General features: G+C 47.0%; 1 protein-coding gene across 1 annotated transcript; it reads left to right on the forward strand.

Moving 5' to 3' along the window:
- The first annotated feature begins 23,846 nt into the window (after nucleotides 1-23,846).
- LOC119185557 (phosphate-regulating neutral endopeptidase PHEX-like) lies at nucleotides 23,847-58,630 on the forward strand. Its single transcript, XM_075883618.1, has 4 exons — nucleotides 23,847-24,169; nucleotides 28,609-30,655; nucleotides 57,685-57,834; nucleotides 58,589-58,630. Exons 1-4 carry the CDS (start codon nucleotides 23,847-23,849, stop codon nucleotides 58,628-58,630), a joined length of 2,562 nt encoding a protein of 853 aa, XP_075739733.1.
- Nucleotides 58,631-66,435: the final 7,805 nt, after the last annotated feature.

Here is a 66,435-nt window from a genome sequence, read left to right on the forward strand (position 1 = left end):
TAATGCTTATGATGGATGCCCAGTGGAAGAAGTTCGGGCGGGATTCCTGAAGAAGAATGAAGGCATAGACATTCTGGACGCGAGACCTTTGGGAAAGTCAAAGGCGATTCAGATTACGTTCGGGGGAAAACACATACCCCGGCAGATTACTTACTGGAACTGTCTGTACGCTGTGATCCCGTACAGAAATTTAGTCGAGACCTGCTACAACTGCAGACGAGTTGGACATCGAGCGGACGTTTGCTATCGTCCGAAGAGCAACCTATGTCACCGTTGCGGGAAGGACCATCCTGCCCCGCCAGAAGGAGAGCCACCTACGTGCACGCCGGTCTGCATCGTGTGCCATGGTGCGCATCACACAGGGAGCCGGAACTGCAAGTTTCGCCTGGCTCGCAAACCACCGACAAGCCGGCAGCAGAGCATCGAAAGAGAGAGCGAAGCTGGCAACGATGAGCGGTCCTCGAGGGCCACGGAGCGGTCACCGAGGGGTAAAGAAGGCAGAAGCAAAAGCAGGGACCGGTCGAGTTCCTTCCCGCCTTTGTCAGGGCGCGAGGGCGGCCAAGATGGTGGACGAGCATCCAGTACTAACAGCTGCGCACGCGACACCAACAAAAAGGTGAGCTTGTCAGGCACGGCCTCCCAGAACGAAACCGCTCGAGAGAGGGAGTTAGCAGCGCTGGTTCAGCGACAGGGAGACTTTATTAAAATAATGGAAAACAGAATTGCAGAGATGGAACGCACACTTAGAAACGACCAACGGCAGGGGACACAGGCACCAGCAGTGCAAGGCCTACAGAAAGTGACGCAAGAGGCGTCTGCTCGCGTACAGGAGAGTGCAGCTATGGAAGTGGAGAATCGGGGGACAGTGAAGAGACCACTGCCGGGGGTTGAGGTAGCTAACGCAAAACGATTAGCCGAAACGTCACCAGTAGACATGCCACAGCCTGTTTTTAAGGTCATTAGTCTTAAGTCGGATGTAACAACACTTGCGGATAAAGTAGGCAAACAAGGGAAAAGACAGGATAGGTAGGAGGCTCGAGTCGAAGAGACCGAAGCCAGATTAGACACAATAGAGGAGCGTCTCGGCATGCTCTCCACTGAATTTAAGGATTCCCAAATCCAGGTCATGGGCATGTTTCAGCAGCTTCATACTCTATTGGAGGCAAGACTGCCTCCCGTGGGTGGCCAAGTGCCATTAGTCAACCTGGTGCCTCATCATGGCGCCTCGCCAGCAAATTGAGGTTTGGCAGTGGAACTGCAGGGGCTTTCGTCAAAAGCGGGGTAACCTGCAGTTGCACGTACAAAATCTGGACAGTAAACCAGACATAATAGCCTTACAAGAGGCTAGTGGTTCCGTAAAATTACCTAGATTTAAGGCATTTACAGCGCCAGGAACTGATTCAAGGGTCGTATCACGCGTCTTCACAGCCGTGCTAGTCCATCGCAACATCACTGCCATTCAGCATTCCGTAGATAGCAGCAGGGAAGACTATGTCTTGCTTGAGATTTTGCCTAAACGAAAGTATGAGAAGAGTCTGTTTTTACTTAATGTGTATAGTTCTCCAAAAGATAAAGGATTGGGCTTGCCACAACTCCTGATTCAAACTCAACGGTTAGCAGCTCGCGCTCCGCTTATAGTGGTAGGAGATTTCAATGCGCCTCACCCGGAGTAGGATTATATTCGAGCCAGCCCAAAGGGCAATCGGCTTTGGCAAGTTGCCCGGGATCTGCGATGGACGCTGTTAAACAATCCACAAGATCATACGAGGATAGGCAACAGCACAAGCATGGATACCTCCCCAGACCTTACGTTTTTTAGAGGCACCAGTAATGCAAAGTGGATTAACACGGGACAGGCGCTAGGAAGTGATCACTATATCCTTTCCACGACGTTTAGCCTGCGAAGCATAAAGACAGAGTGAGAGGGCATAGAATTACAGATTGGGACAGATTTAGGAAAAACAGAGCAGACACTGTAAATGGGAAAACTAATGACCTGGATGCATGGGTGCAGGCGCTCAAGGAGGATGTAAGTAATACCACGGTAGAAGTGCCAGTCGAGCAGGAGGAGTTTACCGCTGACTCGAGACTATTACACATGTGGGAAGCGCACGCGAGTCTCTTGAGAAGGTGGAAGAAGCAAAAACATAATGGCGTCCTTCGCAGAAGGACTGCCAAGTTAGAACGTAAAATCGAAAATTATACAATTGAGTTGCAAGCCAAGCAGTGGGGCCAGATTTGTGATCGCATGAATGGACAGTTTGGATGCAAAAAGACATGGCAGCTGTTAAGGCATCTTTTGGATCCGGCAGCAACAAAATCGGTGCAACGGGGGCAAATGACTCGGTTAATGCATCAATATGAAGGCACAATTGGAGAGTTTATACAGGAACTCCGGAATCGGTACATAACTGATGGAGTAGATGGTTGCTTACCACACTACTCGGGGGTGGAAAACTCAGACCTAGATGAAGAGTTCACAATTGCGGAGGTGGAGTTTGCCATGGGGCAGCTGCGTACTACGTCTGCCGCAGGTCCGGATGGAGTTACTAAGAAAATGCTGAGAAACCTAGATTTCCAATTGGTCGGGGCGATCACTGACTTGATAAATGAGTATTGGGTGGCCGGAGAGATCCCAGCACAATAGAAGCATGCTAGGATTATATTTATTCCGAAGCCAGGCAAGAAACTCTGCTTGGAAAACCTGCGCCCCATATCGCTGACATCATGCGTTGGCAAATTGATGGAGCACGTGGTTCTCAACAGGCTTCAGAATTATGCAGAGGACAAGGCCATCTTTCCCCCAACTATGATAGGTTTAAGGGCCAATTTGTCCACACAGGATGTCATGATACAGTTAAAACATGATGTAGTCAATGCTGGGCATGGCACGGGCACCAAAGCTGTATTGGGGCTTGACCTGAATAAAGCTTTCGACAATGTTTCGCATGAGGCAATATTGAATAACCTATCGGAAATTGCCCCAGGGGTCAGGACATTTCGCTACATCAGATCATTCTTGGAGGGCCGAACCGCAGAAACTTCAATAGGAGATATCAAATCGGACTCATTCGCGTTGGGAGGCAAAGGGACGCCGCAGGGTTCAGTTTTGTCACCGTTCCTGTTTAACATCGCCTTAATTAAAATACCGCCGAGGCTCGAGGAGATACCGGGACTCAAACACACATTTTATGCAGATGATATTACTCTATGGGTAACCAGGGGTAGTGACGCGCATCTGGAAGAAACACTGCAACAGGCAGTTAATATTGTCGAAGAGTTGGCAGGGGAGGCGGGACTTTCATGCTCTCAGCCAAAGTCCGAGCTCTTTGTGGTTCGGGACAAACCCAGAGGGCTACATGCAAGACACTATATTCCGCCACCGCCGTTAGAGGTAAAGGTAGGGGGTAGGCCGGCAGCTGAAGCTCAAACGATTAGAATTCTTGGCCTATATCTGCAAACTAACAGGAAGAATAGGGTGGCCCTTGAAAAACTTAAGACCACGGTCAATGCTACTGTCAGGCTAATCAGAAAAATCGCTAACCGTAAAAGCGGGGTTAAAGAAAAAGAACTCTGTAAGCTGGTACAGGCGTTTGTGCTCAGCAGGATTACTTACGCTACACCTTATATGAAGTTGGATGCCGCAGAAAAAGGTAAGGTCGAGGCTATGATCCGGCAAGCTTACAAGGCAGCGCTTGGGTTGCCTAACAACGCGCCTACAGAAAGGCTGTTAAAACTAGGGGTACACAACACCCTGGATGAATTATGGGAGGCGCATCTGGTGATGCAGCACGCTAGGCTTTCGACAACCAAAGCGGGCAGGATTATATTGGAAAGGATTGGCATTGGAGCAGAGGCTCCCACTGGGGACAATAAAATTCAGGTGCGGCGAGAGTTACATAAGGCCCTGTACATAAAACCTTTGCCCAAAAATATGCATCCGATTCACCATACGCAGCGCAGGCAGGCAAGAGCCAGAGCTTTACACGTTGAGTACGGCGAGTACAAAGCGGCAGTCTATACAGATGTTGCGGAATATAAGGACAAAGACGCTTTTGTGATTGTGGTGGTGGACAGGCGGAGCGCTTGATCGCTTCTGGATCGGTCAAAACCCGCTCCTCGGAAACTGCAGAGGAAGCGGCAATAGCGCTAGCTATAACTAATTCGCAGTCAGATTTGATTTTCAGTGATTCAAAGACAGCCATCCGAAATCTGGTGAGGGGCAGAATATCGGCGACCGCTGCACGATTTCTGCATAGGGCCACGGGACGAGAAATGAGAGAAATAGAAATTGTATGGGTACCAGCACACTCTGGGAACCCTGGGAACGAGGCGGCTCACCTGAATGCTCGAGGTTTCGTCAGCCGGGTAGGTGAGCCGCCAGTTCCAGGGAGGTCCGCGAGAGATGGGCTGGTGTCCTTTCATGACATAACGAATCATTATAAACTAGAGCGGAGGTTTTATCTGCCCCCGCACAAGCGGTTGACTAAGGCGCATGAATGCGTCTGGAGAAAACTGCAGACACGATCTTTTCCCAACCCTTACGTGTTGAACAAAATGTACCCGGAGGAGATTAAGCCGCAATGCAAATGGTGTCAGGCTGTGGCAACATATGATCACATACTTTGGGAATGTAGCATAGTGCCGCCGCCGGTTGATATTATGCGGGATCCCTCTCTTGAGCACTGGGAGGCCGTGTTGACCAGCTCAGACCCAGTCGTCCAGTTAAGGGTCGTGGAGTGGGCCACACAGGTCGCCGCCAACCTTGGGTTGATGGCCATCTAACACGGAATCATCCTCAGTTGCTTTATGACGAAATAAAGTTTTTCCATCCATCCATGGAATTCTGGAGACGCTGCGTGAAACATGATCGCCACCTAACAATAATCTTGAAACACGATACGATGGCCTCTAACGTGGCATTTTTCAGGCAGCAGCAGGAGACGCTGCTGGGATGCCGATGAGTGCAGACGCGTGCACATCGAGCTCCGTATGTTCTTGTCTTTTCTGTATGGTTCAACCCTTGAATCGTCCAGAAATTGCCACAGGCGTGTAGGGGAGATGCTCCGGTATCTGTGGACTCCAGTTTCACTGAAATCGGACCATTTTTCTTGTTTTTACGGCCACTTCTTCGTTCGCCCATGTGGAGCCTTCGCTACCTCTAGCGTCCAGTAGAGGAGCGGCGGCGCGACGCCGGGAGACGCTCGCCCGAAGACGACAACCACGGCGTTGCCGCGGTTGCTGACGGCTATGGACTCGACTGGGGAGTCGCAAACAGCGTCCGTACGACAATCCGAACCAGGTTTGGGTGAAGAAGTCATGGACTTTGCCGCGCAAAACCGGGATGAAGCAGCACTGCCTGGGAACTGCAACGCGGCGTCCACGCACGCCGCCGCAGATTTTTCCGCCCCAACGGAGACCGACCGCACAGAGGAGGGATGGCAAATATCCCAATCGCTCAGAGCGAAGAAGAAACAGGCGAAGGAGCGGAAATTTCAACAAGGAGGGGACTTCTCCGCAGGCAGCAGACCTACGACGGACAACCAGCCAAAGCGCCGGGGTCGACCTACAAGACGGAGGCCCCCAGCACTACCCAAGGACGATCTGAAAGTAGTCTTCCGACCTCACCAGGGACTGCCTCTGAAGAATGTGACCACCCAAGCGATCTCCGACGCTATAGTGGAGGCTTGCCAAGGAAAAGTCAGGTGGGATCAGTTTATTCTCCGCATCCGACCGGGGTCCAACATTGCGCTAGCGTCGACTCCAGACACGACCGTCGCGATGGCGATGAGAGGCGTCACGTCTTTGAATATCAACGGAAGACCACACCCGGTCAACGTGTACGTTACGGCAGGTGAAGGAACCAAAAAAGGTGTTATTCACGGTATAGAGCCGCACACCCCGTCTGAGACCATCAAAGCGAGCATCCGTTTTCGCACCCAGAGCGTGACGCTGGTCGACGCTCGGATGTTGGGAGACTCTCAGAGTGCCGTCTCGACTTTCTTCGGGGACATTCTACCAAGATATGTTTACTACAGAGGAGGTGAGAAGGAGTGTATTCCTTTTCGTAACACCGTCCAATTCTGCCGGGCGTGTGGGGCGGTTGGCCACCGCACCGACGTGTGTCCGCAGCCAGACTCACCCGTGTGCCATACCTGTGGAATGCGCAACCCCGAAGTAAACCATAATTGCACTCCGACATGCGCAATTTGCACGGGAAACCATATCACTGGAGACCGCAGTTGTCTGAAACGCCTCAAGCCTATTCGCAAGCAAGCAGCGAAACCACCCAAAAAACCACACAAGCCAGCCCCTCGCTGGTTTCAGTCGGAGGAAGAGGAATCAGAATGGGAGTACGGACGAGGCGGGACCCGAAAGAGCCGTTCCAGAACCCGCACGCCGTCGAAAAACCGTGCCGTGGAGACAGGACAACCAGGACAGCGGCATCCAAAGTCGACTTCGACGCCGAGAGCAATCTCCCAGGACAATCCGAACGCGCAAGCCCTTCCGAGAAGCAAGCCACCGGGGGCGTGTCCTGCACATAGCAACCCACAGGCGGACGCGGTAAGCTATGCGCAAGCCGTATCTCCCACTACCAAACATAAACCCGTTACACCAACGATCACAGAACACCCAGAATACAAGCGGGTAGTAGCTGAAAACAGACAACTTAGAACAGAACTACAGGAGGTTAAGTCTCGAATGGCGCGCCTGGAGTCACTACTAAACCAGTCGAGCAACACAGAAAGCCCGGCGAGCACACCTGTTGTCTCGCAGCCCGTTGCGCAGCCCGTGGCAACGCAACCACCACAAACACCGCCGATAGCGTTCCTAGTTCAACAAATTCAACTTGTTTTTGCCAAACTAGGCCAGATGGAACGCACCATAAGCGACTTGAGTCAGGCGCAGAATCCTCGCAAGAGATCTTGTCAGAGCCCGGGTGCCCCCACCAGACAACCTAAAGAAAGTGGAATAACAGATTCCGAGAATACCAATCATGGCTAGACACCGTAACAATAAAAAGACCGAGCAAACGGAAATATGGCAGTGGAACTGCTGCTCATTGAGAACAAAACTTGAAAATTTCAAACAATTTATTGGAGCATCTCCAATCCCTCCTGATATAATCTGCCTTCAGGAAGTAGGCAAATTTCAGATAAATCTGAGAGGATACATAAGACATGTTAACCCAAAGTACCCACAAGTGGCGACATTTACCAAAAAAGATATCGCATTGAGTGTCAGCTACGTGAGCAATGAGGCAGTGCAACACCAGATAATAACAGTGTGGCCCAAAAAACGTGGAGGACCAAAAACAGTGGGGGTCAATATATATAGCCCACCTAAGGAGAGACGAGCCGACTTTGAGAACATTATAGCACATGCGATGGGTTTATTGAAAGAGAAAGACAGGTTAGTTATCATGGGGGATTTTAATGCGCCACACAGAAATTGGGGATATAAGCAGGACAGCCCTAAGGGCAAACTCCTTGTAGACCTTGTTGAACGGTATGATCTCTGCCAACTTACACAACCAGACCTACCGACACGGGTCGGGAATAGCTTAACAAAAGACACGTCACCGGACTTAACGTTTACAAATTCTGAAGGAAACGTCTCATGGGCGCACCTCGGAGAAAACTTGGGAAGCGGCCACTACAGTCTCGGAATAACTATTAATGCCGCCACGACAAGAAGAATGGGGAAAGCGACAATATCTGATTGGAACAAATTTAGGGAGAACGTAGGAGACCAAGGGGAAATAATAGATCTAGGTAACTGGGCGACACAGATAAAGGAGGCACACAGGAAAGTGACAAAGGAAATAGAAACAAGCGTGGAAATCCCAGCAGTCGACAAGCACCTGCTACATTTGTGGGACGCGCGGAGAAGCCTCACAAAGCGATGGCGGAAGCAAAAGCTTAATCGCAAATTGAAGATAAGGATAGCTCAGTTGTCACAGGAAGCCAATGACTACGCACGTCAACTAAATAACAGTAACTGGAGGCAATTTAGTAACTCACTTAGAGGGACGTTAGGAACCAAAAAGACCTGGCACATCCTGAGGAGTATGATCGATCCAGGGGCAACAAAAACAATGACGAACAGGGCTTTAAGAATTCTGGAGAATGAATTTAAAGGTAACGATGACGCACTTATCTACGAAGTCAAGAAATTATATGTCGGACAAGACGCATGTGAAGTGGTACATGGCAAATATGCAGGAAAAGAACAACCAGTGTTAGACGCTCCCATAACATTTGAAGAGGTTTATGCGGCGGCCCAGTCTTTCAAAAAGAATACCGCCCCAGGACGAGACAAAATAACAAACTCTATGCTTAGAAATTTGAGTGATGCGGCCCTTCGACGAATCACGGATTTCTTTAATCAAAAGGTATGGGTAGATGGAGGAAACCTTCCAGTAGAATGGAAGGACTCAAACATCATGTTAATACCAAAACCAGGGAAACCAAGAGATATTAAGAACCTCCGACCAATCTCCCTTACCTCATGCTTGGGTAAGCTTTTTGAAAAAACAATATTGACTAGATTGACAGACTATGTAGAGAGAGAGGGTCTGCTACCGGTGAATATGTTCGGTTTCCGACCACATGTATCGGCCCAGGATGTTTTCCTGCTGTTGCAAAATGACGTCATGAACCCAAACAGAGGTTCAAGCGACGAATTCGTACTAGCACTAGATATCAAGAAAGCATTCGATACAATATCACACAAGGTGATAATGGAAGGCCTCGAATCGATTAACTGCGGCCAACGAATATATGAGTATGTCCGGTCATTTCTGACAAGCAGGAAAGCTACCATTTCTTTAGGCTCGGTTACATCTGAAACCTTCGACTACCCAAATAGAGGCACCCCCCAGGGAGCCATGCTATCCCCGATACTATTTAATATCGGCCTGAGAAAGCTCGCATGTGAGCTGGAAAATATAAAAGGTCTAGGAGCAGCTCTTTACGCAGACGATGTCACCTTATGGACAAAGGGTGGCTCTTATGCGGACAAAGAAAACGCCCTCCAGGAGGCAGTAGATAAAATACAAGCTTTCGTGACAGCTGCAGGAATGCAATGCTCGCCGGAAAAAACTGAAATGGTTAGAATTAGGGCAAGATACGCAAAGAAAAAGGACTTAATACCGGTAGCAGTACTGCTGGATGGGAGACAAATCAGGGAGGCAGATGTAATACGCGTGCTTGGCATGTGGATACAAGGAAATTCGGGAACGTCACACACACTACAAAGGCTACGGGGAACCACGGCGAATGTGGCCCGGATGATCAGGCGGATAGCAAATAGCGAAATGGGACTAGAGGAGAAAGAAACCATTGCACTCGTTCATGCATTTGTGATCAGCCGAGTTACGTACGCGCTACCGTACCAGACAATGACAAACCAGGAGACAAAGCAAATAAACACAATAATAAGGAAAGCATTCAAAGCAGCATTGGGGATTCCGGAAAATGCCAAAACCGAGAGGGTAGAGAAATTGGGCATATACAATACCTTTGAGGAGTATGCGAATGCGGTGCTTTTATCTCAAAAGGAAAGGCTCAATTCAAGCTATCATGGGAGAAGAATTCTGGAAAAGATGGGATATACACTGCGACCGTTATATTGTGACGAGGAAACGGTGCTAATAGATGCGGAAAAACGCACACATTTAACTGTAGCGCCTATTCCCAGAAATATGCATCCGACGTATCACGCAGGAAGGAGGAAAGCGAGAGCAGACTCCTTACGCAAAGCATTTCAGAATAGCTCAGAAGCCGTCTTTACAGACGTAAGTAAAGCGAGCAGAGGGTCACATGTAGTGGCAATTGTAGCACAAAATCACACCACAATGGCGTCGGTTAAAACTTGTTTCACACGAGTGGCAGAGGCGGCAGCAATAGCCATAGCCATATCCAACGCAGAAATCAGGGGAGAATCAGTGGTTGTGCTCTCCGATTCACAGGCGGCATGCCGAATGTTTCTCCGAGGAACGCTACCTAAAATAGCGTATAAATTTTTGAATAAACCCATAACAGGAGATCATCACATTGTATGGTGTCCTGCTCACGAAGGTTTGGAGGGGAACGTCGTGGCAGACCGTATAGCTCGAGGCATCACCAACCGAGCAACGGCAGGCCACGACGTTGAACCTCTTTCCAATTCGCGTGACATCCTCCTCCAACAAAGGAAACAACGAAAGGAATATGGGCTTCCGCATAAGGACTTGGATAGCCAGCAAAGCAGGGATTGGAGACGAATACAAACCAATAGCTTTCCCAATTTGTACCATCTAAGTAGAATATATCCCGCAAGATATAAAGACACCTGTCCGTGGTGTTCACAAGTACCAACACTCAGCCACATAACATGGGAGTGCACCCAGAGGCCCACACACATCGACAGCCCACACATCACGAAGCAACCACACATGCTTCACAGGCAGTGGGAGGCATGGCTTGCGGACGAGGACAAGCAGAGCCAAATAGCTTTGCTTGACCAGGTCCAGCGAGCCGCTCGTGCCAGCGGAGCCCTGGACTGAGGGCCCGACCAAACTGCCTGCATTTCAAATTTTTTTTTTCTTTCTGAATAAAGTTTCTTCCTCCTCAGGCAGCAGCTGTGGCAAGCGGTTCTTGGATCCCATTCTGATTGCATCCTACTTGCTCTGCAGCTATCTGGATACAGCTATCTTCAGGGCTCGTGTACGGCTCATCAACTGTCAAGTCCAGTGGCCTGTGAATCGCCTACATCCACGACGTCATCATCCGAAAGAGGGCGCCTACTACCGTGACGTCACAAGGATAAATAACAACGCTTCCCGTGGAAGTGCATCATTTTTGAGGCAGCAGCTGTGGCAAGTGGTTCTTGGATCCCATTCTGATTGCTTCCTACTTGCTCTGCAGCTATCTGGATACAGCTATCTTCAGGGCACGTGTACGGCTCATCAACTGTCAAGTCCAGTGGCCTGTGAATCGCCTACATCCACGACGTCATCATCCGAAAGAGAGCGCCTACTACCGTGACGTCACAAGAATAAATAACGACGCTTCCCGTGGAAGTGCATCATTTTTGAGGCAGCAGCAGTGGCAAGTGGTTCTTGGATCCCATTCTGATTGCTTCCTACTTGCTCTGGAGGTTGGTGTCCTTGTTTTCTGCTCACGTTAGTGTGTTCTCTTTTGCAGCAGCTGCTGCCTCCCAGTGCGTGTTCATCTTAGTTTTTGTATTTGCCATCGTTTGTGTATTTGCTGTCATGCCATCCAACGCAGAATTGGCCAAAAATTGAAGCACTGGAGTCTTTGGTTCGCTCTAGTCTTGACACCCTTGCAATTGAACTTACAGCTAAACTTAAAGAAAAGCTAGCACAGGAAGGACTCGGGGAACATGCGTCCCTCAGTGATAGTGTTCAGTTTCTATGTGACAGTTTCGACTCTATCAAAACAAAGCAGGATGAATTGAAACTAGCTAACAAGGAACTAGTTGCGCAAAATGAGGCACTGACTAGAAGGGTTCCGGAATTGGAGCATTACTCGAGGCTCAATAATGTTGAAATCAAGGGCATTCCGGTCACTCAGGGTGAGGACTGTGGGGCCATTGCGATGCAGATTGGCGAAGCTATGCAGTGTCCTGTCACGCCCAGCGACTTGGACACAGTTCATCGCGTTTCAACGAAATCAGATGAAAAGAACATTGTTGCACGGTTCTGCTGCCGTGAAAAGAAAAACGACTTTGTTCGCAAAGCGCGTAACACCCGTCCGAACACTTCTGATGTTGGCTTCTCCGGTAGCTCAAGTAAAGCAATCTATGCCAATGATCACCTGTCTCCAGAGAACAAAAGATCGTTTGCTAAGGCCCTAACTCTGAAAAAAGCGCACAAATGGCAATTTTTGTGGACAGACAATTGCCAGATCAAGGCGCGTAAATCTGGTGATGGCAGAGTATATCGCATTATCAAAGACAGTGATCTTAGCATCTTTTCATAGCCACTGAGTCTTACGCCCATTTTCGTGCTGAACACTCGTTCACTTTCATCTTATCATCATGGCTTTGCTATCTCCTGCCGAGGCTAAACATATGCTAGATAATAGTAATCGCTCCTTGGTTCATTTCAACGCGCGTAGCCTGCGCAAAAATTCGGATAATATTTATAACTTTATAGATTCATTCGCGCATTCTTTTTCCATCATTTGCATCTCAGAAACATGGCTCTGCACTTATGACGTCAATCTGTTCGGCCCGTCATCGTACGAAGCTGAGTACTGTCACCGTTGTTCAGACAGCTATGGCGGCTCAGCAATATTTATCGCCCCAGATCTGTCCTACACCCGCCGACAAGATCTCTCCTTAGGCATCTCGCATTGCGAATCCGTGTGGATTGAATTAGATAATTCTTTTTTAAATTATAATAACAACGTTATTCTGGGGTGTATTTACCGTTCCCCTTCTTCGAATATGAGGAATTTCATTTCTCGCCTGGATACCATTCTGCATCAGTTATCATCTGAAGGCAAGCGCATTGTCCTAGTTGGAGACATCAACATCAACTTGCTTAACACAGACAATTGTGCATGCACAGAATATAAGGACTGCTTCAGTGGATACGGTTTTGAGTATCTCATTTCATCTCCTACTAGATGTCGTATTTCTGGTGCTGCTTCATTGCTTGATTATGCCATCTGTAATTTCTCACCCTCTCCCTCTGCAGGAGTAATTGATGTGAACATCACTGATCATCATCCCATATTTCTTGCTTTCAACGTCATGAAGCCATTTGATCCACCCACGCGTGTTACTTCCGTACTTGACCAGGAATTGTTTTTCAATGCCATTATTAAAACTGATTGGTCTAGTGTTACGTCCTTATGCAATGTAGACCAGGCATTCAACAAGTTTTCTTCCCTTTTCCTTAAAGCCGTAGAAGAATGTACTAATACAGTCAAATGTAAAAAGAGGTACAAATATCCTAAGAACCCATGGTTATCTGAGCGACTGCTAAAAAGTATGCGTAAAAAAGTTAACCTGTACAGAAAAGTAAAAAAACAACCATTTAACACTGCTTTAGCTTCACGCTATAAAAGATACTCGAATGTTCTTTCGTGTATCTTGAAAAATGCCAAGAAAAAATATTATGATGACCAAATATCTAGTGAAAACAACTCTAAAAGACATTGGCAGCTCTTAAACAATTTTCTAAATCGATCAATACATAGTTCACCTTTGCAGAAAGTCGTATATAAAGGCGTTACACATGATAACCCTGAAAGTGTTGCTGATGCTTTCAGTAATTATTTTTTCGAAATTTGTAGTGAAAAACGTAGCAGTTCTTGTTGTAATCTACAACGTTCTAATCAATCTTTTTTTCTTTTCCCCGTGAGCCCTGATGATATTTCTACAGCAATCAAAATTCTCAAAGAAACCGGCCCTGGCATAGATAAAATCTCAGCACTACACTTAAAACTTGCAGTAGACATTATTTCTGAACCACTTTCTATAATTATAAACCTTGCGTTCAAGCATGGCAGTTTCATCACTTCTCTAAAAATCGCTAAAGTCCTTCCGATCTTTAAAAATGGCGACAAGCAATCTATTTCTAACTATCGCCCCATCGGTATTCTTTCTTCCCTGAGCAAAGTCATCGAAAAACTGTTAATAACTCGGCTAAACAAATACCTTAACAAATTTAATATACTGAAGCCCTGTCAATTTGGCTTTCGCGCTGGAAGTTCTACTAACCTTGCTATTCTTTCCCTATAAGACTTCATCAAACACTCCATAGACGCAGGATTTGTGGTAGGCTCAGTTTTCTTAGACTTCACAAAGGCATTCTATACCATTAATCATGTCATATTATCCAAGAAACTCGAATCATACGGTATTAAAGGTCCATCTCTCAAATTTTTAAACAGTTACCTTCTTAACAGAAAGCATACTGTTTACATATCGGGCTCATTTTCTTCTACTAAAACAATAAATCAAGGGGTTCCTCAAGGGTCATTACTGGGTTAGTTACTTTTTTTACTTTACATTAATGACCTTCCTGACATTATACACATGGCTCACTGCGTTTTATATGCTGATGATACTACCATTTCCATTGCTGATAGATGTATTGACAACGTCACTAATAAATTAAATGCTGTACTTTGTAGCGTCTCAAAATGGTGCCAGGAAAATTTCTTAATTATTAATCCAAATAAATCTAAGTTCATGGTTTTTAGATCAGCTCAACGCAAGTTAACTTCCTCACCACAGCTCACAGTTGACTCTCAAGTGATTAATATCAGCGACAGTGTATCTTTTCTTGGCGTTCACCTCGACGCTAACCTTAACTTCACTCTCCATATTGCTCACATTAGAAAAATGGCAGCATTCGGCATTCGCGCATTACTCAAAGCTCGCTCATATTTTTCTCATAAAGCACTTCTTTCACTTTACTTCGCATTCATTCATTCTCATATCACTTATGGCATCGCATCATGGGGGAATACTTACCAGTGTCGTGTTTCATCCGTACAACATTTACAAAATCGAGCTATTCGCGCTATTTTTAACTGTTCTCGCGACAGTAGCGCCGCTCCCTTTCTTCAATGCAATGAAATCTTAACTGTTAGCTATCTATTCAGGTTTAATCTAATTAGGTTTCTGTATAAACAAATAAGAAATCAACTTTCTGCTAATTTCATTGATCCTAAGATGTTAGTTCATACTAACACAACCAGGTTTGCGGCTAATAACTTTTTATTTCCTAAGGTTCGTACTAACTATGGTAAATCATCTTCTCTCTTCTGTGCCATAACCATATGGAATAATTTGCCCACTTCGCTAAAATGCAAAGTTTCTTTATTTTCATTTAAAAACTCATTAAAAGAGGACCTGTTAAATAGTTTATCTATCTTCTTTGTGTTGTTTTATGCTGTATTATTTGTTTTTGTTTTATTCCATGCCTTTTTGTTCTCATTCTGCTTTATATATTTTTGTTTCCACTATTCTAACAGCTGCTTGTGCTTTTATTATTTGTAATCATCACCGAGGGTCCCGTTGCAGTCTTGTACTTTGGGACTCTCGTCTGTATATTTTACTCCCTGTAACATCCTTTTATGACATGATAATAAATTGATTGATTGATTGATTGATTGATTGATTGATTGAGCGCGTGGCGGGTTCGTGTTATCTCAGAGGCCATTACTTGTAGAATTCAAGGCGATGGTATAGGTGCCACCACCATATCGTCTAAGCAAAGCGCAAGTAACACCCACCTTTTCGTGCATAGCGTTGCATTGTCAGCACAGCGTCGAATACTTACGTAGGCTCTTTATAGTTAAATGAAATACGTTTACAGATATTGACGTGTGGGGCTTGTGCCTCAAGTATGCGAATATTTCTTTTTTATCGACAATACGCACCAGTATGAATGCCGAGACACGATCAATATTGGTGGGCGCTGCGGATGTGGTTGGATCTTAGCTGTTTCGGGTGACACACAGACAAGTCAACCGACCGACAGGCCTAAATTTCTACGTTGATGTATCCCAAGAAAGACTACTTTCTAAAAGCAGCAAATACAGGTGCCACGTCGAGCTAGGAACCTTGTTATAAATGCAATAACGGCGTTGTAGAATATTGAAACAACAAATAGGTGTCACATAAAGCGAATTGCGCAAGAGGAGGTAGTTCAACACTTGTAACCACTATAGAAGGCGCAGCCATAGCTTTTCCTTTTTATTAGCCACAGTGCCAACAAAGAGCATATAATGTATTATATATGCGTTTCAGGTACCTCGACTATCTGCCGTAATAACGAATAATCGCATAGTGTGTTCCCCACTTCATGAAAGTTTGGGCATGGTTTAAGGCGTAGTGGGTACATTTCATATTGTCGCGGGTTATAAATTATAGGGGGTTTATTTAGAAACACGGACAGTGTAACTTGTAGAGACGCTCTCAGAGAAGGCCGCTAAGCTTGTCGTCTTCTTCACTCGCCTGCGCTGCGCCTCTCGAGCAAATCCGCGTTCTTCGTTGTCGTTGCTATCTCGCCGCTAAATGCAGCTATAGTATATGCACGTGGCATTACCCTCCCTCCAGAGTGAGCGTCGTCCCGATGCTCAACAGGTAGAGATGCAGCCAGCGGGTGTTTACATCACTGAGAGCGGTAAAGTTTCATGCGGACCACGTGCAGTGTCTCAGGCAGATGCTGGCGACGTTTCGAACAGGAGGAGGCGTCGGGCACGACTTCGTACGTCACGTCGCTAAGACGGCGCAAAACCTTGTAGGGTCCGAAGTATCGGCGTAGGAGTTTCTCTGAGAGGCCTCTTCGTCGTACAGGAAACCAAACCCAGACTCTATCTCCTGGTTGATAAATGACGAATCGATGGCGAAGGTTGTACCATTCGGCGTCAAGTTGCTGCTGGTTCATTATTCTGACGCGGGCAAGCTGCCTTGCTTCCTCGGCACGCTCAGTGAAGTCTGCTGCGTCTGTCTCTGAATCATTGCAATCGTAAGGCAGCATGGCGTCAAGCATTGTCGTAACTTCTCTGCCATGAATTAGTGCGAACGGCGTCATTTTTGTTGTTTCCTGGCGCGCCGTATCATACGCGAATGTGATGTACGGCCATATTCGGTCCCAATTCTTGTGTTCCTCGTCGACGTACATGCAATTCATGTCAGCGATTGTCTTGTTAAGTCGTTCTGTACGCCCATTCGTTTGTGGGTGGTAAGCTGTCGTCTTCCTATGCGCTGTGCCACTGAGCATAAGCACAGTGCGCAAAAGCTCGGCTGTAAACGCGGTGCCTTTGTCTGTTATGACGACAGCTGGAGCACCATGTCTCAGGACAATGTTCTCAATGAAGAACTGGGCCGCTTCAGCTGCAGTGCCACTCGCGATTGCCTTGGTCTCCGCGTATCGGGTGAGGTAGTCCGTCGCCACTATAACCCATTTGTTGCCGCTGTCCGATGTTGGGAATGGGCCCAGCATATCCATTCCTATTTGAGAAAACGGGGTTTCTGGCACGGGCACAGGATGTAATAGCCCAGCGGGTTTGACAGGTGGTACCTTGCGCCACTGACAGTCAATGCATGTTCGGACGTAGTGTTTAACCTCTGCTGCAATTCTTGGCCAGTAATATTTTTCTTTGATGCGTGTCAGTGCTCTTGTGAAACCGAGATGGCCCGCAGTGGCTTCGTCATGGCAGGCTTGTAAAATTTCGCTGCGGAGAGCTCCAGGAACTACCAGCAGATAGCTTCTACCTGTTGATGAAGAGTTCTTTTTGTACAGAATTCCGTCCCGTAGATAGAATGACGATAAGTTCTTCGAAAACACTCTTGGTGCATTGGCGGCTCGTCCGTTCAAGAATTCTATAAGCGAGTTGAGCTCCCGATGATCTTGTTGTTGCCGAGAAATGATAGCTGCATCAACAACTCCTAAAAAACCTGGGAAATCATCATCCTCTATAGCCGGTGATTCAATTGGTGACCTTGACAAACAGTCGTCGTCTAAGTGTTGCCTTCCGGACTTGTAAACTACGGTCATGTCGTACTCTTGGAGCCGTAAGCGCCATCGTGCTAAACGTTCAGATGGGTCTTTCATGTTGGTCAACCAACAAAGAGAGTGATGGTCGCTTACGACTTAAAAAGCGCGGCCATATAAGTACGGGCGGAGCTTCGCAACTGCCCAAACGATGGCTAGACACTCCTTCTTTGTTGTTGAGTAGTTGGACTCGGCGCGTGTCAACGTTCTGTTAGCGTAGGCGGCCACTCTCTCCACACCATCTTGGCATTGGACAAGAACAGCACCTAGGCCCACATTGCTGGCGTCTGTATGAATGGCTGTTGGTGCATTTTCGTCGAAGTGAGCGAGGACAGGTGGAGTTTGTAGACGCTGTCGCAGCTCGTTGAACGAAGCTTCTTGCTCTTCACCCCATACAAATGCAATGTCTTCCCTTGTAAGGCAGGTGAGTGGAAAGGCGATGTGTGCAAAGCCTGCTATAAATCACCGGTAGTAGGCGCAGAGACCCAGAAAACGCCTGACTGCTTTCTTATCAACAGGCCTTGCGAACTTTGCGACGGCTGCCGTTTTATCTGGGTCAGGCTTCACACCTTCGCGACTAATCACGTGTCCCAGAAACTGGAGTTCTTCGAAGCCGAAGTGGCATTTTTCCGGTTTGAGTGTGAGTCCAGAGGACCGTATGGCTTGAAGGACTGACAGTAGCCGCTTTAGATGCTCTTCAAACGTGGCCGAAAAAAACGATCACGTCGTCGAGGTACACAAGGCATGTTTTCCATTTCAGGCCGGACAGAATGGTATTCATTAGTCTCTGAAACGTGGCTGGGGCTGAGCATAGACCGAAAGGGAGGACTTTGAATTCATAAAGCACGTCTGGCGTCACAAAGGCGGTCTTTTCTCGGTCGCGCTCATTTACTTCTATTTGCCAGTATCCACTTTTAAGGTCCATTGACGAGAAGCAGCGCGCATGCCGTAGCCTGTCCGAAGAGTCATCGATCCGTGGTAATGGATAAACGTCTCTTTTTTGTAACATGGTTCAGCTTACGATAATCGAGGCTGAGACGCAAGCTGCCATCTTTCTTTTTCATGAGTACCACTGGCGATGCCCAAGGACTCTTTGATGGTTGGATTAAATCATCCTCTAGCATCTTCTTGACTTGCTGCTGGATTACCTCACGTTCTTTCTGAGCGACGTGATATGGCTTCTGTCGGATCGGTCTTGCTGTGTCTTCCGTAATGATGCGATGCTTAGTCATAGGCGTTCGACCCACTCGTGATGTCGATGAGAAGCAGTCCTTGAACTGGTCGAGCAGCTCCATAAGACGGCATCTTTCAGTCGGTGTTAGACTCGGACCGATATTAACCGGTGATGTATGTGGAGGTAATTGAGCTGCGGCTTCCCCTTGCATTAGAAGACAGTCGTGAGAGTAGTCGAGCTCTTCGAGGTACGCCACAGCTGTGCCTTTAACGATGTGCCGGCGCTCATTCGTGAAGTTGGTCAGAAGCACCTCTGCGCGCCCATCCACTAAGCTGACGATGCCGCGAGCGATGGCGATGCCTTGGCGAAAAAGAAGGGCAGTGATGCGTTCGGCTATGGTGTCTTCATTACAGTGCACGTCACAACACACAGAAACAAGACTACATGACAGTGGTGGCACGCAGGCGTCGTCGTCGACCACACGTAACACCCAGGGTTCTTGGTCTGGATCTTGGGTCAGAGACTTGTCAGCAGCGAATGTGATAACACCATCTGGTATGTTGACCACAGCACCGTACTCTCTTAAGAAGTCCATTCCCAGTATCATAGGTTTGCAGCACTCTGGTAGGATCAGAAATGTGGCTACAAAAGCCACATTCTCAATCGTGAGTCTTGCTGTACATTTTCCGGTGGGAGTCATTATCTGGCCTCCAGCATTTCGGATATAAGGGCCCGTCCATTCCATCCTGACTGTCTTAAGTTCGTCTGCCAATCGTTCACTCATTATGGAGAAGTCTGCACCCGTATCGACTAAGGCCGTCACTTCAACGCCGTCAATCGTCACAGCGAGGTCGGCAGTCACAGTTTTCTCGGCGGAGTCTTCATCGTCGTCTCTCACGTGTTTCGGCAGCTGTGGGGGATTTTCGGCGATTCGACGGCTTGCAACCTTCCCCCCAGAGGTCGCTGCTTTCAGTTTCCCCGCCGTGGGCTGAAATAACGACCTCTGACGGCGTCAGCAAAACGTCAGAAATTGTTTTCATTGCTCCATTGCTGTCTACAACTTTATCTGGAAAGAAACACCTTTCAACTATCGCTATGACCATGCTGTGTATTCTGACGATTTTACTTCTTGTGAAGTTTTTTTTTGATGTTTTTATGTTCAACAGAGGTGACAGATATTAGCGGTGGCGCACAACTACGGCGCCAAAAGGGCCCTTATTGCAATCTCTCAACAGTTTTCACTGTAAAACGAACGTGAAAAACGTCTGAAGCATTCTCCCCTCTTGACGTAACATAACTGTCTCTGAAATGGCTTCAGACCGACCACTGTGACACGGGTGCTTGGGAAGGCGTTGCAAACAGACTCCACGCAGGCTTTATGATGTGGAAAAATCACGTTAGCGGTGTGATAGAGCGTTTCAAAGTAGTGAAATTAAAACGAGGCGTCACACAATGTAAAGGGCGTAACGAGTTAGTCATTGAGTGCTTCCAACACATTACAAAAGACTCGACCGAAATTCCTGATCGTCATCAGCCGCAACATCAACAAAGTGCACAACGTGTCTTACTGGTGTGTAGCAGGTGACGCGCTTCTCCGAAGATTGAATAAAGCATAGTGGACGCTTCCATACTTCTCAAAAATTATTCATGATGTAGTGGGTGACATGCAATTGCACTTAGTATAGTTGCCCTAAGGGTGTCTATAAAAAGATTCATCCAGTTTTTGCTGCGATCATGCTGTGGGATTTTTTTATATTTTTAATGACGTCTGCGTACTTGTAAAGATGCCTAATGCTTCTGGCGCATGTGTGAATCTCATTATAACATTTTTTTTTTATTTTGCATGTTTTTTGTGTTGAAACTTTGTAACACTTGGTGCGGCGCAATTTTCTGCACCATGCCCCAATCTGCCCTTCTGTCTCTGGTCACGCGCGCGTGTCTTTTCAATGAAGAAATAAGACAAATCAGCTTCTTGTGGCATAATCACTTCTTTAGTCTTCACTTGTTTACACAATTTACCGAGAAAAGCTGTAACGATTTTCAAAGTCGGATACCCAAAAGTCTTTTAATCGCCAGAGGTCCAGTCGGGTCCTAGGTACCGACGGGGGAATCGGCAGTAGATTTCTCAGTGTCACGACGACGGGGTACAGGATGACGACGGGTATTTCATGCACTGCGAATGGTGGGGGTGGTAGTGGTTCGTAAAGAAGAGGAAAAAGGCACCTAATTTCTGTCTGCCTATAGACGACACGGCGCAATGCATTATAGGTGTGGAGAGAAGGAGGGATAAAAAGAATAGAGGGAAACCGATGAAGAAATAGAGAGGCTAGCGACAAAAAATAGAAGGAAATAGGAAAGTGGGGATCCGGTCGAAGCAGTCCAAGGGCGGGGCACCACAATGCGAGAGCTGCACGGCGTCAGGAGACCGCGGAGGGCGAAGCAGTCGGCGGGAGCTACGCTCGCGTTGGAGATCGTAAGGGCACGTCTGTCCAGCTTGAAATCCTGCGAGCGAATCCAAATGCGAATGGCTTAAGGAGGAGCACAAACGCCGCAGCGTTGCCTCCTTCCTCCAGGGCTTGATGCACCCACGTGCCTTTCATGATTTGGTTTGGGAAGATGCTCAGCAAGCTCACCAACCAAACGTGGGATACCTGAAAAGCATACCTAATCGCTGCAAAAAAGACTGTCAGCAAATCATAACTCGGCGATTCAGAAGCACGACGTCATTGTTTACAAAATACGCTTAGGTTCTCGTGTGCCAGTCCTTTATATAATCCATCAGCTTTCTCCGGCGTCACAGAAGGGTTGGAACCCTTCCATCAGCTCTTCTTACACTTACACATATCTCTTACTACAGGGATGTACTACCGTGAGCAATTCAATCTGGAACACCGTCATAATTTTTATTCATTTTGCTGGCATTACATGTAGAGATATGAATGTTAAGAGTCGTGAACAATGATTATTAGTAGCGGACTATTACGAATGTGCCGTAATGAACTACCGAGAAGACTGCCCTCCCTAGTTGGGCTTTTCACCATGAACGCTCCTGTGCTTGCCATCATCGGTGAGCTGCTTTGACCATTAAAAGGCAGCCAGAGAGATCTAGCTCATACTACTCACGACTCTGCATCCACTGTAGATTTCGCACGCGCTTCTAATTCATCTTTGACATCTACACCACCTTTAAGTATGTCACGAAAAAGCTTTACGTCAATGCCGAGATGACCATAGTATCCCCACTATATAATTTGAATATTTCCGTTATTCTTATATCAAACAGAAAATACCTCCTCGGCCAAAACAACAAAACACCGACTGGTCGCAGGTATCTCACGATGGCTCAACCAAAAGAAGTGTGCCATTGGCTGCGCAAAGCCAACCTTTTGTTTCGTTGATTTTCTTTTTTTTTTTTCAATTTTGTCGGTGCCATTGCACACTCTCGTGACCGCAGTACATGTGCTCCGTACAACAAAGTGTGCGGTATCTTTACCGCAAATTCCTATGCCGCCATTGTGTCGCTATGGAAGCATGTTGAGTGTTTGCGCGTTAGTGAATATGCCGCTATCAATCACTTTATTTCAGCAGATAAGCATATTATGGAAAGTAAATTAAGTCCACCGCTTTCCTATATGCGATGCATCACAAGAACGCCGCTATCAGTTTTCCTCCTGCTATTCACTGGTTGGATTATTAGTTATTGCGAAAAGTGTACAGCCGAATCCGCATATACTGAACTTACTAAAAGGAACAATTACTTTTATATGTAGAATAGTTCGCTATAATGCTTCGAAAATTCTGCCATATCGAAGCAAATTTTGGGGCTCACGTTGGCTTCACGACACTCCTTCAAAATAACGCAATGAAGCCGGCTCCACGGAAACAAGCGGAAATCTTTTTTTCTGGTTATTTTCCCACTGTATTAATGGTGCAGGATATATATGTGGACGGGCCTTATACGTTGGAAAATTCTATTTCATTCACCAACGCCACATTGTCGCATGCAGCTGCGCGTTCTTGTCGCAGGCGGGAGGCTTTAGTATGCGATGGAATTAGTCTTATTCTGTTCTTTTTTTATTACCGTGCAGGGCTGGTGTTTCTCTTCCTTTTATCCTTAATCGATTCATTATCGAGCTCCCACTACTCCTTCTCAAAGCTTTACTGCATCTAACGCGGTGTGGCTATGCCCCTGGTTTGGGAGGCATTGCGAGCTTTCTGCGCCTGATTGTCGGCCTCGGTGGAACAGTGGCTACGCTGCTCGGCTGCTCACCCAAAGGTCGCGAGTTCGATCCCGGCAGCGGCAGTGACATTTCGATGAAGGCTAAATGGCAGAGGCTGGTTTACTGTGCTGTGTCACAGCACGTTCGAAAGCACCAGATGGTCAAAGTTTGTGGAGCCCTTCACTACCGCGTCTCATAGACATATCGTGGTTTTAGGACTTGAAGCCCCAGATAAGATTATTATATTTTGCATCCGATCTGTTCTTGCACTGCCTCTAATATTGGCACCACATGCTTATTCTCGTAAAGGCTTCTTTGAAGGACATGGTATATCCACGAAGTGAATGGTGATGATTGGATGAAGAAGAGCGATCGTTCTTTGTTACCTCGAATCACCCGTAACATTGAACACTCACGCATGCAAGTGAATGACAAAGCGCCGCACAGTTATCTGCAAGGTTTACTGATCATTAAGGGTATGTTGTGTGTGGTTGTCAATTGCGTCTTGCCTTGATTATTACTGCCTTTGTGGTATCGGATCTAGCCTCAAGATGGCAAAGACAAAGTCTCTGCATGTTGTCCTGGTGGTTGTTGGTTGTTTTCAGTCATACAAAATATAACGTATACAGCAAATCGAGATGTCACGTACTCCACAGGCCAGTCGTTGTCCGTAATCACTATCGTCATCAGCGTCATCCCGATCCAAACGGTATAAGCGTGTCGCCATCACCATCACGGTTACGGTGCCCGCCAACGCCGCCAACGGACAAGCCTCCACCTGAAGAAGCTTCACCACTAAAGTAAGACGTTTTCACTCATTGGCTTCTTAGTGGGTAAGGGGCATGGCGGGAGGGGACCAGGCGCCACCGTACGCACGAGCAGCTCGTGGCCTGGAACGGAGCGCTCGCCCCTGCGCTGCAGAGCGATGGCCGAAAACATTCCCAGCAGCGAGGTCCTCGCCGTGCCGGCTGAGCTGTACGCGGCCGCCAGTCCCTTTCCGCCAGCCGACGCGAGCAACGCGCAGTTCTGCAGTGGTGGTGGCTGGGCGGCGGCCCTGTGGAGCCTCAGCGTCACCACTACACTGCTGCTGATGGCGTCGGTGTTGGTCACCGCCTTCGTCACCGCAACGCTGTTCATCTCCAGCGGCGGCGCTTTCTCTTCAATGCAACCACAGCCTACTATCACGGCCAAAGACGCACCGCCGCCATCGTACCACGGCACGCCGCCCAAAATGTCCACTGTGCCTAGGTAAGACGACAGTGCCTGTACGTGACGTTGTTAGGGCTAGCTGCGTTCGACGTTACAACGTTTAACAGCGAAGCTGGGCGTAAGAACTTTGGTGTTTACGCCTGTGTAAAAAAAAAACGCCAAAGCTTGCGTCAAGATCCGCGAGGCTAAATGACGGCGAAAATGGTTTATCACTAGCTTCGCGTGAATGCCCAAACTCCAAAGCGAGTTCGCGCTCAGTAAAGCAGGCTTTGGCACCCCCCCCCCCCACCTGTTGAAGCATATAGGTCCGTCGTCACTCATTATCGGCCTCCCTCATGTCAGGGTCTCAGCGCTGCATTATCGTCGCTCCCCTGGAATTATCTCGTCGAGCGCATTCTGGATCTGCAAGCCTCTTCTCTGCAGCATCTTTAGCTGAGTAGGACGAAACCGTTCGGCACCTTCCAAAAGTCCTCGCGGCGTGCATGGCGTCAGAAACTGATGGCGAGCGATGGCTCCCTCCGGTAAAGTGCGGGTTCTCACAGTGGCGCACAGAGTAACCTGCGGGGGCCGCCCCCACAGGTATAGAAACCCACTAACAGCTGCTACGATCCCCTTCAGCATGTTTTCTCGTCTTAGCAAGGACAGAGATATGTCCTGCAGTGATACCTTCCTCTTTAGTTTTCATTTGCTTAGTGATATCTCCCTAATTCGCTTTTATTTTGCTTTTTCCGAAAAGCGCTGCGGTAATAGCGGCAGCCGGTGTAATTTGAACCCGGTCATTGTGACGTAGGCTTATACAAGCAAGCTTCGAGATATTCTGCGTCGGATTCCCTTTCACGCGCGTTTTGCCTCTCTGGCACCGTCCGACCTGCACGTTCTCCGGGTGCATGCCGCATGGGTGGATCGAGTTGCCCTACATGGCCCTGTTCTCACTGTCCTGTGTGCCTCTCCTAACAGCACGTCGCCTCTCCTTTAGTTCTTGCAAAGAAAATTGCTAATAATAAAAAAGCAAGATGAACGACATGTGCACATAAAAACTATCTACCGCGGCTACCAGACTCATTATGGTATTCTCGGCGGCTGACCGCCTGTGGCGTTCAAGGAAGAATAAGCGACGAGTGCCACCGGCTTGGAGGCGTTGAAACCTGACCTGGACATCGAGTCTTCGGGCAACAGAAACTGGGGCGATGGGGCGGCCAGGGGCTTTTCTGCACTGCGTTCAGAACGTTGCGCGTTTCGTCTGAGCCCTGGAATTCTTTGTCGCTCATAATTCACGCGTCATCGGACAGCTTTCCCGTTGCCTTCTACGAATTTGGAGCTTCTTCATATTCGGTTGCTCTACCTTGTGGGGGAGAGGGTTTTCTACTGATGTGTGCAGCGAGGGCGGTCGTCGGGCTGACGCACGCTGACTGAAAAGAACAAAATTCTCATGGACAGTTACAATTGTTTAGGTACCATGGAGTGGTGGGGTCAGGACCCATGAAAAGCCGCCGCGGAACTAAGATGCAAAGAGGAAGGGGAGACCGAGGAATCTGCTGGTAAAGGAGCGTCGTTTTGGCTGCGTGAGAGGGATATCTTGGGGAAGTCTGGTTGCTTGAAGCCCCGTGAAATTAGGGTAGATCATTAGGTGCCTGGAGCAAAATTTTGCCGTGGCTTAGCTCAGCTATGCCAAGATATATGTAGCGTTAGCTAAGGGGCTTTCGCTAAGCTTCACCGTATAGTCAGTCCCTCGGCAAGCCTTGACGCCATTGACGGCGTCTTGTTGTTGCTGTGATGGTCGGGCATGGCGATCAGCCTCCATGGGCGACGCCACTTTCCTAGACGTTCTTCTTTTTGCTCGTGTGTCTCTGCAGCACCTTTAGCCTTGCGTCGTTCATTCGATGTTAGCCCCTCTCGTTACTAACACTGAATCACTGGCTCAGTTTGAGTCAGATTGAAAAAAATACCTTAGTATGTTATATTGTAAGTAGCATCCTTCATGCAACATGCACATGTACTTGTAAATTTTGCATGTAGTCGTGTGTTAAGCTTCCAATGTTCATATGCCATTTTTATCTACTCGTATTTTGTTTGTGTGTTGTGTAGTGTAAGTTGCAGGTGTATAATGAGCTAAGTTGATGTTACTCTTTTTCTTTCTACTGCTGCTTGGTTATTATGATGAGTATTCATAGTAGCTGTACATATTGACCACTTGCTATAGTCTCAGTAAAGACTGGCACTATTGTGAATAAATAATTGAAATAAATAAATATTATAATACTCTGCCACCCTGAAACCTTCATTTATTTGCAAAAACTGCACTGATATTTGTCAGTGGACATTGAAAAAGATTGATGTGAGTGTGCGTGACCAGTTCCATTTCTTTTTTATGCGCTTTTAAAGGAGTAGGCGTGTTGAAAAACTCAAGAGACCTTGCGAAAATCGCACGTGCCTACAAAAATGTGGCCTTTCTGAAATCTGAATGAGGTGGCAGCACGCTGTCTTATGAATATCGCACGATTTTCTTGGACTTGTAGTACGTTTATTAACCCACAACCCGCAGATTTTTTAAACCATGGCTGCCACTTAGCTCAACACACGCGCACACACACGCACACACACACACACACACACACACACACACTTGATGAAGGTCACACTCTAGGCCGAAACGTCGAAATAAACCACATTGAGACCGCTCACTGAAGATCTACTTGACTATATATATATATATATATATATATATATATATATATATATATATATATATATATATATATATATATATATATATATATATCCCTGCCCGCAAACGTTGCCCCCCACACTCCACATATACTTCCGGAGCCCCTAAGCGAGCTATATACGCGAAAACGGACCCGTAGATGTATGGGAGGTGCGAACGTTCGTTTACAGCACGAGTTCTTTCTCTGGAGTTTGGACGTTCGTGTCCTGTCTGTGACTGTAAGTGATCCAGCTCGAAGCTCTCTTCTTTGAAAAGCAACCAACGAACAATCTAGCATAGTCTTGCTAAATGCTCGCAACAACACAGCAGCAATAATCAGGTTAGACTTTTTCATCGACCGGCCAGCTTCGCTCCTTTAAACCTTGCGCTACTTAGTGCAAGCTTAGACTTTTATTTTCTTATATGAACTTGCCATTTGATGAAAAGCTAAACGACGAGAGACCGTAATAGTTGTCTGGACAATTACTGTGCATTAAGAGGAACTTGTCATCCAAACTCAAGCGATCAAGCTACCACCCATATAAGCCAATCAATAAACTCAGATTCTCCGCTGGGGCGCCGGGGTAAATCAGAGCCACCTAGACCAGATGCCATAGAAATAAACTGCAGTGGTAAAAGTAAGACTAGAAGCTAAGTTCTTCAGCGTGCGGTTTGGCGTAACCCAAAAAATCGCGCACGTACGCAAATATGGAGGTCCCACGGGAAGCCAGCGCCAACCAGGTGGCGCGCCTCCATTAGAGTGCCTCGATGCCCATAGAGTTTCCTTATATACACTAGAGGGAACTAACTCTGACGCTAGTGTCTATGGGAGCTGCAACGCACGTCGTTTCAGCGAGCATGGGAATGATGGGTAGTACACACATTTGTGTAATATTCGTACTTCTGGCCTGCTTTTGGCTCCATGTGTGTTCGTGTGGCTTGAAACTGTTTTCTTACAAAACAAATATTAGCAAATGTTCAGCAGTTGCGCTTCGCCATCTAAATTTTTTTAACTTACCTTTCCAAATCGGATCACGAAGTTCAAAAGGGTTGAATCTTTCTTTCAAAACAAAACCGAAACACAGCAATAAACGAAGCCCCAAGTACGATTCGCTGCCCACAAGTACGAAAACTAGGCAAATGTGTGTACTACCCATCATTCCCATGGTCGCTGAACGATCGCAGCGCCAGAGTCGCCTCTAAATAATTGTAGAAAACTCTATGCCGATGCTCGCTCATCCGGCGCGCGCATCGAGGCACCCAACTTCAATCATAGTGTACTAGAATACGGGGTAGTGTGTTCAAGGAGGAGCCTTGGCTGCCGCAGTTGGTATCGACAGCCGCGAGAAAGCGCCACCTTAGCATGGGCTGTCACATCATGCATTGTTCCTTAAGCACTTCTGTGCTTTGATATTAGTAATATCAGGGGTTATCCGGAGTAAATGCATACTGATCATATCTTGGTACCACAGTACCATGTTGCGTTCTTCTATAGAAAATACATTGCAAGTACACTGTGCTATTCGTCGATTCCTCAATGCAAAGTCATGACGCAGTAAAGTCGACATGTATCACACACTCCTGGGAAGACAGTGGATTGGCCATCAGCTCTTTTCCTTTACTCACCTCAGCATCGAAGCCATCTTGTTCATTAAATGAAGCTTAATAGTTCATCGGTAATAAACGTCTAAAATTATCGAAACATTTATATGTATTCGTCTATACAGTTCACGTAAAGCTTTTCTAACACTTGTTCAAATCATTGCCACGGCAGAGCAAGCTTTCCAGACGTGTTCTATGACGCGCCCTCGCAAAGCCGCCGCAATCGCGCCTGTACCTCGACGGCGTGCGTGGAGTACGCGCGCCGACTGCTGCGCCAGATCAACACCAGCCGCGACCCCTGTGACGACTTCTACGCGTACGTGTGCGACGACTGGGTGCGGGCGCGGCCGCTGCCTCTCGGTAGTGAGCGGCTCTCGGTGGACACTGCCCTGGTGGACGGCTACACTGAGCTACTCGCCTCGGGACTGCGCGACAATGCGACCAGCCGGTTCCCGCCACTGCGCTTCCTCATCGACAACTGCCTGCGGCCGCAGCCGAACCTCTTCCACGCCCTGCGGGCCATATTCATGGATGCAGCCCGGCTCCGACCATGGATGGCGCAATCGAGCGCGCGCCGCCGTCCGTCGCCCGTCGAGGTGTCGCACAAGTTGGGCGTCGCCTACCGCGAGCTCGGCGTCGACGCGCTCTTCAGGCCCTTCGTGGTCAAGGAAGTCTCCACCAACGACACCCGCCGCTTCGTGGGGCTCGGCGAGCCATCCACAGTGCTCCTGCGCGGCCCGCTCGAGCGCCGAGAGTACGAGCTGGTGCGCGTGAGCTTCGCGCCCCTGCTGGGCTTCTTCCAGAACCAGACGGACGCCGACCTCCTCCAGTTCGAGGAGAGACTGGCGCTCATTCTCGGCCGGCCGCAACTGGACGCCGCGGCGCTTGTCAATGCCAGCATGGTCAAGGTGTTTGACCTGCCCTCGCTGAGGAACATCGAGTGGACTAGCTTGCTGCAGAGCGTGTTCGGCAAAGGGCTTCGTCCCATCACGGCCCGGACGTACGTAAAGCTGGCTTCACCTGACTACTTCCTTCGCTTGGCGCGTGGGGACCTGCTGCGCTTCTCGAGCGACCTGCTGGGCTACCTGCTCTTCCGCATCACCATGGCGCTGTCGCCTTTCATCTGGAAGCGCGAGCTCCGCGACCAGCTCGCCTCGGTGGCCTACGCGCGACACCCAGAGTTTGCGCGTGCTCTCCCGCAGAGCCACTACTGCCTGCGCCTGCTGAACCGCTTCGAGCCCAACCTGCCGCTGCACGTGTCGCGGCACATAGCCGAGTCCCTGCTGGGAGGTGAGAATGCCGTTGAAGACCTGGTGTCTACGCTACGCCTCGTCTTGCTCGAGTCCGTCCAGACGCAACTGGGCCCACTGAACAGCGAGCTGCGCGCGCACCTTCGCGACAAGCTGAACGCCATCTCGTGGGAGCCCCTGTCGCCCCGCGCTATGGACAGCGAGTCGACGCGAGCCGAGTACGTGGACGGCGTCTACCTGAGCAACTCGCGCCTCTCCACGGCACAGTTCGTCTACACCTGGATCCGTAAGTCGCTCGAGAAGAAGCTGATGGCGCACATGAGCACGCGTGCGGCTGCCGCAGGCGGCGTGGCGGCCTACCCGGGATGGACGGGCGGCTTCCTGAGCGCCGAGAGCCAGTTGCCGCCACCGTACGAGAGGCTCGAGATCCCGCTGCCCGTTTTCGACTTCTTCCTCAACGAGCACCCGTCTCTGCGACCCTTGCAGATAGCTAGGGCGGGCACCAAGGTATACCGGCCCCTACTGCGCGCCGTCTACCACTGGGCCTACAACTTCGAACGCGGCAGCAACGCATACGGAGCCGAGACGGCCCTGTCGCGTCGCATGAACGACTTGCGGCGCTGCCTGAAACGCCAGTACTCTGCTCTGTCCTGGACCGAGCAGGGGCCACAGTTGGACGCATCGCGCACTTCGTGGTCCGACCTGTGGGACAGCCTGGCGTTGCGGCCGGCGCTGGACGCGTTCCTGCTGGACAGTGGTCGCGTGGCGCCTGACTATCGGCTCGCCTTGCTCGAGCACTGGAACGCCAGTCAGCTCTTCTTCGTCTCGTACGCCGCCAACATGTGTGAGAACGGCAACCAGCGCTTCCTGCGCAAGATGGCCGCCCAGGGACCACACAGTCCCGCCTGGTTCCGTGTTAACGGCCCGCTGCGCAATTCACTGGAGTTCGCGCGCGCTTTCGGCTGCAAGGTTGGTTCGTTCATGAACCCCACCGACAAGTGTGCCCTAATTCACTGAGTGCGCCCCTCCGACAGAGATTTGTGAGATCTTGTTATATACCGACAGAGAAATGAACTTTCAGTGCTGTGACATTTTTATTCGTATATTTCGCGCGTGTATTTTCTTCATCATGCGCAACGCCGAACGAATACTCATTTGTTCAGTGTGTTTTCATTATTTATTATGCTTAACTGCGTCAGTGTAGTGTATGCGAGTTTGCGATGTGACAGTGAGCGGATAAACTCGCGTCGCACTTGTTAATTATCTCAATGCGTTGTCGCCTCACTGATTGTTTACGTGGGCAGTCTTAAGTCCTTAGTTCTTACGTATATGCTGTACCATTGTTCAATCGCGTTTTTGAGACATTGCGCAATTTCGACAGTATGCACTAGCAACAACTTTGGCGCTATAATATGAAAATCACGAGTACACACATTTTTTGTGTGGCCGAGTAATTTGCTTTTTCGCACTTACGCAGTTTCATTGTGAACTTTTGTGGCTAGCTCGCAAATATTCAAGGCTATAATTAAACGTTTTGCGTTATTAGCAGTTTCGCACGTGTAGCACTCTCCCACAGGTAAATATGTATACAGTCTGTTTTCAGTAGAACGACACACCAAATTGATCCATGCCCTGACTAGCGTAGTAACTATCACTCTAAGAAAAAAAAGTATTCGGGGAGTATAGTTCTGCGAATCGACGATAATTGCCATCTGAGTTCTCGCGTTCTTTTTTTTTTTTTTTGAAAACCCGGTGCTGGCTACTTTCTTCTCAAGAATCGCCATGTCACCCTTATTACACTCGTGCTGTTAGTGAGCGCAAACCATGGCGATAACACGAGGAAAGTACTTGAAGTAGATGACTATTATTTTTGTGGGGCAGAAATGCTGCCTAAATACTCGATTTTTTTAAACTGCACTCCTGCAGGTGAATTGTACACAATAATGCAGGTGAATTGTACACAATAATGCAGAGTAGTTTTCGACAAAATTCTGCATGGCGCAATCATGACTGCGTGGTTAGAGTGCAAGTACGCATAAGCGATAGAAGACAACGCAACGGTATTATTAAAGGACCTCTGGCAACAAATTTGAAAATTCTTGGTGCTTGCGTGGAGTGTTCTGTGTGCAGGTAGACTTCTGAGCGATTATTAGTGACGAGTGTTGCGTGTAAGATTTGGTTAGTTTGGTTTTAAAGCAAGGGCGAGTGCTGAACCGAGTATTCTCGTCGATTCGACATTTTCTGTGGTTTGGCGGAGACAGGCCTCCTCGGGACGTGGCAGAGGGCAAACAAGTATATTTGTCGATGTTAGAAAACGCTTGCGGGGCACGTACAATACCCTGACTGTAAGCCGACGAGGGTTATTGTTCGTCACCACTCTCGCTCTTGTGTCGGGCTGCTGCCAAGGTGGTTTTGGCTGCGTACGCCATGAATGACAGCGAAAGCTGTCATAAAATCAGGAACGCAGGTCACGTTAGGCGCCGTAGCTGCGCACCGCCGCCGCCGGTGTCTGTAGCCGATATCTCAAGAAATCGGAAAAAAACGCCAGGCCTGCGCGGAAGGCGCAGCGCTGTTGCAGCGAGAACTAGATTGATTGATTTGAGGGGTTTAACGTCCCAAAATGAGAGACGCCGTAGTGGAGGGCTCCGGAAATTTAGACCACCTGGGGTTTTTAACGTGCACCCAAATCTGAGCACACGGACCTACAACATTTCCGCCTCCATCGGAAATGCAGCCGCCGCAGCCGGGATTCGAACCCGCGACCTGCGGGTCAGCATCCGAGTACCTTAGCCACTAGACCACCGCGGCGGGGGCAGCGAAAACTAGAAGAGAAACCTTACAGATCCTTTTCTAAACACTAATTGTGTAACTGCTGCAAGCACACTTGCTTGATGCCCACTACGACTTTAATAAAAAAAAATTAGGGTAGTAGGCCGGGATTCGCTATGCCATTTTTCATCATTTTTCTGATAAGCCTATTCGTCGCTACTCTACAAACTCGAGCGACGGGTTGTACCCTCCACCCCATCCAAGACTAACCAAAGAAGAGATCGTGATTTTCAGACGCCTACAAAGCAATGCTTACATACATGGCATATTAATGCACCGCCTCTACCCAACGACACATGGCCACATCATCATCATCATTTAATGAACGCTTAAAGGCCCCTTGCGGGGTATTACATAAGGGGGAGGCAAAAACACAATTCAATAGATGCATGATTGTCAATGGTACAAAGCTTGATCGAAAGAGAACTACATGATAAAAAGCAATTTCAACAGAAGGAATATATATATATATATATATATATATATATATATATATATATATATATATATATATATATATATATATATATATACGTGGAAGAAAACAGCAACAATTGTAAATTAACTAACATCAAGTGATTTGTGATTAGCTGTTTAAATTTTAAGGGGTTTTGTTCGTGCACTATGGATTCAGGCAGGTTATTCCAGTCTTCAATGGCAGTAGGTAAAAATGATTCATTGAAAGCATTAATTGAACCATGTAAGCGCTGTAAACATAGGGAGTTAAAGAGGCGACGCGATGAACGGGCGGGAAGTAGAAGAACGGTATTGCGTTGTGACGGGAAATCATGGTATAGTTTGTGCAGAAGGCAGAGCCGAGTGACTTTGCGGCGAATTTCTAGAGGAGGGAGGTTGAGGGATAGTTTGATACTGGTAATACTTAAGCGAGAACTGTATTGTGAGGTGACGAATCTGGCAGCGCGATTTTGAATTGCTTCTAATGCGTCGATTAGGTAATTTTGGTGAGGGTTCCAAAAAGCAGAAGCATATTCAAGTTTAGTACGCGTGAAGGTTTCGTAAGCTAATTTTCGGATTTGCGGTGGGCAGGACGTAAGCGATCTTTTAATATAGCCAAGTGATTTTGCTGAAGCGGTGACTAGTTGTTCTATGTGCTCGGACCATGTTAGTTTACTTGTTATTATTACGCCAAGATAACGATAGGAGTCGACTGTGGTTAAGGGCTGGAAGTTCACAAAATACTGGGGGGAAAAGTTAGTGCGCTTGCGCGAAACTCGCATGAATTTACATTTTTGTGTATTAAGCTGCATCAGCTACCGCGAACACCGATTATGTATGTTAGATAAGTCATTCTGGAGTGTAATTCGGTCAGTGAAACATGAGATGCGACGGTAAAGCACACATTCGTCTGCAAAAAGGCGGAGGGTGGATGAAATTTTGACTGGAATATCATTAATAAAGATGCGGTACACCAGAAACTACATCGACACGGGTTGATTCATTATTCGTGACAACAGTATACTGAACACGACCGGTTAGAAATTTTTTAATCCAAGATATGGCTAAGGGGTCTATACTGAGACAAGAAAGTTTACTTATTAGACGGCGGTGGGGAACACGGTCGAAAGCTTTGAAAAAGTCGAGGTATATTACGTCTGTTTGAAAAGAAGAGTCTAGGTTAAAAGAGTTTAGGTCATGTGCCCGCTCTGTAGCGTACCAGACACCCTGGCACACTTGCTCCTGGAATACCAGTGCAATGCTAACCACGACATGCAACTGGAGGGGGACCAAGCCCAAGAATAAACGACGACCAACTAATGGAAACGTGGGAGGCCAAGATCGTCCACGAGGACCTGGAAGACCAGCGACAACTCGTCGCCAGGGCCATGAGGGCAATCGAAGCCAGAAGGTTCCTGGACTAGGGAACCCTCCCACCTTAGGGTGACACCAGGCCTCGCTCGGAACACCGTTTTCTAAATAAACGTTGATCTCTCTCTCTCTCTCTCTCTCTTCTGATAAGCGTAATATCCGCTAAACTATTGCCAGGAATTTTGTGCCAATCGTTAGTGCAGTGGCTGACGACGATGAGGAATTATGCCTGAAGTGGGTATGCGCCGCAGGAAATAGCTGAACAAGATCGAGCTTTTGTAATGGGTTGTAGCATTGGACGACCTAATCGTTGCGCTATTTGCATTGCGACGACTTTTTGTTCTTTGGCTGTTTTAAAACATTTTATAAGTCGTATTAACACGATTGCTTTCTCGACATCAAGCCTTAGGCAAGTTTAATTACCAACAAGTCCCAAGCACCGCCATGGCTCAGTGGTAGAATACTGGACTGGCACCAAACGGACCCGGGTCAGAGCCACACGTTGTGATTAATACTAGGTTTTTTTTCTTTTTTTTGCCGATGCCGTTTTCGCGTGATGTGGTTACGTATACACCTGCGGCGGCGGACAACTGCGGCGCTTCGCGAGACCCCTGATGTGATCTCATAACAGCTTTCGCTGTAAAAGAAAAAAAACGTGGTAAATCACAAGCGCCAAAGACAGTGTGATTATAACCTGAGTCCACTGCGTGCCAGCCCAGGACTCTACCACTGAGCCACGCCGGCGCTTGAAGCTCATTTCAGAAGTACCTTTCCTGAGCCTTGATGTCGGAAAAGTAATCGCGCAAATGTCGCGTTTTAGAACATCAAAGGAACAGCCAAGCGTCACATACTGCAAATCACGTAAAGAATTGATCGTCATATTATCCAACCCATTACAAAAGCTTTGGCGCATGCCCACTTCAAACATAATTCTTCATCGTCGGCAGCCACTGCATCGAAATATTGCACAACATTCCTAGCAAGTGTGTATAGCGTACGCTTTTCCGAAGAATGATGTAGGATTGCATAGTGAATGCCAGCCTACTACACAACAGTTATGATTATTTATGGCGTAGTAGGTACCCAGAAAATGTGCTTACAGCAGTTACAACGCAAGATTCGTGCTTCTCCTAGGGAAACCGCGAAGGGCAGCTGCACTTTCTTTTTGTTGTTTTTTTTTTCAGCCCTTCATTCAAGTTCATAGCGTCGCAGCCGACCACGCAACAGTAATCTGAGCCGCTAGCTGTTTAGCAACTTTGCTTGTTGAAATTTTTGAACGGGCGTCTCGTTGGGAAAGTGTGGTAGGGGTATGGCGGCTAGAAGGAGAGGTGTCAGCATCGTCCCGGCCGCGCCTTGAAAGGAGGCGTGCTGATATTTCATTTCGCCGTGGAGCGGTGCGCAAGTCGCCACCGTGATCGGTCGAGAGCGCTCGCCAGCTGCTAACGCGGCACTTTCAGTCGCTTGCTCGTGTGCTCGCTAGTCGCAACGTCCGCGATTTGCCTATTTGGACTTGTTCTGGATCAATACGAGTCAATGTGACCATGCCACAGTGATAGGTAAGCAGCAAAGACACTGCTTTGCACCTGGATGCAATGCGGGATATGTTTCGTTCCGCAAACATGGGGAGAAAGCGTCTATTTTCTCTGCTCCCCCGACAATGAACGGCACAAGGCCTGGGAGCATGCGACTTATTGCGCTGACAAACCACTGGAAAAAAACTGCGTTGTGTGCGAAGCTCATTTTGACTAAAAATTCGTCGTCCATAGGTACAAGCATGTTATCAACGGGTTCTTAGCAACTTGGGAAAAAATGTACTTATAAGGAGGGTGGGTTTCTGAGTGAATCAAATGCCAAAGTACTCCGCGTCACTCTAACCAGCACCTTTTCCACACGGCACAATGTCACGAAAACCTTGGGCTATAAATACCTGATGACGTCTCGCCTCTGCCAAGACACGCTTAAAATCTTTTTGGAATTCTGAAGCAAATGTCCGACTCGAATGTTCACCCTTCACAGACAAAATTTTTTATCTCTGTGAATGGCCTCAGTTTTTACAGTTTGGCAGTCACCCTCCAGTGGAAACATAACTTCTGGAGTTCTGAGCAGTCTTCTATGTCAGGGCATCCATAATAATACAACAAAATTGCAGAATATGCTGAATGAGCTGCTAGATGTGGAGTGCCTGAATGAGGTTCATGAAGTGATTGTTATTTGTGAAGCCCTTCCTGACCACACTCATCTCATTGAACGCAAAAGTGACTCCCGGATCACTTATTAGGTCAGTGGCTATGTCACCCGAAAGATGGTGAAAAAGACGAAATGCAACGAATGTAGCATGTTGTCGCGACTCTGAGAATTCCAGCTTCCTTCCGGCAGAATCGTGCCATTGTACCCGTCCAAGTCCTTAAGAGAACTGGTCAAAGCCACGGAAGATGCACTCACATATTGCTTCAGTTTCAACAAGTTGAGAAGCGACAGCTAGCAAAACAGACCTCTTGCCTGTCTGTGAAGAGGTTAAATATGGTCGGCTGTGGACACCACAAACCGGAAGTGATAAATCAGATAATTAGATTCTTTACACTTACCAGACGGTATTCTCTCGTTGTTGGAGAAAATGCGTCCAATCAAAAAAAGAGAGAGAGGAAAAATGAAGTTTTTGAAGTTGAGATGATTGTCTTGTTCTTGTTCACATTGTTACAAATCTCCCATTAACAACTGTGATGTCACTGTCTGGCTGTGTTTTCCACATAGAGAAATCAATTTTCTTGTTAACTGGTTTGTGACTGTATTTACGTTTGCCAATCGAATCTAAATGCCATATGTGTGTATATATGCTTATTATATCATCGTATATTTACTGTCCTTTCTAGTGGCCTTATTCACTTGCTTTAGCTGAGTTTCGTATAACTTGCAGTTCTCTCCAACCTTAATGCATATGTTGTGTTTATTTTTCATGTTGTTTTTGGATTTCGTGAAAATAAATGTCTTGCTTGTGAAATAAGACCTTGCTTGCGCAAGTCATAAAAACAATGGTTGCCGATAACTTTAGTGCATTGAGACTTCACGGAGAACACTGCGTCATCAAAGTGAAAACTGCGCGGACTTTGTTTTGGCGTCAAGCTCACGGCAAGTCACTTGATTCTCTATTTTCTAAGCCGCTCCAATTTAAGGGAAAAAAAGAAAAAAAGCTTGAAAAATTTTCTAACGCTTACAATGTAAATAAGTGTTTTGTAACCCCTGCCCCCCCCCTTCCCCGCATCCCCCTTTTGTTTTGTTTGTTTGCAACGACTATTAGTAGAAAGAACGTGCATTTTTATGGGGTCACGCATACCTACATTCGCGGCGGGAATTAGGCGGCACTTGGACAGCCTTCGTTAAAAAGCTGCAGAATTTTAGTCACCTTTTTTAAGGCCCCAAGGTTGAGTTGAAACGAAAAGGAAGTTAACAAAAGAAACAGATGGAACTTCAGATACGCGTTGAAGTGTGTACATTAGGCGAGCGGTAGTAGACGATTTCTCATAGCGTGAAAAAAAAAGTTGCCGAATTCATGAATTCATGGCGTCGTGCAATGCTTTCGCGATTTTGTGAGATCATCAAATCCGGAAATCAAGGAGCAGGTACAACTGGCCACGTAATAGATTAACTGAATTACTCGCTAACGTGAGGAAAGAAGTGCACATTTAAGGGCTCATTATTTTGTTAGATGTCATACGTATCGTATACCGTTTCCTTGTTGTATGAGAAAGAAGAAAGGGGGAGATATTTTAGCCATTCCTTGTTTTGTGGTAGAATGTGCATAGGCCAGGCGGGACGCTCAAAGAACCTGAAAAGTCCATCACATCATGGGGAGGAGACTCGCCTGCTCGACTGCAGAGAGTGCAGTTGCTCGCCAGTTTTTAACGATACCCAGCAATGAAATAAATGCGAAATGGAACTGATGAAAGAATATATCAAATGCCACGATATGCGATGGGGACCTGACTGAAGTAAATAAAATTCACAGAAAAAAACATAATCTTGTTCGTGTACCTCCCATAGCGTTATCACGAAAAGACGCTGATCATCTCTTTAGAGAAATGTAATTTAGAATGCATCGTGCCCTGGGTTAAATCTTTATGTTTTGTACGGCGCATGGGCACGTGTTGGTTATTTATTATGTGATTGTCTCATGCAGCGTGTTTTCATCTGTACTAGCTGCATCACCTGTAGCACATGTTCGTCTTGGTTTTCTTTTCGAACCATGTTGCTTCATCGAAAATACTGACGCCCAAGCTTGCGTGTTAAATCTTGTGTGCGCGCGTCCTTCAAGGCTGGGTTCATCATTCTTTGAAATGATATGCCAGCAGCTTACCGCCATGAATCTTGTGAGACGTATGCAAAAACAGCACCAAAAAAAAAACAGCATATCCATGGAGTGATTGATGATTGGTGGGGCGAAGCGTTCATCAGTCTGTTCGTGCTTTCGTCGCCCATTCTTTCTTGCTTCCGTTAGTCCGTGCGTCCGTCCTTGCGTCCATCCATCCATGTGACCCGCGGTGCATCCGTCCGTCCATGCGTTCCTCCTTGCATCAGTCCGTGCGTCCTCGCCCCTTTGTCTGTCTGTGCGTCCATCAGTCCGTCCGTCTATTTGTACGTCCGTCCATCTATCTACTGAACAATCCCAAGTACAGCCATCTCTCATCTTTTCATCATGTATTCATCATACAGAAGTGCCGCCATCCAGCGGACATGTTAAGGACCGCTCTTTCGGGTATGTGGCACCGGTGACTACATACACCATCAAAAAATGGACAGACCCACACCCTAAGGAGTCTCACCCCTAAAAAAAGAATGCTGCACATGTGTGGAAGCAATAAACATACATTCAACATATGTACCGCGGTGGCACTGTGTTCTGACGCGTGTTCAATCCCAGCCGCGGTAATCGCTATATGACGAACGCTGAACGGGGGGTCAAAACGTCCCCAAAAATTAATAATGTACTATACACGACTTAAGACAAGTACCCCCCTCGCCCCACTTTTTTACTCCAAGTTCAGTGTGCATGCTCAAAAACAAAGCCTTTACGAAACGTTTGATAATTTTCTACTAGTAATCGCTGATGTCGTATTTTGCAGTTAGTGCTAGAAGCTCTGAATTTCAGCCAATCAAGAAAAAAAAGACGCACTAAAGAGCTATTTGAACTTGTGGTTTCGGTTTCCACGCCACCGGCGCCGCCGACGAAAAGAGGCTGTGCGCCACCACCGATGATTTTATCTGTATGCTCCATTGTGTTTGATTACATCAATGCAACTAAAAGATTACCGTGCTAAAAACCCTACCCTTTTCAGATTTTTAGTTTATTATTCGTAGTTATGTCTATCAAAAAAGAGAGATGGTTTGACCGCTTGCTCAGCAAATATTTTTTATTTTTTGGTAGTATTATTTTTGAACTACTTTTTAAGATTGGCTTCATTTTCATTTTAGTTACATTTAAGTATCCTGCCACCCAGTTTCTGGGCCATCCCCCTCTGTGGGTGAGCGCCATTCATAAGAGGTCATCATCATCATCATCATTTTCTGGCGTGCGCCGACGACGCCGCCGACTCGCAACGACCTCCACGCCGCCACCGGTCGAAACCACCTCGACGCACACCTCTACCTTTTAGCCACCATAGTGGGGGTTTCATTACACTGGTACAGTTCCAGTGTACTAGAAGAGGACAGTGGGCTTACTCCGCCGCTCCTCTGAAGCAGTTGGTGTTGCATAGGAGAGGTGACACCTCAGGCATCTTCAATGAAAGCTTCGCCTGCAGAAGGTGCTCGCCGCTCGTACAAGTTGCGACGCGCGTTTCTTCGATATTTTAATAAACTTGCTTGTTTTGACTTCCCTTTGACTGTACTGAGAGCGTATGTTGCTCTCGGTTCACCATTATTTTCCTTTTTTTGCGATAGATTTGCCGAAAGTCAGTCCAATGGCAGGTTATGCAGATATGCTCGCTCCTTTCTAGAGCCACGCAGTTAATATTTTTTTTTCTTGGAGGCGGGGGAGCTTGAGGTCTTTGCACAGTTTGACAAACACTACATTTGTTCAAGCCACATCGTATTTACCCCAATATAACACCTCGCCGAGCCCAAAAGGACGGTGTACGGAGCAATATCTCACGAAGACTATGAAGAACAATTTTTTTACGAAGAAGCTCAAGGACCATGTATGTGGTTACATGCAACGAAATGTACTTCAGCATTAAGTGTCTTGGCCAGGTTGATAAAAAAGGTATTTATAATGTGCATTTTTACTAGTATGACAGCTATAACTCTTGTCACTACGAACGATTTCTTGCCAGTTATTGCAACCTAATTCACTGCACCTTTCTTTCATGTGCGCAATGTGTGTCTTGCCGCTATTTGAAACGAGCACTGCAAATCTGACGAGTCCGGGTGAAGCGAACAGCAACAAGGAATTGCCAATATGCAGCGCTGAAGTTGCGTGTTGTGGCCAGAAGAAACACTAGATTGTTTTCTCGCTTGAAAAGGGTGAAAAAGAAGCTGGAACAAATGCAAATTAGGAATGCTGCTATAAAAACAGAAACTTTAGAAGCACAGATTGCGAAGCTTCCACCAAGACAGACGGAAGCTGTAAGACAGTGCTTTGCACCTTCAAGAGTAAAACCCAATGGGTTGCGCTATACGAAAAGCTGGGTTTTAGATTGTTTAATCATGAAGATGAAGAGCCCTCGCCTGTATGAACACCTTCGTCGCAATAACATCCTAGCCCTTCCATGTAAATCAACCCTTAAGCGCTATTTACGTGCATACCGCACTGTGTTTGGCTTTAGTGAGCGAGTTCTAAAGCAGCTAAAGGAAAAGACAGCGAAGCTTGATGTTTGGAAGAAACACGGTGGATTGGTCATCGACGAACTGAAACTGTCAGAACATTTTTCAATGAAGAAGTCGGGTGCAATTGAGGGTTTTGTGGATTTAGGTCCATTTACAACTTCCAAGAACAAAGGTGTACTATGGGACCAGAGTATGGTTATCCTTTTCGTCCCATTTCAAGGCAAATGGAGTCAAGTTATTGGTTACTTTGCTACACCTGGAAACATGAAAGTGGACACACTCGCCAAAGTTGTCATTGAAGCAACCATACTAGCTGAAAAGAGTGGGCTCTTTGTGGATTTTATTACTTGCGATGGTGCAAGTTGGAATAGAAATATGTGGAAAGTACTTGGGATCCAAGCGATTGCTGACTCTACTACTTCGAAAATTGCACATCCCAGGAATGCATCACGGCACCTATATTTTATATCTGACTTCCCACATCTCATCAAATGCCTACGGAACTCGCTGCTGAAGTCTGGATTCAACACCCCTGCAGGTCATGTAAGTCTGATGTTTTTTACGCATATCACACATTGGATTTCATATATGCTTACATTATCTCCGAGCTTAACCAGGTGCATTTCAATATGGTCCACTTAATTTCATTGCAGGTTGATATGCAACATGTAAGGAAAGCTCACAAATTAGACACCTCCAACGTGACCCTTAAAGTGATGCCTGGCATAACACGGTGTCACCTGGATTCTAATGGATTTGAGAAGATGAGGGTCAGCTATGCCTTCCAGCTTTTTGGGACAAAAGTCCTCCAAGCTTTCCACCTATACAAAGACAAGTTGGAAGCAACACTTGGAAGGATGGATGTAACACAAGAGTTCTTCAGGTGAGTCGTCTCTTGTCATATGCTGGATAAAATTAGGTGGTGAAATGTCTGATATAACCAACTTGTAAATAAAAATTATATCTTAATAGAATGCATCATTAGCACCGACATTTGGGCGAGTTGGTTTTGGTTCATAATTATGAATGGCGCAAAACACACGAGACACAAAATGACGTCCTTGTGTTTTTCGTCGTTTTGTGTCTCGTGTGTTTTGCGCCATTCACAACTATAAAGAATGCATCATGCAATGTAAACTACAAAATTATGAAAACAGCTGTTTTGCATGTTTCAGCAAAATCCAACAGCTCATAAGAGTGATGACATCACGGTTCCGTGCTGAAGCCCTCAGACCGTGTTCATCAGGAACAGCAGTGCTGCAGGATTTTCTGTCCTACCTCAAAGCATGGGAGCACCATACGAAAGGTGGAGGTGGCTTTCTGAGCAATTACACTGCTGCTGGCCTACGTGTGACCATTTCGAGTACTCTAGAGTTGCTTGACTATCTCACTGAAAATGTTGGCTTTAAATACCTAATGACTGCAAAAACTAGCGAGGATCCTTTGGAAAACCTTTTGGGTATTATCAGGCAATCTTCTGGCAGTAATGACCATCCAACACCAACTCAGTTTTTGATTACAGTAAACTGCATGTCATTCTATGGTTTAGTTAAAGGTGTCAGTCAAGGAAACTGCGAAGAGGGCATGCTAGGTTCCCTTTTGGAAGCTAGTAGCCCACGAGACACATCGCAAAATGCAGCAGGCATGGATTTCGCACCGAGGTCTTCTCCGAATGCGCAGGCGTTGGTTATACCTTCCCAGGACCACAGCCAGCATGTTGCGAGGAGCGACTCGAGAATTATATTTTACATTGCTGGCTACGTGGCACGAAAGTGCATTTTTAAAAGCAATTGTAAAGATTGTTTGATGCTACTTACCGCGCCTGCCCCAGACGAAAGCTTTCAGCTTGCAAGGTTGACAAGTTTTCGTGACAATGGTGGACTCTTCTACCCAAGTGCTTGCCTATTTTGGTTCATAAATAAGCTTGAAGACTTGTTCATGGGCTGCTTTTCTTGTGAACAACTCCATGCAGACAGCATTTTAGATGTGCTGACCATTGTGAAAGCAAGGCTTTGGCAAGAGGTTGGGTGCCCAAGCAATGTCTCAATGCTCTCTCAAAAAATAATACAATTCTATGTTGTTACACGACTTCATTTTTACATTAGGGGCTAAATACAGACAGAGCAGGCAAACGCCAGAAAGCAAAGCACTTAAAGATAAGCCGCTTCTGTTAAATATTTTTTCCTTGCTTTAGAAAATTTTTTAAAATTTAATATTGTTTCTGTGTGGATATTACAAGTGTAGGTTAAACTTGATGTATGAATCCTTTCTGAATATTTTTTTTCTGTTTCACTGACCCAAATACAAGAGAATGCCAGATTTGAAAAACAAGCAAAACTGTATGTTGCCACTCGCCACGCATACTATAGCAATAAACCCTTGACTAAGTGGCAACTCCGCTTAATTCAATTGTGAATGGTGACTTTGGTCCTTGGCGTACCATCAACAGTGCGATTATTATGATCTACGAGAACATCTGTAGATCTCTATAAAAATGCATGTTATTTGAATGGAAATGTGTCTATAATTTGTCATTTTCCGTATTTTTTCTGATTCAGTGTCTTTCCTTATTGTGTGAACAATATGTGTTGAGTGTTCATGTGTTTTTGTGAACTTTTTTATGCCAAGTGTGCCATTGAAAATATTTTGCATCTCTTTGTGATTATTTGTAGTTGTGAATATTTTCTAGCATCCATTGGGCTGTTTTAGGAGACATGCTCTTTGTCGCACACGCTGATAAGTACATAATGGGACAAGGCCCTCTTCAAGCTATCTCAGCTTTTTCCATCTGCTTTCACTTTGAGAAAAAAAAATGAAAGTGATTGATATGCATGGCTTTTGTGGAGTACGGTCATTGTGCTGCCCCACCAAATAAACTTTTAACTTAATCTCGTGAACGATTGTTGCCTATATTTTTTTCCACACCTTCATTACAAATTCACTTTTATTTCTTGGGCATGATTAGGATAGGTCTTTCCTTCTGTGTGCTACCACACATTTTCTTGCACTTTTCAGGAGAATATATCAGCTGAGAGCGCGTAAGGTGCTTAAGTTTGCAGAAATATTGTTTTATTTAGTGAGAGTGCGACTTCACTAAAGTTACTGTTGAGTACAAACGCTAGCATATTGGTGAAGAAATGTGAGCCGCTTATATGCCACTCTGCGACTTATTAAATTAGTGATCATGAAAACATTAGTCTTTTTTATCTAAAGGCAATCGATGTCAGTGCACGTTAAAATTTCCGGAGCCCTCCACTATGGCGTGCTTCATAAGCAGAAAGTGGTTTCATAAATCAGTTATCTAAAGGCGATATAACTGCGAGAGCGCAATACAAAACTGGCTGTTTACAGCGTACATTGCATCCCGCTGATGATGCGCTCATGTTTAGCGATACTTCATGCGCCAGAACGACGGCCAAAACAAGAATATGCTCAGGCAGAAGAAGAAAAGCAACGAAAATGGCTATGAACAGGGGTTGCACAAGAGTAGTTTGTGCTTGAAGCGCTGGCAAACTAACCTTCGCGCTGCGTTGGCCGAGATCAGGAACGCGTCGCTTCCATAGCAGCCTTTTGCAGGTGGTGGTGGCGCCATCTACCAGGTGAGACATAAAGTGCGTCAGTACACGGCCTCCAGTCAGCCCACTACCCCTTTCTAGAACACTTTACCCAAACTGGTAGGTGTTCTGTGTCTAGCCACTGTTAGAGTGTACTAGAAGTGTTGAGAGGTGAGACCGCGCCTCGCCGCCCGTATCCTTCCGTGTTGCCAAGTGGCGGCGGCGCTGCAGTGGAATAGTACTAAAAGAGCCACCCGCTACGCGCAGGAACTGCTATGCGCTTCGGCTCCTCCGGCGCGCTTTTTTGATGCACATTTCTTCGCACCTGCCCATCATTATTCTCTAACACATTATGTCGTAACCCTTGAAGTACGACATGCCAACCCACTGAATACGAGCTCAATAAAACACTTGTGAGAAATCGAAAATTATTTATTTTGTTGAGGTTAAACCGTTAAATTGGTTACTGCAGGTATGAAAACAATGAGAAAAAATATGGTCGGCAAAGTCAGGCTTTACAGCCTTTGCATTAATACACACGTTACCTGATGTTAAATGTGCGTCAAATTACTTTTGTATTGTGAACATTGGTAGGAGCGCATCGTCTAAAACAGCTGGTAATGCGTTGAATAAAGAAAACATGGCTTCAGAGATGTGAAAGACCATCAATATTCGGAGCTAACACAAGTGAGTTGCACTTCATCATAAATGGTCCTATTTACATGTAAACAATAATTATTATACTAAAACTTGTTTTAGTAGTCCGCCGACTTGCAGTAAAAGTAATACTCATGATTAATGGACGACGAACCACTGCTAGAAGAAATAAGACACAGAAGAAACAGAAAGGGTATGTCTTATTCTAATTTCTTCTGCCTTAACTGTTTTCTTTTTGTTGGTGAGGCGTCTACAATATTCAGAATAACTGAGCGGATTAATTGACAGTTATATGCGCTCAGAAACCTGCGAGATAAAATAAAATACCGTGTCAAACGCACGCAGAACCAGGAGGCCGTAAGTAGATAGGGGAGAGGAAAGGAATCTTAACCCCCAACACCACGAAATACTTTTGTAATTCACCTTTTTAGGGTATACCAAAATATTCACTCGCATTTACAGCGACCCCTAATTGACAAAGTTAGTCGTTCTGCTGCACATCCCCCCCCCCTCCTCCTAAAAGAAATCCTGGGTAGGTTTGCGCCGAACGTTTAGCGTGTCTCTGTACAAATGCGCACTGTAAATGTCACCCTTCCGACAGTGTGAGGTCTCAAAACTACTTCAAGTCCAACGTAGTCGGATAAAAAACGCACCGCGTAAAAATAGTGGCCGTATGGATATCGTGAGTGGGGCGTGACGTGTGACTTATGTGCGTATACTTGCGGATATATATATTATGAGACCACGTCCGGTACGGCAGCAACCAGGTTCCCTTTTTAATCCAGACGCACGAGCCAGAGAGCCAGCCAGCGTGACATACGATGATGATCACTACAATGGTTTGGTCATACAGATGAAGATGAAGTACATAGTCAGGAATACAAGTCAGAAATACATAGCTAGGAATACAAGTAAATCTACCAGTTATTTTATCACTTGGCGGAACTTCATTTGGTTACTGCCACAGGGATGCATGCTCCGCTGTGTTTGATTACATCAACGCAACTAAAAGATTACCATGCTAGTGAACCCCTACCTTTTCAGATCTTTAGTTTATAATTCGTAGTTATATCTTTCAAAAACAAAAGATGGTTTGACCGCTTGCTCAGAAAACATTTTTGCTTTTTGGTAGTATTTTTTAAGCTACTTTTTCAGATTGGCTTCATTTTCAGTTTAGTTTCATTTAAGTATCCTGCCGCCCGGTTCTTGGCCCATCCCCCTTTGTGGGTAAGCGCCAACCATCAGAGGTCATCAGCATCAGCATCAGCATATTTTCCCCCCTTCGCGAAAGAGGGCAGCAAGTTAGAAAGGGTTGGGACGCCGAATATATCGTTTCAGTCGAGAGACGTGGGCGATCTCGGTGTGGCGGCGACGATGATCAGGAGCCGCGGTGACAGGAGCAACGCGATAGTTGACTTCAGATGTTCGTTCCAAGATGGTGTACGGACCGAGATATCGGTGAAAGATTTTTTCGCAGAGCCCAGGTACACGAACAGGTGTCCACAAAAGGACTTCGTCACCTGGGCGGAACACAACAACTCGACGCTTCGCATCAAGGTCCATTTTTCTCTTGTCCTGATTGGTAGCAGTGTTGGCGCGGGCGATTTCACGGCAGCGGGCAACGCGAGTGGCAAACTCTTCCGGGAGAGCAGAAGATGGATGGGAAGATGTGGACAAAAAGGTGGTGTCCAGAACAAAAGTCGGTACACGGCCATACACGAGAAAAGAAGGGCTGAAATTCGTTGTACGCTGTGTGGCAGTGTTATATGCGAACGTGACAAAAGGAAGTATTCTGTCCCAGTTTTTGTGATATGGTTGCACGTACACAGAGATCATGTCGGACAAAGTTCAGTGAAAACGCTCAGGCAGACCATTATTTTCTGGGTGATACGCTGATGTGGTCTTGTGGATGGTGTTAGAGGCCTGTAAGACTTCAGCAAGGACATATGAAAGAAATGTCTTGCCACGGTCACTAAGGAGCACACGCGCTGCGCCATGTCGTAAAATAATGGGGCGAAGGAAAAAATCGGCTACATCAGAGGTAGCACCAGATGAAAAAGCTGCCGTCTCCGCGTAGCGAGTAAGGTGGTCTACGGCAGTAACAATCCAACGGTGACCGGCTGGCGTAAACGAAAGAGGTCCGTATAAGTCTATGCCCACAAATTCAATGGGAGTGGACGGGCACGGCAGTGGTCGCAATGGCCCCGCGGGAAGAGACGTGGTACGTTTTCGGTGCTGGCATGACGCGCAGGAAGCGACGTACTTGGTGACAGAAGTGGAGAGGCCAGGCCAAAAGCAGCGAGTCCTGAGGTTGTCGTAGGTCTTGTGGAATCCTAAGTGGCCAGCTGTCGTATCGTCATGAAACGCTTGTAGAACTTCCAGACGAAGTGAGCGAGGAATGATGGGAACCCATTGGTTACCCAGAGGATGGTAAATTTGCCGACATAATGTTCCCTCTTTAAGCTTGAAACGGCAAGTTGTCGTCTTAGGCGGCTGTTTGGAGCACGCGATAAACCAGTGAGCCGATCGATTATTGTGCGGCAGTAGGTATCAGCATGTTGGAGCGAGCCGAGATCTGTGGACGAAAGAAGGTCCGCCGAGTCAACTAACTGTTTCGAAGTAGCAGCCGTCTGTTTGGACACTTTGGTGGGCGGTGACGAACAGATGGAAGGTGTCACTTCGGCGCTTTACGAGAGCGGGCAACGGGACAAAGCGTCGGCATCTTGGTGCTCTCGGCCCGACCTATATGTGACGCTGTAGTCATACTCTTGCAATCGTAGTACCCAACGGCCAAGACATCCCGACAAATTTTTGAGAGACGATAACCAACACAGAGCATGATGGTCAGTCACTATTGTGAAATGCCGGCCGTATAAGTAAGGACGAAACTTTTGTATGGACCACACGGTGGCGAGACATTCTTGCTTAGTGATGCTGTAGTTTCGCTCAGCAGCTGACAGAGTACGGCTCGCGTAGGCCACGACTTGTTCTTCGGAAGCGTGGTTCCGCTGAAGAAGGACAGCAGTGATGCCAAGTCCACTTGCGTCAGTGTGTAGCGCAGACGTGCTGCAGGGTCGAAATGGCGAAGCACTGGCTGTGATGTGAGGCATCGCTTGAGGGTGTGAAAAGCGGCTTCGCAGTCATCCGACCAGACAAAGGGTGCGCTCGTGGTCAGAAGTGTGCAGAGGAGCCGTAATAGTAGCGAAATCACGTACAAAGCGGCGTAAATACGACGCTAAGCCAAGGAAGCTGCGGAGGTCTTTCTGTGTGGTTGGTGTAGGAAAGTGCAGTACCGCGGACACCTTGTCGGGATCGGGCTCAACGCCACGTTTACTGACGACGTGACCTAATACCTTGATGCTGTGACTGGCAAACCGACACTTCTTAGTGTTGAGCTTGAGACCAGCCTTAGCTAAACACGTCAGGACTACGTCTAGCCGTTCCAGGTGCTGTGAGAAGCTCGACAAAAAGATGACAATGTCGACCAGGTAGCAAACGCAGGTCTTCTATTTTAATCCCCGCCGTACCGTGTCTATCATTCGTTCGAATGTGGCTGGGGCATTGCACAGGCCGAAAGGCATTACATTGAATTCAAAGAGCCCATCTGGCGTAGCAAACGCAGTGTTCTCTTTATCAGACTCGTGCATTGGTATCTGCCAATAACCGGAGCGCAAGTTGAGACTTGAAAAGTACTCGGCACCTTGTAAAGTATCAAGAGCGTCGTCAATGCGAGGCATTGGGTAGACGTCCTTACGAGTGATTTTGTTGTGTGATCTGTAACCAATGCAAAACCGTACCGAGCCATCCTTTTTTTTTCACTAGTACGACAGGAGAATACCATGCGCTTGTCGAAGGCCTGATGACATTGCGCACGAGCATGTCGTTGACTTGTTCTTCTATAAGCTTGCGTTCAGAAGCCGACACATGGTAAGGGCGGCGGCGAATCACACGGGAAATGTCGGTGTCGATACGATGGGCGGTCACTGTTGTTTGACCCAGACCTTCGGAACAAACGTCAAAGCAAGTTTTGTGCTTCATTAATAACGCTAGCAAAGCATCAGTTTGCGTTGGGTTGAGATGTTCACACAAGGTGGCCTTGAGAGCAGGAAATGCATCTTCCGCTGGCATACACTTTGAGAATGACGAAGCAGATGAACCAGTGACGACGAAAAGCGGTGCTTCTTCGGTAATGCTGGCAACAGTGGTCCCCTCAGGCAAAATAAGTGGTTCTGGCGTCGTGTTGCAGGCCGTGATGCTTGCATAACCACGGGAGAACCACACTAAACAAGATGCGATGGTAATCCCTCGAAAAATGCCGCGCTGGCAAGGAGCAACCACAGCGTCACCATCTAGAATGTCTCGTGACTTGATCGTAAGGACACGTTCTCGTCCGGGAGGCAGGAGGAAATCGGCAGCTGTCACAAGGTTGGGCGAGGAAAGGTCGGCAGCAGAAGAAAGCTCAGTGTCCGTAATACGAATGAGGGGCCGACCACACGAAATTACAGCAGACGCCGCTGACAAGAATCCCAGCCTAAGATTATCTGACGAGCGCACGAAGACAGCACAGCCAATTGTATGTGATGACGGATTCCATCGATGAGAATAGGAGCAGTGCACAACCCAGTCGGGCGAATTGGACTGTCATTAGCACCGCAGAACATGGGACCGGCATAAGGAGTTTGCACTTTACGCAGGCGAAAACACAATGCACGATCAATTACTGAAATGGCGGCTACAGTGTCTATAAGGGCGTCAACAAAAACACCTTCCACAGAAACAGGCACTAAATTAGCTGGATGAGACGGGGGAGTTGTAACGTTCCGACGACAAGCAGTTTCCCCTCCAAAAACTGCACCTTCTAGTTTTCCGAATCCAGAGAGATCGGAGCGGGACACAAGGGTGATGACGTACGCCGAAACGGTGACGGAGAATGGCGGTGAGATGAACGAGAAGGATGAGGCCCAGCATGAGACCGTGGAGGGGAGGGCGACTGACGGAAGGTGGATGGATACGGTGCGGGATTGTATTCATCGGGTCTCGGGGCAAAGTCTCTCTCGTAAGCTGAGTAACCACGTCGTTCATCCTGCTGACGGCGGCGGCAGAAACGGAATATAAGACCCCTTATGCCACAGTAGAAGCAGATGGGGCGGGGAGGACCCAATGTAGAATAGTGGCGTGGCCTTGGCGCTTGCGTTGTCATCGCAGCCACATGGTCGCATCCGACGTCCGCAGGCACAGTTGGAACTGGTGCGGGGGCCCGCGATGCAACTTCTGCATACGAAGGCACTGGGAAGCGCACAGGAGACGGGGCATGTGCAGCGCTTGTGATTGATGCCACTTCGTCCTTGATTATCTCTCGCAGGTTGGGAGCAGGTGTGTGGACAGACGCAACGCTAGGGTAGCCTGGAATAAGGCCGTGAAGTTCTTCTTTGACAATTGTGCGGATAAGGGCCCGCAATTCATGCTCTTTGGTAAAGCGAGCGTCGCAGGAGGCGTGTGGAAGGCGCATGGAATGAAGCGCGTCCAGGCGTTGGCATGTAGTGATGACGTCCCGGACGGTAGTCGGATTCTGGATCACGAGAGCATTGAAGGCCACAGAGTTGATACCTTTCAGTAGATGTCGAATGTGATCGGCCTCCGTCATGTCATTTTGTGCTCGGCGACAGAGAGCCAGAATATCTTCAATGTAGGACGTATACGATTCGTCGTTCCCCTGGATGCGGGTTGCGAGCTTCTGTTTTGCTACTACAGAACGTCCTGCAGACGTGCCAAATACCTAACGGAGATGCCCCGTGAAGGCCGACCAATTGGAGAAGTCGCTCTCGTGGTTGTAATACCAGGTTTTAACGACGCCATCGAGGTAAAAAGGAACGTAGCGCAGTTTGTGCACCTCATCCCAATAATTACAAATGCTGGTTCGATCATAACTGTCCAGCCATTCTTCGACGTTTCGTTGCGAAGGCCGGAAAATACCGGAGGGTCTCGATGAGAGGTACTCACGTTGTAGTGAAGCCTAAATGGCTGAGAAGGAGCGGTCGCAGCACCGGACGCGTTGGGTTCTGCCATCGCTGTTGTTTGAAAGCACAACCATCGACCAGACCGGAGCTCCAGGGGTGACGGGTAGAGCAGGAGGACGTGGGAACCAAAGCACGCTCCACCACTTATGAGACCACGTCCGGTACGGCAGCAACCAGGTTATCTTTCTAATCCAGACGCACGAGCCAGAGAGCCAGCCCGCGTGACATACGATGATGATCACTACAATGGTTTGGTCATACAGATGAAGATGAAGTACATAGTCAGCGCTCACAGTATATGTATATATAGATATATATATATATATATATATATAGATGTGTGTGTGTGTTTGTGTGTGTATGTGTGAGTGTGTATGTATGGCCATTGCTGGGCTTGCAATGGCCATACGCCAATATATTACTTGGAAAGCAGCACAATTTGAGCTGTGAATACAAAATAAGAAATGGTTACAGTGAATTTACGCAGATTAACAGACGGTCTATATATACAATTGGTACTTTTTATTATGCTCATGATAACCCCATTCACGTAGAATTTATGACTCTTAGGTACACGCTTTCCTTCAGATCGGCCTCCCGGTATTATAAGCACTTGAAGCTTACATAAAAGAAGCAGAGTAAGCGCGAAAGCACGCGGTTTAAACAATACGAGCTTTTCAGAAAACATTATTTTCTTCCGCAACATTGACATGACGAAACTGAGTCGTCGCCAATATAAATGTTGTGACAACATTAGTTATACTCGGGTTTCTCATGAAACAATCGAGCACATGTGTGCTCCGGGTATTGTATGTATCGTGTATGTGTACTCTGTGTAACAGTGCTCTGGGTATCGTAGACATTGCCGACATAGCGAGCGTATTATTTATTCGCAATATTGATACTTATCCTCTCTTTGTAGTTCGCCAGTAGCCACAAATGATGTCGCGTAGCTCAAACGGCTGCTTGAGTAAGAAGCTAGGTGGATCCGCTCAAATTACGACTTAACGTGTTCTATTTTCTTTTTGTCGGTTGGTTTTTGAAACAGTGAATGTGTTGACGCAATTTCACAAGCCTGCGTATTTAATTGTTCACCATGGTACGTAGCAGGTGTGCATACACTTGTGAAGGCTCAGAAACGCACTAAACGCGCTAAAAACTAGCAATTACACGCTTTCGCACGCGCGCTCCCAATGAAGACGCTCCTGAGATCTTCAGTACCATAGAACTAAAGCGCCGCCGCTACTGTCATCCGCTGGAGAATCAGCCGAGATACGGCGCGGCCGCCTCGTTCACTCCACTGCCCCCTGCTAGTACACTTCACCGTCGTGACTGTACTACAGTGTACTAGAAGAGGGCAGTAGGCTTACTCCCCGGCGGAGAGTATGCGGTTGGGTGTCTCCACAAACGTCGCCAGTGTGTGTTTCTCTTTTCGCCCAGGTGGCGGCACTGGCATCGCCAATAATGGAACTTTGGGTGAGCGTGGCGGCTGGAAGTGCTGGCCAGCTCTTACGCAGAAGCACTTGTTGAGCGACGCGCTATTGCTGTGGCCATTGTAGCGCCCAGTTTTTGCCGGCAGATGTGAGCCGTACGCACCGCTGAAGAAATCGGTATGTGCTTTAGTGCCTAAGCCATGCTGCAATATCGGCAAAACCACTGTTACGCGCCTGGGTGCCAACCAGGCTATGTGTTCGTGAAGGGTGGGCCGAAGCTTTCGTTGCTTGGCGTCCCGAAGGATGAGAACAGGCGTAAACAATGGGAGAAGAACCTGCGCTGAGTGGACATGCCCCTGGAAGACACCAGCGCTGTGTGCGAGCTTTACTTCGAGCCGCGTTATGTGCTCAGAGACGATGTGCATATTGCTGAGGGAAAAGAGGTGTGGATACCTCGCAGGAGAGCCCTTCTCTGCGCTCGTTTATTCAGACATAAATACACAGTTCACTCGTTTATTTAAGACATAAATACACAAGTGAATTAGGTCCTAGAGCTTAGGCAACAAATCACCTGACGAGGCCTTCACCCTAGACAACACCGTGCCCCAGACTAACCAATCTTCCTGCCAGCTAGCTTATAGAATGTTTTCAGTAAACATTCCTAAAAGAGACAATGAAAGAGTTTGCAGTTTTTAGCTCAACGACATAACGGTGGCTGTAGTCCGAGAGGCCACGTAAACAAGAATTCAAGCATTGTTGTTTTATGCCATTTTTTCAACAAGGTGAGCCAGTTGACATCAGTGATTGCATCACGGTATGCTGCTGAAGCTCTCCGGCCAGGCTCCTTGAAAGAAGAAACCCTGAAGGACTTGCTGTAGTACCTTGATCAGTGGAAAAGGCATGCCAAAGGAACCCTTGGATTTTTAAGTGACTCCACAGCAGCTGGATTGCGTGTCCCAATTTCAAGCACTCTCGAGTTGCTTACCTTCTTAACATTCAATGTTGGATACAAGTACCTAATAACATAAAGAACCAGCCAGGACCCACTCGAGAATTTCGTCGGAAGTGTAAGACAAGCTCCTAGCAATAATGATCACCCGACTCCAACACAGTTCCCAATCACTGTGAATTGCCTCTTATGTTAGGGTCTGGTTAGGTCTGTTAGCCATGGAAACTGCGAGGAGGGTACCCTGGCCTCTTTGCTGGAAGTTGACTCGCTCGAATCATCAACTGATAGCGAGAAGTGCAGTCAAACTGCTGCTACCAATGCAGCTGAAGGGAAAGCAAAAAAAAAATCGTGGTACACCAGCATGCTGGCCCGCAGGCTTGTATGACCATAACCAACACGTGGTCAGAAGCGACTTCGGCTCATTTACCATATTTCGGGCTGTGTTGCACGACGTTGTCAATGATAGAACAAAATGTCAAGATTGCGTCAAGCTGCTCACCGTGAGCTCAGCTGGTGAAAGTTTCAGCGTGCTTGGCTATTAAACTATTGTGTCCGAAGAGGCCTCCTCCATTCCTCTAGTCAGCTGTACGGCTTCGTGGAAAAGCTCGAAGGTATATTCACAGATTGTTTCGGCCAGAGCGAGCTGCACTCTGACAGCATTATGGACATGCTGGCAGTTGTTCAGCACAGACTTTCCATCGAAATCGGTTGCAGTGTGCATGCAGCTACTCTAACAGCGAAAGTAATTAGTTTTTACATTGTCACACGTCTTCATATTTTTGTGAAAGGACTGAACAGTGACAAGGGAGGAAAGCGGCAGAGGACCAAGCAGCTGAAGCTGAGCCGTTCCACATGAAGTGAATAAAGTGTGTTTAAAGCAGTGGTTGAATACTGTGCTTCTGTTTTGAAAATAAGAGCTTCATGTCAGGAACAGAAGCTTGTACATAGGTCTAACAAATGTGTAACTGCGTAAGTATAGTTATTAAAAACCCCGAGAAATCTACTCTGCCATGTCCAACAACCAAAAGATGGTTCAGGAACAATTTCATTTCATCATTACAAAGGCACAAACTCAGCCAGCACGCCTGCATGTTAAAGCTCGGCTAGGAAGCTAGCTTGCACTATTTCCTAATTGTCTGGTGGAAGGCAGGGCACAATCTTGCTACAAAGTCATTTTAGGTTAGGTCTACGCAGCATGTAACCGTATAGCTGGTCACTGTAATAATAACAATATTCGGGGTTTAACGTCCCAAAACCATTAAATGATTATGAGAGACGCCGTAGTGGAGGGCTTTGGAAATTTCGACCATCTAGGGTTCTTTAACGTCCACCTAGATCAAAGTACACGGCTGGTCACTGCATGAAACCGTATATTTTGAGGGGTAACGCAAATGCACATACGATCACTTGTTTTCAGCACTTCTTCTGTTGCTGCCTCTATTTCCACGGTGCCTTCTTTCAACAGGGTACCTCTAATGAACACTTTGCAGTAGCTCGCAATGCGTGACTCAAAAAACATGACCACTTTTTCCGATCGTACTTCATTCTTCGGTGTCAACATGGACGTGCAGTACACAATGCCGTTGTGATCTGGAAAGATGTGCTTAGTCCAGTGCGGCGATCGTACCTGAAGACAGCTAAATAACGACATAGACTTGCGGTCTTCCTGCGGATTTTCTGAAGAAGAAGCTTCTACATCGATGGCCAGCTGTTCGTCTTCTGGCCTTGATGCTGCAGCGTCTGGATCCGGAGTATTTACGGCGTTTCTGTGCAACACCGTCGAGTTGCCACTCGTGCACAGCCGGCGCTTCACTGGCGAAGCATGACTCTGATGCCTAGTTCACACTGAGACATCCGCTTTCTACAGCGACCGAAATTCCCCTGCCGCCGAAACGCAGCGTCGTTCGCACTGGACGCGCCCCTTACCGCCGGATATGCCATCTACTACGGGGCGAACACGGGATGGATGCGCTGTCACCCGGTTGTTGTCGCGGCTCGCGAACGCTACTACGCTATACGGTGGTGTATACTTCGACGATTCTCGTACGCAAGAAGCAAGAAAAGACAGTACGGCTTACTTTGCTGGCAAGTGGCTGTCTTGTAATGCACGAAGAGCAGAAAAAACCACCGACGCCAGCGGCGTTGGTGGGTTCGTTTTGCTCTGCAAGACCGCAACAAGCTCGGTCGCGCCAACAGCAAGCTCGGTCACTTCTTTCACGAAATACGGACGCGAAATGGGCACAGAGTAGGTTAAACTTCCATTGGTTTCAACATTCAGTTACGTGCACTGCGGCATAACAAGTGAGTAGGGCCTGGCCGCCATTTTTCAAAATTCCTTGACTAGCGCTCCTATTGGTCCGCGGTGACCGATTCGGCGGCAGACGCCGCAAAAATCGGTCCGAAAGCGATCGGCAGGGAGAGGGCCCTTTCGGCGAATTTTGCCGCCGCCGAACCGGATTTGGAGCACTTTCGGCGGCCGGAATGCCCAGTGTGAACGCGGCCTAAGACTTCCTTTTTCGAGGCGGCCTTTCTTTCACTGCTTTTCTGGTGAGATACGATGGCAAATTTGACAAAATAGTGGGAACAGCGTCACTGCTCAACATAGGCCTCCCGCGTGGGATCCGCACTTCTTTACCGCCGATGGTGTGTACATAATCGCGAATTACGTACCGAGGCTCGAAGTGGAGTTCACAAACCGCACTTGTGTCTTCGAGTGACTTGTCCGCATGGTGTAAATTATTCTTCCACAGTCTTCTCAGTCTCTCATCCCTGGGGACGACGAAGAGTGACGGTTTTGGAGCACCTTTTATGTGAACGTAGCCCGTCTGGCATCCGGGTGCATAACAATGGTTCTGGCGACGTGGTGCCATTCCGCACTAAGTGTCGATGACCGCGAGGTGTTCACTACCAATCTACATTATTCACAACTATAAGAACTGAAAAATTAAACGTATTGACAAAGCACTGCTCGGCCGTAAACCTGCAGCGATGACGACACACAGCCAACACAGAAGCAGAGTGAAAAGGTGAAAACTTCCATTGCTGACGATGGTAGCGCCGCCACGCGGGCACTCAAGAAAACGAAAACTCGTTGACATTTTTTGCGCCACGGCAACGTACCCTCTCCCCGTAGAGTGGGCTCACTACCCATTATTCTAGAACACTATAGTTTGGGCTAGTTTCATGGTGCGCATCACCTCCGTCGTGCGCCCGGGGGACATACGCATGCTGTTTCCCATCATTGTCTATCACGGCGAAAGAAGAAAAGAGAAAAAAAAATAACTTTCCCAGATTCTTCTTCTCTTTTTGGGGACTGTAAGAAAAATTACGAGATATCTTGGCGCAACACAAGCACAGCCATTGTAACCTTGGTGCGATTATATACAAATTCCAAATCCGGACAAAGGCGGTCTGTTCCATTGAGTCACACGCGATTGGCCTATTCGAGCCGTGATGAATGCTGTGACGTTCTGAGTGACGTGGGCTGGGGTGTCACGTGATTGTTTTTGTCCGGTTTTTGGAGGAAGGCGAAGGAACGGTCGGCGAGACCGTTCGAAAGGAACCGGATGGATTGAATTGGCTGCAAGGTGGCCTGGATTGTATGGAAAAGTAAGGGCTTCTCGACTTTTCAGCATCCGGGCACTTGGACAACCTGGCGTTTCCCACTGCCACGGTTTTTCGTCTCGCCTGTGCGGCAGCTGCAGCCAAGCACGGACGACGAAGCGAGGTTAAAGATGCATTTGAAAAGTTCACCAAAGAAGAGTTCCGGCAATGTTCTCGTCTGTCCGAACGAACCGTGCGTAGCTTGTGCGACGAACTTGTCCCTGTCATCGGATGCCAGCGAGCCAGTGGCCTTTCCACAGAGAGGAAACTGTTATGTGCGCTGCGATTTTTCGCCACCGGTTGCTTCTAGAGGAGCGTTGATCGTGAGGAGCACATCGGCAAGTCTCAGCCGGTCGTGAGCAACACTATCCACTTGGTGACGCAGGCAATCATAACCGTGGCTGCTAGGAACAAGCTGGCCGACTTCCCACTGACAACAGCTGCTAAGGATGAGGAAAAGGCAGAGTTTGCGCTACGCGGTTGCATCCCAGGGCTGCTGGCGTGTGCCGATGGCACGTTGGTCACCATTCGCAAGCCGGAGGGATTCAGAATGGCCGACACGGCGAGCTGCATGTCCAGAAAGGACTGTTATGTCCTGAACGTCATTATCGTAAGTACCGTTAGGATCCTTTCTTACTCACCCATCGGAGCAATTGTTCCGTTGTGACGCCAAAGCTGGAAAAAGTAGTAGTGCAACGAAGGAAAAAGAACCTGCAGGAAATTGGGTGCGAGCTAGTTGGTGGCTCGCAAGGCCTCGGTAATAACAGGTGTCAAGTGTTTTGTGCGTGAGTCAGTTGCCGTTTTTGCACTGGCATGCATGCGCAATTGAGTTGTGCATTTTAGAGGTAATCGGTAATATAGGCAGCAGACGTAGCAGTAATATATACACGACAGGGAAGTATTTCCAACACGAAAGTGCTTACAATCGCAAGAGCTGGCTTTGGCATTCACGAGAGTTTTTTCCCAAGAGCAACACGTAGGTTTTCATTTATTGATCTTTCAGTGGAAGTCGTAGCCATGTGTACAGCAGAGGTGGGGGGGTGTTGCCCCTACGCTCCCCACTCCTCAGTGTGCTACACCCTGTGTTTCCTTCTAAGTGAAGCTCCTTGTACCAATGACTGTACTAGTACGCATTGTTTCCTGGGTATGCGTAGAAAAAAGGGATTTATTCTGAGTATAAATGCAGTACTATTTTATATCGCTCTGCATCGCAGGTGTTCAAAGCATGGCTGCGCATTCTTCTCATGGACCCATGATCCCCAGATTCGTGCCACGACTCCTGGGTGTGGGAACACAACCCAATGCGTGCGCGCCTACCTGCACATCTGCAGCCTGGCGAATATCTGCTTGGTAAGTATTAATGTGTACTATTTGGGCAGAACACTCAGCTTTTATGCTTATATTGCAGGAGACGCAGGCTATCCCCTCATGCCATGGCTCCTCATTCCAGTCCTTGGCAGTCAACCGTGCAACACTTCCGAAGGCCGATACAATAAGGAGCGCGCATTCATGCGTATTGTTGTGTAAAGATGTATCGCCGTGTTGAAGAGCAAGTTCCGCTGCTTGCAGCACTTTCGAACCATGCTCTACAACCCCGATCGGGCAGTGCAAATCATCTATGCTTGCTTTGCTCTCCACAACATTGCGTTGCATGCAGGCGACTGGACCTTCGACGAGTATGTTGTGGACATGCCACCAGCTGAGGATGACAAGGGGGAGCCATGTGCTCACACCACGCAACGTGCTGCTCAGAGACGGCAGCAGCACAGCGCTGTCTTGGGCCTTTTTTGAAGTGCACAGGAACGGTGAGTTTTCATGTTTTCCTATCCCACACATAATTTATTTACACTAATTCTAGTGGATCTAGACATGACAGGGCTGTGTTTGCCACACTTCAATACACGAAGTACTTACTCGTGCTTCAATATGAAGCAAGGTGGCAATGCCAAAATGCTGCATTTTCTTTAAATGGCACATGAAATATGCAACAGAACACTCTTTTCCATATCAGTGATCACAGTCACAACAGACTAGATTGGAGCAAGCATATGTGAGTGGCACTGTGTGCTGAATGTTGCTATCACAAAATTGTGCGAACAATGCAGCAACGTCTCAGAATTTCTTTCACCAGAACGCATAAAAATCGCGATTTCATTAGTAACATGTTGCATGAACACATGATACATAAGTCCATATCTTCTCATAGTGACTGACTACAAGCATTCAATTGTGCACGCCAGGCTTGACGAGCAATCGTGCTCGTCAAGTTGTGCTGGTTTTTTGCTCATCGTCCTAAACAATGTATGAATGTTAAAATAACATTTGATTAGAATTCTCGACTGCAGTCATGCTGCAATGCTAAAAAGTACGCAAATCATGACGGCAAACAACAGGCGAGTTGTTTTGATAACATACAGCATGAATAATTCGCTCAGCCATTTCGCGGCTCCCAAACCATACCACGTTCAAAATTTATTCCCGCAACGAGTTGTTTCCAGTGAAAACTGGATGAAATCAATCGCTGGCATGTGGCTGTGATGATGACCATTTTCATTTGTGAAACTGTGCGAGATGACCACTTAATAGCTTAGCGCTCTCAAACAAGATTCAGAATGTAGTTGTTGCACCTTAGCCTCATTGTGCTGAAATGAAAATATCACAGTGAACTGCAAAACAGTGTGGTGCAAAGAGATATCACATTACTACACTATGTGATAATGCTGCATAAAAAAGCACAGTGAGCTAGAAAACACAGTGGGACAATTCAAATATCACAGACACATTAACAGAAAATGTCAACTATACACTTGTGGTCTCCGTGTGAATGACTATACACCTTTTAAATGTGGGGAAAACACAACCACTGGAACAGCTCGAACATGCATTGAGAGATGCATATATCGAACATAAAAAATGCTGTACTCCTTGTACAAAGTAAATGCTAACCTAAATCTAGTAATATGTACTAAATGCAAACAAAAAACGTATAAAATAGAACATGAACAGCAAGACGTAAACATATCAAAAAAACTAAACCAATTATGAATGATAAAAAGTTGAAAACATGGCAAAAAACAAACTAAACTATGTATATCTCTCCCGAAGTGTATAAAATTGAAAATGAAGAGCAGCACCTAAACACATTGAAACCAACAAATCATTAATGAATGATGACAAGAAAAAACATTGAACACATGACGAAAAATTAAACTAAACTACGTATCCCTTTCTCGCAGAAAGCCCTCAGCCACGGTCAGTGCCCTCCTGCACAGCTGCCGCCTTCTCCTGTGCCGCTGCCACACGCCGTGCTGCAAAAGCGATGCGGGTGGTTGATTTTTTTATCTCCCGCAGCACCTGCGATGAATCATCATGGTGTAAATGTTTAAGTGAGCAGCCAGTAAACCCTTAACCATCTCGTGACTGGAAGCTGCTGCTTCTGCCAAGAATTGCAACGGGCACAACAATTTCCCCTCAGTTGAAGATCAACTGGCCTGATGGCATCCAATGAAAGTGTGAAGCTTTGTGTCAAAGCTATGCCCTCCTCGTGCGGACCAACAAACATTTGTTGAAACTACTGTTTATTAATGTCCTCAAATGCATCTCTCACCATGAAACAGCCCTTTTCAGGGCTAGCCAACCTTTTGCCCGGCAGTTTATCATTGCAGATACCCAATACCATGCCCTCAATACAATGCATGGTTCTTGTTTACAGCACGAGTTGGTTTCAGTCATCATAATAGAGCATGGAGAATGCTTACGCCCCTTATGTAAAATGTAAACAAAGGGTCTACTCACCTTGAGCACCTTGTCGCCCTGCTCAAGGTTGCGTTCCTGCGCTCAATAAAGCACCAAGTTTTCAGATGCTTGCGTGTTACTGTGTCACTGCCATTTTCAGACGCTTCAGTGGCCTCCACATCCATTTCCACCACAGCAGTGAGAACGTCCACCTGCTGGAAAGTGTAGTAAGCATGATCTTTCGGAAAGTGGGTATTCGTTACTCTGGCTATTTTGCAACCTTACGTACTAAACATCTGCGGAAATGTTCTGCAGCTATTCAGTGGTCATTGATATCATGTAGTACCATTTTAGTACATGCACTTGCCCGCAGGCATTGCGTGTTTTATGATAAATTAATACCCCTTGTACTACAAGGGCTGAAAACTGAGATTTTAGTTAATAAACCTACCCACTTTTAAATACTTTCTCCTGCACTATATTCCCGTTTAACAAGGTTCCACTAAAGGCACCCCTTCAGATATCAAACTCTGTCATGGCACCACTCAGGAACCCGTGATACTGCGGCGGCAGAGTGCTTAGCTGTAGATAGGTGAGACCAAAGACGCCACTGGAGCGTGTCATCCCAGTCAACTGTAGCACCCGGCCGCGGAAGCCAGGCAGCCCACCCCCTCCAGTGCCCCTGAAAATATACACCAATGTCAAAGAACAAATCGCCCGCGCCATTCGACGGTCACTCACGTTTGTGCCTCTCTGATGGCGGCGGCGTCACGGCGAGTCTCGTGCACCAACCTGCGCCACCAAGCTTGCCACTCCTGCGCAGGCACTTCATGGTTCACCACGTCGCTGAGCTCTTGCCACAGCCGCCGCCGGTCGGTGACGCCGTGCCGCAGCTCGACGGCTTTCACCTCGAGCTGGGGGTGTTCGTCCATAAAGACGAGCACCAGCGAATGCTGAGCCTCGGAAACGCGGATGAGCCGCTGCAGCTATTGGCTACTGGTGCCGTTGCCCTCCACCATGATTGCGCTCGACTGAGCCAACAACTTCGAAAGTTGCGCTGTTTAGGTTTGTATAGTGGTGGAGATATAGAAATAGTAACTGCTTGAAACGGGGTTGTACTTAGCGCCACTACTTACCGTCCTGCTAAATTTAACCTCATTTCAAAACAATAACGAGAAAAATACGTTTATATTGTGCCGTATTCCTTATTGAACGTTTGAAAACTCGTGCCAACACATTTTGATAGTGATCAATAGTAGCTAAACATTTTTCAACACGTTACAAACACTTTTCACTTTGCTATACGGTCCCCAAGTACACGTCCAAATGATGACGCAAGGCTTCATTTCGCTCATTGGCTGTTCACTTCCGTTCGTCTTCGCGGCCGCTGCGGACCGCCCACTTTTTGACATCACCGACAGACCACCTCCGTCCGGATTTGGAATTAGTATATAATTGCACCACTGACTTCGAAGTGAGAGCGTGGCGCAATCTGGCCGAGAGGACGGATCACGTGACACAAGCTCTTGGTTGCCGGCAGGTGACAGCGCGAGCACACATTCTGGAAGGGGCCATCGCCGGTGTTGTTCGTTGCGTGTATTTTGCGTGGCGAGTTCGCGTCTACGAAGCCGTAAGGACACCATGTCAAAAAGGAGGAGGCTAATGAAGGCAGAGGAAACGTCAATGCTGTTGTTACAGCAGCTCGCAGACGAATGCCTTGACGCTAGCAGTTTGGACGACGACGACGACGATTGCCAGATTTATGCTAGCAAGTTCGCCGAGTTGTTCGCCAAGTCTATTGTTGTTCTAAAAGTCCAATGATACGTTCGAACGTTGTCAGCAATTATTCCGATAAACAGGTAAGCTCGGGCCGCATGGCAAACATGACAGCACGTAATGTTATCTCCATTTACAGTTTCGCACTAACTTCCGTCTGGCTCATTCAGCGTGTTACGAGCTCATCAAACAGTTTGAGGCATCGGAATTTTACCCGTCAGACAGAAACCATGGCGGTGTGCCCGTGAAAACGCCCGAGGAGCACATTCTCTCATTCGTTCCTCTGGTGAGCAAGTTACATTTTCTGTCAGCTACATGCCACACGCGTTGCTTCAATGTTCAGTGTACGACATGCAGTGTAACTCAACTGTCAATATAGATGCCAGGCTTCTGTCAAATTTTCCTTCTCTATTACGATCAGATGTGTCAAAATTCACCGTGAAAAAAGTTCCTAATCATCTCTTCAGTTAACGGCGGGTTTTTTTTTCAAGGAGTCATGCTGCTTAGTGCTTCCACCATCATTTTGAAAAAGTGCATTACAGGAACAGCGTTTTTCGTTCTGCTTCCAGAAATGCTAAGAAAAGGTGTTGACAACCTTGAGGCCGTACTTCGTGTACAGCCTCAACAAAAACGACCGTAAGCACGTCGTCCTCCCTCCACCTTTTATTTCGCGGAAAACATGGAATTCCATAGCGGATTATATAGCCTTTTCTGTGGATGTTGATTAGCAAGGACAATAACAAACATTTCCAGCCTGAGGCCAACTACGCTTTCGACGTGTGCACGACCTTATTAATGTTGTGGTTTCTATAATGTTGGTTCGCTTTAAGGGGTTACGCAAACACGTGCTGTTTCACTTCATCTTGGCGCACAATATGGCACAAATGAATACTCGTCATATCACGAAGTGACAAATACTACAAATATAGTAATAAATGGCCAGTTTGAGGCCGACGCAGAGCACTCATAAACATTACGTGTGCAATTATGTAGTGATTTCCGCATGAAGCTTTAATTAGTGTCATTTCAGCAGTCACATTATTGGATTCAAGTCTTGGTTTACACGCAACATTATGCAGTTGCATGTATTTTGCTGCATCTTCTTGTTACGACGCAAATAAATTCATAACCTGCACAATATTGATAGGTATGCTGTCAACATGGCCTCAATGAGAGAGGTTGTGGTCCTCTTTGACATGGCCGAGTCCACTTAGTTCGCTGTGACTGATAGAGTTCTTGGCTTTCAGTGCAAAATTGCTCCAGATGTCATACACTTTGGACTAGAGAAAGATACATTGGCCAGTGATTTCGAGAAAGTAAGTTTGTATATTGCCTTACATTATTTTTATGCACAGTCAAGCATATTGTCGAGGAATGATAAAACAAGCATGAAGAAGCAGTCCTTTTGAACTTCGACATTTTGTTTATGTCCCTGAGATCAATATAGTAGAAGGTACTGCATGCTTATTCTTGGAAAATCAAGTAAACACAAAATGGAATTATGGCTTGGCTGATCACGCCTAATAATTTCCACTTATTAGACTGAATGCTGCAAACTGCAGTGTATTTGCGCATTTTTCTAGCCTTTGCGTATACTGGTAATTCTGACTTAGGAATTGCTTACTCTCTTTTCAGCTAGCAGGAATCCCAGGTGTTATAGGATGCATCGAAGGGACCTACATTCCGATGCGCTGCCCGGCGAATAATGTTAGGTCTACATATATAAACAGACACGACGAGGTGTCGATGACAATGCAGGGAATCTGCGATAGCAAAGGGAGATTTCAAGACGTTTTTACTGGACCACCAAGCAAGGTACACGACTCCCGTGTGCGGAGCTTATCGAGTATACAACAAGATTTGCCCGCACTTTGCCAGGTGAACAAGTACCACATCCTTGGAGATGCTGCATATGCTATTAGGGAGCACCTGCTTACGCAATTTAAAAATTAAGGCAACATGACACAAGATAAAAGCAGGTTCCATTATCGGCTATCATTTACAAAGGTGGTGATAGAAAATGCTTTTGCTTTATTGAAGCAGAGGTTTCGCGAACTTCGATACATTGAGTTTACCAAAGTGGACAAGATCACACAGTTTATAATAGCATGCTGTGTGCTCCACAACATATGCCTGGACAGTGGTCACACTGGTGTGGAGGACCTATTGATTGAAGAAGAGAGAGAAGAAATTAGACAAGATGCACTGCTACAGATCAGAGAGGAGCGCGCCGAGCTGGACCAAAACAGGCAGCCAAAGACTGACCGCGAAAGTGTGCTGCGCCGTCTAGGCGAACTGAAAAGAAACGCTTTGATGCAGCAGCTATAGGGAGTGATGGGAGCAGGAACCAAAGACAAGTTGATATAATGCCAAAACTAAGTTTTATTGAAGAATTTGATGTGCATACGCAGATTTGTGTACAGGGCATGCTGTGCTTTATGTGCCTGCCTTTGTTGCTAGGTCTTTTAGTGCGTCAATATGCTCCTTGTGTAGTTTAATTCGTTCAAGATGCCGTTCCTATCTTCTTTTTTCTCTTTCGTCCCTTTTCGCTTCTCGTTCTTTGTTGATCTTTTCCATTCTTTCAAAAAAAAAATACTGCATATGCATCATTTGGCTACCACCACTGGGACGACCAGTTTTATTGTTTTTCATTCTTTTTCTTCGTTCATGGCCTGCTTCCTTTGCTGTCTCGCAAGCGTAGTCAAGAAGTTCGGAGCTATCGTGTTCGGTACTTTCAGAGGATGCAGTTACACTGGTAGATGTGCTGGCTTCATCAACTGGCTTGGGTACACTCTTGAAGGTCACAGAATGCACACCACGGAGAACTTCAGGCTCAATTTTATCGTCTGCAGCCCTTATTTGGGCAAACTCTTCATAAGGCACTTGGCAGCGAGTGTGGCCGGATGTCTTGTTTGTGTCTGCAGTTTTTTTTTTCTTTTCGCTATGGTCTTGAAACACGACTCACAATGTGTAGCGGTTCGGCAGGTTCCAAGCATGTGAAGTATTTCTTTCGAAATGTGTTCATCCATGACCCGCTTGCTCCGAAATTTTTTCATTGGGCCAGCCTTGCTTCAATATTGGGAATAGAGTGTTAATAAAAGCCTAGTTTCTCCTTCTCCCCATGGTCCTGTTTACATTGAAAACAAAATAAATGCTTGGTTATAGCACAAGTGACATTGAGACTTTGTATACTAGCAAGAAAAACTAAAGTTTGAATGGCCCTGCAAGTTTTTTTTTTTTGAGGTCACTGCAGCGTTATTGTAAGCAAAAAAAAAAAGGTGTACATGCAAGGCTGCAGTAAAGGCCAAAGAAATAGAGGGTTGGACTACCGCGGACATTTCTGCAAATTTTCAGATTTTGTGTAATAAGAAAAACCAGTGGTTCGAATGGCCACACAAGGAATATTTTTGATGGCACTGCAGCATTAAAATAAGTACACGAGCAAGGCGGCAGTAAACACTGAAGTCAAGGCCTGCCTGATTGAAGACAGTCTACCACAATGACAACTGGAAAAAAAAGTAGCAGCGAGGGTTATGCTTACTCGTGCAAG

The sequence above is a fragment of the Rhipicephalus microplus genome, unplaced genomic scaffold (genome assembly GCF_043290135.1).
Source record: "Rhipicephalus microplus isolate Deutch F79 unplaced genomic scaffold, USDA_Rmic scaffold_18, whole genome shotgun sequence".
Classification (NCBI taxonomy): domain Eukaryota; kingdom Metazoa; phylum Arthropoda; class Arachnida; order Ixodida; family Ixodidae; genus Rhipicephalus; species Rhipicephalus microplus.

What these genes read in the sequence shown, in the direction of transcription:
- LOC119185557 (XM_075883618.1), top strand. Translation starts at nt 23,847, where the DNA reads ATGGCCGAAAACATTCCCAGCAGCGAGGTCCTCGCCGTGCCGGCTGAG. An exon ending in CGCGCGCTTTCGGCTGCAAG is followed by an intron (nt 30,656 to 57,684) that starts GTTGGTTCGTTC and finishes GGTTGCTTCTAG; the next exon opens with AGGAGCGTTGATCGTGAGGA. An exon ending in CTGCTAAGGATGAGGAAAAG is followed by an intron (nt 57,835 to 58,588) that starts GCAGAGTTTGCG and finishes TCTGCATCGCAG; the next exon opens with GTGTTCAAAGCATGGCTGCG.